The 71,702-nt window shown below is 41.6% G+C and overlaps 2 protein-coding genes across 6 annotated transcripts; one reads left to right on the forward strand and one right to left on the reverse strand.

Moving 5' to 3' along the window:
- Positions 1–207: 207 nt before the first annotated feature.
- Positions 208–28,815, forward strand: ZRSR2 (zinc finger CCCH-type, RNA binding motif and serine/arginine rich 2). Of its 2 annotated transcripts, none has more exons than XM_039233916.1 (11): positions 208–295; positions 699–778; positions 4,239–4,317; positions 9,156–9,264; positions 9,461–9,547; positions 12,428–12,466; positions 13,046–13,164; positions 18,026–18,239; positions 24,116–24,171; positions 24,928–25,037; positions 27,465–28,815. In XM_039233916.1, exons 1-11 carry the CDS (start codon positions 255–257, stop codon positions 27,923–27,925), a joined length of 1,395 nt encoding a protein of 464 aa, XP_039089847.1. In that variant the 5' UTR covers positions 208–254; the 3' UTR covers positions 27,926–28,815. The 2 variants fall into 2 exon arrangements, with proteins under 2 accessions (XP_039089847.1, XP_039089848.1); XM_039233917.1 differs by lacking the exon at positions 208–295 and adding an exon at positions 302–394.
- A 2,022-nt stretch (positions 28,816–30,837) lies between these two features.
- AP1S2 (adaptor related protein complex 1 subunit sigma 2) lies at positions 30,838–60,089 on the reverse strand. 4 transcript variants are annotated; one of them, XM_039233942.1, is made up of 7 exons: positions 59,831–59,896; positions 59,733–59,797; positions 57,417–57,595; positions 50,411–50,519; positions 49,656–49,793; positions 32,968–32,976; positions 30,838–32,173 (listed from the first exon to the last, which is right to left on the reverse strand). In XM_039233942.1, the coding sequence occupies exons 3-7, from the start codon at positions 57,593–57,595 to the stop codon at positions 32,126–32,128; spliced, it is 483 nt and encodes a 160-aa protein (XP_039089873.1). In that variant the 5' UTR covers positions 59,733–59,797; positions 59,831–59,896; the 3' UTR covers positions 30,838–32,125. The 4 variants fall into 4 exon arrangements, with proteins under 4 accessions (XP_039089873.1, XP_039089870.1, XP_039089871.1 ...); XM_039233939.1 differs by lacking the exons at positions 59,733–59,797; positions 59,831–59,896 and adding an exon at positions 60,018–60,089; XM_039233940.1 differs by lacking the exons at positions 32,968–32,976; positions 59,831–59,896 and having other exon boundaries at positions 59,733–59,792.
- Between the last annotated feature and the right edge of the window lie 11,613 nt (positions 60,090–71,702).

The following is a 71,702-nucleotide window of genomic DNA, read 5'->3' on the forward strand; positions in this document are numbered from 1 at the left end:
TACTGGGGAAACGCCAGGAGGTTAGAGTTACTTTCAGGGAGCGGTAGGAATTTTCGGGAAAGACACATTTCTTTGTGCAATTTTGGAAGACCGGCCGCCTATCGGAACCCCTCCCCTCCCCCCCCACCTCGAGCCGCCTTCAGTCTTTGTTCCGCCGGGACGCCTCGAGGGACCTGCGCCTGCGCGCGGCCGCTCCTTTTCTCGTAAGCCGGCCCCTTCCGGCCAGCTCGTAGGGGCGTGGCTGCCCTGGTAACATGGCGGCGCCCGGGAAGATAATGTTTCCGGAGAAGCCAAGGTAGGCTGGACTGGGGGAGATGAGCTGAGAAGAGGGCACAGCTGGCCGAGGCTGGACCTGGAGGATGTGTAGGCAGGAAGGAGAGGGGAGCCGGGCCAGGTACGAGCCACCGTGGCCGCTCGGGCGCGCCCCAGAGTGTCACCGGCGTCCGTGGGTCCAGGGAGGTGAGGAGGGGACCAGGTGGCGGGATGGAAGAGACCTGGCGCCTGCTTGTGGAGTGGCGAGGCGATAGTAAGTCCGTGTTCTGTGGTTAAAACACGGGAAGCAAGATTGCACTCCCGGGCACCCGAGCGATTTGCTGTCTGTCATTGGGCGCAGAGGTGGCGGCGCGGGCGGGGAGAACTCGGGCAGCGCGGCAGGTGCAGTCAGTTGATGCTGGCGGGTGCGCGTCTCTGTCTTCCAGCCACAAAAAGTACAGAGCTGCCCTGAAGAAGGAGAAACGAAAGAAACGGCGGCAGGAACTCGCTCGATTGAGAGACTCAGGTAACCGATGCCTCAGCCTGTTTTCTGTGTAAGAATTTGCTCTCTCCGCTCCCGTCCTCGCTTGAAGCCCTAGTGCCAGAAGGAAGCCGAGTGCCGTGTCCGCTGAAAAATTACTGTGGCTACTGCCTTCCAAGTAAAGTTAGCCTAGACCCACTTCAGAAACGATGTTAACATCCTGAAAAAGGGGGGGGAAAGGTCATGGTGAGTCACCTCTGATTACGTGTAAGTATTTATGAAGTATCTAATATTACAGGTGCAGGCATCATGAATTACAGCAGCTAGCACAGCCCTTGCACATAGTAAGTATTCGGTGAATATTTTCCTTTGTAAACCAGCAGGACTCGAGGGGTTTAGACATTTACAAATTTTTCTCAAACTTAACACAAGAGACGCTTTGTCGACTCAGATTGTTATTAATGTCATTTAAATATATATAAGCATAACACTAGATATGAAGCTCTAATTTGACTATCAAACAATATCTTCAGGGGTAATAAAACCTAGTGAAATTACACATCCAGAAAAATTCAAATCTACATTAATGTGATGTTAGGGATGATGTGAAACAAGCTTACAGCATGAATACGGTTCCTATTGTGTGGAATGCCATTACTACTGTTGCCTTGTGGTTATTTACCAGGGTTTTTTTTTTTGTTTGCTTGTTTGTTTTTTCCTATTAAAATACTGTGGCACCTTCATCTATCCTGGCTGTAGTGTCATTTGTCCTTCACATAGCAGAATCTAACATTTATATATTAAACCTGCCTGCTTGATACAATGAAAATAGTACTAAGTTAGTTCTAAAAATCATATAACACAGTACTGATTAGTCAGACAATTCTTTTTTTTTTTTTTTTGAGTTATAATTGATAGATGTATTTTACAGGTAAGATGTAATGATTTCACATTTGGATATATTGCAGAAATGTAGCTAGACGATTCTTGTAGTCCACCGCAATGGCCTCAAGGAACTAAGACTCTCTGGCCTTGGGAAGCATAGCTTTAGACATTTTATTTACCATTGGAGTTGCCCAGTAATTATTTTAGTAACAATATTGGAATATTTAAAATGTGAAGAGTGGGGTGTTTACCTGCAACCTAGGTTAGCATCTCTTTTATTCATTCAAGACTGAAGCACAAGATGTAGGATAAAGCATCAGGGATGAAAAGGAAAAACAGGGTAGGTTGGAGTTACTGGTGTAACTCCACCCCCACCCCCTTAAGGATCTCAGCTACATTACCTTGTTTACTTAACCTGTTTTCTTCCAACATAATTTTTTTTTTTTAAACTTCTTAATCTGCTTTCCCTGTTTTAAATCCTAGAGCTGTTGTTTGTATTGTGTTGATTTTTCCCCCCTTTGACTTAGCAAAGTGCTTTCAGAGTGAGCCTTTGTGGAGAGGCAAGCTGGTCATGTGCTTTGGCAGTTCAATCATTTGAAGGATGCAGTCACTGGTTTGGTCAGGATTATATAGCTAATGGCAGATCCAAGACTAAGCACTCATCTTTGGACTCCTGCCCCTACTTTGGCCCACTCCAACTCCTAATTAGTGGCGCTTCATGAATAGCGTGGCCTACCAAACACTGCTGTTAATTGTAGCACACATTGGATGCACAAATACCCAGAAGGCTAGAATAGATATTCTGTAAGAATTGCTGTGAGAGTGAGTTGGAAACTGAGTGGTGGAAATTTCTGGAATATTGACCTCTCATTTACAGAAAGCCTCTTTAGCACCCATCTCTACTCGAAATAGCCTGAAATGAGCTGCCTTGTCAGAAACTAAGGTGACATTAAGAATAAAAAGCAAATTGTCTCATTCCAGTGTATATAGTTACATGTATAATACAGTTAGATCTACTATATTTATATATATCCTTGCATATATTTGATTGCACATAGAGAACAAACGCTACACCTGGCACTGTTAGTGATGATCACCTGTGAGGAGTATGAGCTTGATTTGGGGAGTATCGAGGGGTTGAGGGAGTCAGGCAACAGGATTTTGAGCATCATCTGTGCCCAGGCAATGTCTGCTCTGAGGGCATATGTCTGTAAGGCAATCAGTCATAGCCCTGGTGCCAGGTTCTCTGGAAGGCCCTCCCTGTACATTAGATCATTTAATAATCTGAATAATCTGATAGTATTCTGTGTGAGTTAGGACTTACCCTAATTTTTTTTTACTTATTTTAATTTCAGGTGCTGAAATAATAATTTTAGTTGCTTAAGTAAATTATCTAGGACTGGGTGTGCCTCTGATTAGACCTCTACTCAATATATGTGTGAGAGATACAAAATCTTTTTCCTTTAAGCCTGAGATCTTCTGTTATATTTCCTTAGGATTACTTCAGCTTTCCTCTTTTTTTTTTTTTTCCTCAGATTTAAATTCTGAATAGGAAAGGATATGAGTTTTTATTATATGAAGAACACTCTCCCACGTTCTTATTTTGAAAATATTCCAGTGTACAGAAAGTTGAAAAAATGTTGCAATAAACTTCCATGAACCCTTCATCTAGATTTGTCAGTTGTTAACACTTTGCTATACTTTTTCTTGATCTTTATGGATACATAGGCATACATTTTTTCTGAACTCTTTGCATATCAGTTGCAGATATCATGACCTCTCACCCCTAAATACTTCATCCTGCATCTCCTAAGAATAAAGACCACAATATCAAACTTGTAGCCAAGTAAAGGAACAATACTTCAGTTGTGATATACTAGCCATACTGGAACATTCCCAATCCAAAACTGGTTATTGTGAAAAGGCCACGGTAGTTGGCTGGTGTAATGCCCTCCTTCTGGATTGGCACATCTTTTGATTAGCTTACAGTTACACTCCTTGTGGCAAATAATACAAAGCTGATGCTGTATAGCTGTCACTGCACCCATCAGGGGGCCTGTGATGTCACATCGTTCCCCTCTTAGTAATGCTAGGAGTGGTCAAAGTGTCACCAACCAGATGGCTCCATTGTAAAGGGTGTTCCCCCTTTAATTAGTACTTATCTGTGCGCTCATGTTTCAAAATGGTATAAATAGATTTCTTGCCAACAAGCTTTCATCCAGTGTTGCCAGCATTTTTTTCTAAATCGTTCTTACAGTGAGGGTTGCAAAAATGATGGCTTTACTACTTAAGTCTTTCAACATTTTTTTCGTTGCCATTCTTCTGTAAAGATGAATGTTCCTTCTCACACCCCGCCTCCTTTTTGAGTATCACTATGGAAGCATCAATTAGTTTTTTTAATTTAATGTGTTATCTACCATTATTGTTCTTTTTGGGTATCAAAATTGTTCCAAATTTGGTTGAAGCCTTTATTGTTAGAGCCTTTATTATTAGAAGGCTTTAAAAACAGGTTCGTACCATAATTGTAAAGATTAGATTTTATCTTCTTTTTTCTTTCTGAATCATTGACCAAGGTTTTACAATATTCAGATCGTTTAATAAAACATTTAAATTCCCTTAGGACTCTCACAGAAGGAGGAGGAGGATGCTTTTATTGAAGAACAACACCTAGAAGAAGAGATGCTGTTGGAGATAGAGAGGTCAGCAGTGACGGAGCACTTCCTCATGAACCCAGTTGTTTTATTGGAATATTATAAGTCTTTATGAACTAGTACAGGTCTTCTATATAACATCTTATGCAACATAGGTCTTATAAAGTACCCTGGATAAACTATGTCAATCTCTACTTGAGAGACTAAAATTAGATGTTCTCATTATTCTTAAATGGAAGTATTTTTCTCTATTTTTTGCTAATTTATAAATGTTTTTGAAAGAGAAATTGAAGTAACTGTAAAAAAATGAAAGGGCTTCGATGAATTCAGCACACCTGAAGATAGCCACCATTAAAAACGTAAGCGGGGGTGTAGAGGGGTTGGGGGGCACCTGAACGGCTCAGTTGGTTAAGCGTCTGACTTCGGCTCAGGTCATGATCTTGTGGTTCGTGAGTTTGAGCCCTGCGTCGGGCTCTGTGCCGACAGCTCAGAGCCTGGAGCCTGCTTCAGATTCTGTGTCTCCCTCTATGCTTCTCCCCCACTTATGCTCTGTCTCTCAAAAATGAGTAAACATTAAAAAATTTTTTTTTGATAAAGAAAAGAAACACGTAAGTCAGGGCACCTGGGTGGCTCAATTGGTTGAGCCTGCGACTCTTGTTCTACTCAGGTCATGATCCCAGAGCCATGGGATTGAGCCTCGTGTTGAGCCCTGCGTTGGGCCCCATCTTGTTCTCTGCGCTGAGCGTGCAGTCTCTTTAAGATTCCCTCCCTCCCTCTCCCTTTGCCCTTCTCCCTGCTTGTGCTCTCTCTCTCTCTCTCTGAAATAAAAAAAATGAAGCGTGTAGATGTACTGTACATGTTTATTTCTATAATGGGAGGATATTTATGCATTTTTAAAATTGCTTTTTTTTTGCTTAATATATAGGACCTATATTTCAATTTTTAAAAAATCTTTAGTCATTTTTGAGAGACAGAGACAGAGCATGAGCAGGGGAAGGGCAGAGAGAGAAGGAGACCCAGAATCTGAAGCAGGGTCCAGACTCCGAGCTGTCAGCACAGAGCCTGACGTGGGGCTTGAACTCCCGAACCGTGAGTTCATGACCTGAGCCAAAGTTGGATGCTTAACTACTGAGCCACCCAGGTGCTCCAGGGCCTATGTTTCAGTGTTGATTCAGATACCTGATTCAACCATTTCAGTGGCAACATAGTGTCCCTTGTATTAACGTAGCATAATTCTTCATTCGTAATTTATGGTTCTCTACTGACATTTAGGTTATTTGCTATTAAATAACATTCACTTACTATTTACTATGAATTTCCTATTTCCTATTATAAATTTATAGTTAGGTGTTTTTTACAATTCAGTAAAAAGTTGCCATGAGTATCCACGCTTAAGTATCCTCGGTATGTGTCCCACTTTTTACTCAAGAAAATGCCTAGAAATGGAATTGTTGGGATCAGAGGATAAGTACATGTAAAATGTAGGTGGTTGGGTAGAAAGGCCATCCCAGTGCAGCCCTTACCGGTTGTGAATCGAGGTGTCCATATCCCCATACCTTCACTCACTAGGCATCAATTTTTAAACCCCCTGTCGTGAAAGTTGTATTTCATTGTTTCAAATGGACATTTCTTAATCAGTAAGCTTGAGTATTTTAAAATATATTTTATTACCTATTTTAGATTAAGTCTTACACCTTTCTTTTTGGGATACAGTTTTTTAAAGTTTGTTGTGTAAGCAGTGTTATTACTATTAATCCTTGGGACGCTTGTGTGGCTCATTTGGTTGAGCATCTGACTCTTGGCTCAGGTCATGAGTTTGACAGTGCAAGAGTTTGGCATTCTCTCTCCCACCCTCTCTCTCCTCCTCATGTGCCTGCATGCATGCATGCTCTCTCTCAACATAAATTTTAAAAAAGTATATGTAAAGAAAAATTAAAAAAAGAGAGATCGAGCCTTTATGTGCTGAATGTATGATGTAGGTTTTTCTCACTTGTCATCAGTCCTAACTTGGCTTATGGCATTACTATTACTCGCCATAGTTTGATCTTCCCGTCCTGAGCTTTCATTGTGATATCTGGCCTCAGTGTCGGGACTGTAAAAGGCTTTCTCCATCCCAAGATGATGAATATATTCTATTTTCTCCTCCTTAATATTTTTCAGGGGGTAGTTTTTCTTTTTCTCCAAGTTGTGCAGCATAATGTGCATGTACTTAGTGCTGCTCAACCGTACACTTAAAAATGGTTAAAATCCTAAATTTTATGGCATGTATATTTTGCCACAATAAAAAAATAAGTATTTTTTAAATGGAGTAAAAAAAAACTTTATAGACCCCCTCTAGCTCTTTCGTAGCGTCTTTAGTAGGGAATGTTGTTTCTTTGCTTGTAACTCATTCCAGCTCTCCACCAGGGCACATAAACAGGTGCCCTCAGCCAAATGCCAAAAAGAAAGTGTAGTGGTGGTGGAGGCCATGCAGTCGATGGAGCCCAGACTGCACTGCAGCTGGGGCCCTGCTGCTTACTGGCTGTGTTCCAGGTGCTTGTCTGTCTTAGCTTCCATTTCCTCATCTTAAATCTGGAGATAAAATGGAAATAACATCAATCATAGTACCCACCTCCTAGAATTAGGGAGACCAAATGAGACGGCAGATGTATACACTTAACCTCGCATTAGCAGATAGGAGGTGCTGTAATAACTCTGTTTTAGATCACTGTTACAATGAAGATAATGTACATGGCATTAAATAGGGAAGTCGTTTTTTTGTTTTCCCATTTATTTGAGGCACTGCTTTTAAATCACATAAACAGATCTTTGTGTTCCTTTGGTCTTTGTTCCTGTACAAGTTGATGATACCATGTTGTTGAAAAACAAGAGAACTAATTCTGTGACCCTATCGTATGGCTTTATGTACTGCCTTAAAGCAGATGTAAAGCATCAGAGAATAACACAGGCAGACATGAAAGCGGTGAGAACAGATTGTGTTCTGTTACTCCTGACTGTAGGGGGAAGAGCTGAGCTCCATTCTGATTTGTGCAGGGGGGAGAGTGAGGGAGGAATACGGGGCCCAGGAGAATTGTAGAGGTGAAGAAGTACAAAGGGTCGATGAGTGTAAATGTGACCAGGCTGGCCGCGTTTGTCAGCAGACAGGCAGAGAATTCAGGAGTCCTCTTACAGAGGCTGGGACACAGAGGCCTTATCCTTCTTAAAGACTGCATGTCCAGTGAACGGCCCTCGGGCCCTGGAGAGAGACATTTATGCACAATCATAAGCCCTTTCTAGTAAATGCTCCAAGAAAGGGAGCGCAGGGGCTGATCATCCCATGTTGGCTAGAGCAAATAGACCATTTCCCTGGTAGTGTTGAGCTTTCTCGGGCATTTGCGTGGTTGGGGGGGGGGGTGTTGTTGGGGGTCAGTCTGAGGATAGGCCTTCCACTGCAGCAAGCCATGCAAGCCATGCTCGAGTCTGCACCAGGCTTCCTGGGGCAGCAGCTCGATGGACTTAAGTGACCAGAGCTCTGCAGTCCTAGTTCTCAACACTGTATTCAAGTTGCTAGACTGTAAAGTCTGTGCCATTTACATTTGAGGTCTTAGATTTATATGCACTTTGGGTTGGTTGATATACACTTCATTCCTCAAAAGATTCATAAATTAGAGTCCTACACCCTGAAACATCTATACGTAACCTACGACGGGCACCAGAATGTTGACATATGCAGTGTGCCTGTCTCTACCATGGGTAAAAGATGTGTTTTACAATCTGTAGTTAAAAATGAACTCTCTTTTCGCATAGGGTATTTGATACCGTGAATAGGTGCCCCTGACTAGACATAAAACCTTATTTAACTTCTGACGTTGCTGAAGTAATACAGAACCATTTCTTGTATCTCACCTCTCTTTTACAAATTCAGTGGCAAAATGGCATTCTAGGTTCTAAACATCATGGGGCACCTGAGTGGCTCAGTCGGTTAAGCGTCCGACTTCGGCTCAGGTCATGATCTCACGATTCCTGGCTTTGAGCCCCGCGTCGGGCTCTGTGCTGACAGCTTGGAGCCTGGAGCCTGCTTCGGATTCTGTGTCTCCCTCTCTCTCTCTGCACCTCCCCGCTCACACTTTGTCTCTCTCTCTCTCCCTCTCTCTCAAAAATAAAAATTAAAAATAAATAAATACTTGATTGGCTTTTGAACTTTTGAGATGCAGCCCATCTTTCAGTTAGAAACTTAATGCTATTGGACATCTGAGACGCTTGCCATTTTAAGATAATATCACTCTTTATAATCGGGCATTTTAACAAAATTAGACACCTGCTCATTTATTTTTATAACTGCTTGTCATCTCAAAACCTGTAGCTTTATTTTAAAGACAAGATCAGGTATGGTTTTATTTCCCTTCTTTGAGCAGTTTAGGTGCGTGGGGCAAGCCACAGGAGCCTCATAACTGTCTAGACTAGCCGTGCAAAGATACACAGCTGCAGGCGACAGGTGTTCATAGTGATGTGGTCTGGCATTGCCACTTGTAAAATGCATAGAAGAGAAAGGCTAGGACCCTCTGAGTGGGAAAAGCTAGGTGGTGCTTTGAAACTTGGCGTCTTTATTGATGCCTGCACATCACAACGGTCAACCTAAAGGGAAAGTTGTAGTGTCATTGTTCTATGTAAAAGATGTCACAGGTATCACAAGTGCACGTAGTGACTTCTAGCCGTCACCCTCTAGGAAAAGAGCTACTGAGATGTAGTGCTTTTCCAAGATTGCTACTCATATCTTCTGTTCTTCTTCCCACTTAACTGCTTTCTGGAAAATATCTTTCGTGATAGCTTCATCATGTTGCTCTCAGTGGGTGTATTTGTAGATTAATGCTCATTTCTTTTGTTTGGTTGCATCATTACATTCATAGGCAAAAGTTACACGAGGCGTGGTTGCTTCGGGAGCAGAAGGCGCAAGAGGAATTCCGAATAAAGAAGGAAAAGGAAGAGGCAGCTAGAAAACGGCAAGAAGAACAAGAGGTATGGTAATCATCAGATAAGCAGCTGACTAGTTAACCAAAATAACTCCAAGAGTTACAGATTTTGAACTTAAAAGAATGGATATTCTCCATTTTACCAGTGGGAAAACTTTGCATTTACTTTCCTTCCGTGTACATTAAATGTTTTTAAAAAGCGAGTGAAAAGAATGACCTTTCCTTTTCTTGTTTCTGTAAAGAGAAAGTTAAAGGAAGAATGGGAAGAGCAGCAGAGAAAAGAGAGAGAAGAGGAGGAGCAGAAGCTGCAGGAGAAGAGAGAAAGAGAGGTGATTCCTGTCACAGGAGGATAAACGCGCTGCGTATCCTCTTAGTGCGCACACCGGGGCGGGGCTGGGGCTGAGGAATGAGCTGTAGGCCTGTCGGGGCTTGAGCTTCGTTTTCCTGTTGAGGAAGAGCCCTGTTTTTAGTATAGATCCACACTACAGTTTCCTTATGATGCTCTTCTTTGGGTCTGTGCAGTGGCACATACCTTAAGTTAAGATTTTCCTGCAACTCCCTATCTTCCCCTTTATACAAGGAATTGGCAAACTTTTTCTGTAAAGGCCAGAGAGTAAATATTTTAGGCTTTGTGGTTTGCGTGGTCTCTCTTGCAAACATCCAACTCTGTTGGTGTGCCATGAAAACAGCCATAGATGATACATAAATAGATGGTTGTGGCTGTGTTCCAATAAAATCTTCTGGTTTTACTACTCAAAACAGGCAGCTGGCCTCTGCTTTACACTTTGTACCACTCTAGTGCAAGTGTTTTTTGCTCTGGCCCTTCACATTCACACCAGTGTTTTTCTCAAGTTCCGTTGTATACGGGTTGACTCATTTAGAGAATATTTTGTATAGTTTCCACATTTATTTAGTAAATGAGACACTTAACTGCTTATGGCATGTTAGCAAGAATGAAATGATTGAAAGAAATCACATGAACTCAGATATTGAGGAATTAGGAAATATTTTTTGTTGCTAAATCTTGACTCCCTTTCCAACTTGGCTATAAAGGTCATTGTAGCTAACACATAGTCACTCATTAAAGAAAGAAATCTATAGAGTCTGTGTATCTATCTTCCAGGATCTTTTAAAGATTGCTTTGATGTATTTTGCTGCTGTTCCTTACTGCTGTGTATTTATTTACAAGATCCCACAGCTCATCATTCCTTGACTGATTCATCAGGATGTATCTTTTCTATCATGTCCCCAAGTTTGAATAGCCTAAAAGTGGGTAGTTAGTCACCTTATCATGGAGAAAAATGGATTTGTTTATCCTAGTTGTGATAGGGTAGAAGCAGCCTCCATGAACCTTGTTTTCTGTGTCTCTGGCCTTCAGTTAACTGCAGTGCAAATATTTAACACCCTTATTTGAGAGCTGCGTTACAGATGAGGAGACCATGTTAGGTTTTTAGAGGGCAGGAAAACTGGTGGGAGCTTGTCATTATTTTATAGAGTAATGGATTCCCATTTTAACAGTAGAATGTTGTCAGTTGAGGTCTTTCTGGCATCAGATAAAAGCTAAGGCTTCTTTAAAAAAAAAAAAAAATCTTTTGTTTGAAAGAAAGTCTGGTGAGCCATTACAGAAAGGCACGTAAAATGAAGTAGGTTCTAAGCATGTATAAAGACGTATGCAATCTGTGTTTCTGCTGTGTGCTGTGTACTTTTCTAGTAGATGGAGATAGCGCAGTGAAAAAGACAGTCCTTGTTCTCCTTGAGTTTTTTAGATGGGGGAACCAGATAATCAAAAAATAATGTTAAGTGCTATGAGATCATGGTAAATGCTATAAAGAGAGAAAGCAGAGCCATGTGATAGTGATTAGGGGTAGGGATGTACTTCTTTAGATTGCTTCATCAAGGAAAACTTGTCTAAGGAGCTGATGTTTGAGCTGACACCTGAGTGTAGAGATCTTGGGGAGAAGGTATCCAGGCGGAGGGAAGAGACCTGAGCACGAAAAAATGTCAGGGTGCTTGAAATCTTAGAGAACAAAGCAGAGAGCAGCGGGGACTAGGGAGGGAGTCAGGGAGGTAGGCAGGGTCAGATCATGTAAGGCCTCCTAGATTGGGAAGAGGAGTTTGGGTTTTATGTCTAGTGTAATGGGAAGCCATTGCAGGGTTTTTAAGCAGGGTTTGACTTCATTTAATTTATATCTGTACCTTTAATGGGTCATTCTAACTGTAGTGTAAAGAAGGAGGCGGGGGGGGGGGGCGGTGTGTGTAGGGAGCAGGGAGCTGTGGTGTGACCCAAGGAAGCAAGAGTGGGTATAGAGTGACCGGTTAGAAGGCTGCTGTTCCAGATAGGACATGATGGTTTCGACAAAGGGAGTGCTTCGTTAGAAGGACACAGATCTGGGGTGTGTGGAGGCCGAGTCAGTGGGACTCCGGCCTGGAGATTGAATGGACAGGGAGGGGAAGGAAAAGGAGAGGAATTCCAGTTCTACTTTTTAGGCTGTTAGTCGGAACAGCCAGCAAACGGCAGCACCAGTTACAAGCTGTGGGGGTGGCCAGCTGGCCGGGGGTAGGGAAGAGCTAGAGCTGTTAAGCCCACTCCGTGAGGCCAGGCAGAGTTCTCGAACAGCCGAATGGACGAGTCTTTTAGGTCATGCTCTCAGGGTCTGGGGAAGAGAGGTCTGTCAAGAAGAATTTAAAATGTTTTGTTTAAATGGCAGCGAGTTCAGAATTAGAATGGTTTATTGCAGGATTTCCTTTGCCTTTCCAAAAAGTTTGAGATTTTGTCATCAGCCTGGATTACTACTGTTCATGTCATAATTTAACCTCTGTTAAGTGTGGATGATGTTTCATCTGAGCATTGCGTTTTGTAATATTCACTGATACTAGATCGCTCCTCTTAAAAGCTAGAATGTGGTGTGTATGACCAAATATGCTAAACATTACTGTTAGTGAAACTTTTATAAGACTGTGTTTTGCACTGTGAGCTGTTCAGTGTCCTCTTTGAATAAACATTCTCAACCATGTGTCCTTTGAAGGCCTTTCAGAAGATCTGTGCTGTAGAGAGCAAACTAGAACCCGAAGCCTTTTGTGTGTATGGTTTCTTTTTGTTGTTGGGGTTTTTTTTTAATTGTTACACTTGAGATTCTTAACCAGAGAAACCAGAGGAGACTTTCCTGACTTGCACGTTTTCATTAGTCCTGTGTTTGCACCATTTGTAGGAAGCTGTGCAGAAGATGCTGGAGCAGGCTGAATCTGAGGTATTTTTAAACCTTCCATTCAGAATTCGAGACCAGTGAACACTTCTATAAAAACAGTTCTAGTAACGTTAATTTTGTGGTAAGCTATTTAGGTCAGCTCTGAATATCGGAGTCTCTCTCGTGGCTCTGTGACTCTTCAGAGCAGCGCCAACAACAGCGGGAGTTTTCTGACGAACAAAAGCAAATGGTATCGGATCAGCCCTGTGGATGGTGCTTATTTATAGTCCTTAAAGTGTGTGTGGGCAACATGACACGCTGTTGCCCCAAAATAGAGCAGCTTAACATTCCCTTGGGTGGCTCCCCGACAAGTCCTTTGACCCTCTTCAGAACGGATGGGCAGGGGGCAAGCCTTGGCGACTGCTGCTGGTAGCCACAGCGCTGCCCGTTGCGGGCAGTGAGCGGAAGCCAGCAGCCACCCCGTTGCGTGTCTCCAGACAGTTGTTTGCGTGTTATAACCCAAATGTATATATTCTTAGCTTGGTTTTTTGTATTTTTGGCCAAAATATTTGGATACTTCTGAAACATCAAGTTCTTCGTGGATTTTTACACCACCAGTAAAGTCATGGTTATTTTCAACAGTTGGAAAATGGTGCCACATGGCAAAACCCAGAACCACCCATGGACTTAAGGATAATGGAGAAAGACCGGGCTAATTGTCCATTCTACAGTAAAACAGGAGCGTGCAGATTTGGAGATAGGTAATTAATTTTGCTTTATCGTGAATCGAAACGTCAAGGGTTTTGAGTTCTCTTTTAGGGAGCACCGCAGGCTCGAGTCTGGCCTGTCCACAGTCAGGCGCCAGCTGCATCCTTGCGGCGGCTTCTGCAGCCCCACCGCCCCTCCTGTGCCGCACCCTGGCCGAGCCCGGCGTCCCTTGCCCTCCTTTGCAGCTTCGCCAAGACCTTTTGCTTTTCCTTCTCTTCCTGTGCTTGCGTGGGTCCGCGTGGGACGGCTCAGACGGGGAAATGACGGATCGCAACAGACTGGAGTAGCTTGGCTTTCTTTTTTTTGAATGACTGACACTGTGCACAAGAGAGGCTTTCAAAAATGGGCATGCCTCAACAAAGTAAAATTAATTAAAATTTTAAACATTGGCTGCCCAGAGGGCCAGCCGTGAAAGGACCCAAGGGAGTGAGGAAAAGTATTGTCCTTCCCCATCCTCTCTGCTCTGACTCCAGAACAGACCCTGGGTGCAGAAACTGACTGTAGCAGCCGTCACGTTGAGAAAGTTACTTAAACCTTCCATGCCTTAGTTTCCTCATTTGTAAGACCAAGATTAAAAATGGTATCTCCTTTCAAAGGGAGGCGGTTGTGAGGCTGCAAGGAACGCATGTGGGGAAAGCACAAGAGCCATGGTGGGCACACAGCACACACTGTCTTTAGTGTTTGCTGCTGTTTTCATTTTGTCCTGGTTGCCCTTATTTTCTGAGACACTCAGTTGCCCGCCTCTTTTGACTCAATGTTTTCGCAACAGGACATTCATGTGGAACAGAACTAAATGTCAAGGTCTTCATTCATTTAGCAAACATTTAAAAAGTATATGCCAGGAGGCATTGGTGATTTTTATAATTTGTCTTAGTCATGAATGAACAACTCAAAGTACATAAACAGTTCATAATGGTGAGTTAATCTATCCAAGACAAAATCTGATTATTGCTAAACGTTCTGCAGAAGAGAGCTAATTATTTCTTAGTGTCATTTTAATCTTGAGCAGGATATGAAAAGGCAAACTCATATGTATTTAATGAGAAAACTATGTTGTCGCTCATTGTATTCAAAAAATTATCCAACCATGAGTTTCATTTCCTTCTTTGAAAATATGACCTTTCTCTTATTTTTCATTTGTCATGTAAGCCCTCATACCTTTACATTTTTTAAGAGCAATGGCTCTCAACCCAGGTGCACATTAGAATCCTCTAGAAAGCTTTAAAAATTTGTGTCCTACCTCAAGTTGAGTAAATCTGTGAGACTTGGGCAGCCTTACTTTTGAAAGGCCCTCAGACGTTTCTCATGCATCCTGGGTTGGGAGCCACTGATGAAGGAGGTGTGGCTCCTTCTGCAGTTTAGAGCTAGGCTTGTGTAAACCCAGAATATCTGTAAAAGGGCTCACAGGATGCGGTCAGTACTGAAAGCCTCCTCTTGAAGAACTAGGAACTAAGGAAAGGAGAAGAGACTTGATTCCCCTTTGTACCTTCACAGTGTTTGCTGAACCTTTGCTTAATTTCGTCAAGAAATAGTCATAATTGATCTTAAACACCTCCCACCAAAGAGGACAGTTGAGACTCGATACACATTCACATTTATGTGGGTAGCCGAACCAGATTGCATCTAAGGTTTTCTAGCTGCCGGACTCCTCATTTATGATGTATCTCTAGCATTTCCTTGAATTTGAAGACTGCTCATGTGATTCTGAATTCTCCTTTCGATGGGCAAAAATGAGAAAAGGGGAGACGGCCTGAATGATTTCAGGAAATCAGCTGGCACTACTTGTTTGCGGGAAGGAGAATAGACTGTCAGGCTTTTATTTTTTATTTTTATTTATTTAAATAGTTTATTGTTAGGTTGGTTTCCATATAACACCCAGTGCTCATCCCCACAAGTGCCCTCCTCCGTGCCCATCACCCCCCTTCCCCTCCTCCCCCCCACCCCCATCAGCCCTCAGTTTTTGCTGAGGCATTCAAGAGTCTCTCATGGTTTGCCTCCCTCCCTCTCCCCCACTATTTTTCCCCTTCTTCTCCCCCACGGTCCTCCGTTAAGTTCCTCCTCATCCTCCTATACGTGTAAACATATGGTATCTGTCCTCCTCTGCCTGACTGTCAGGCTTTTAAAACCCAGCCCTGAGAATCATTTCAAGGAGATAATTGGCAGTGATCAGATTAGTTTGTGAACATTTCTTAATATTTTCCTTGGCGCATGAAATTGAGAACATTTGGGTACTTTCATCATTCAAGTGATGAATTGTGAAAGCAAATTCTATGCAAGGAGCAATTTCAAAATCCAGCACCATCCCTGCAGACAATGAAGCTGTTCCCCTTCTACAAAGAGCCGCAGTGACTTGCTCCAGAACCACACAGCTGTTCTTTGCTCTTGAGGCTTGACCCATCATCAGACAGACACTTCTATAACCTAAGCGTTTCTTCTGTGGTTTCGTTTTTATAATTAGTACACAGTTCAATTCTAGAACCTTTCTGGAGTTGATACTTCTTGGAGTCACAGCTTTGAGGGGAGTTCTAGTTTTTGTTTTTTTTTGTTTCCCTCCTGAAAACATAATTGCTGATGAAAAATAAAACTTATTTATCAGAGTAGTTATTTATAACTCACTGAGTTCCAGGAGTGATTTAAACAGGGCTTGAAATCTACTCTGCACTACGTTTACCGAATGAAAAGGAAAGGAGGAGAAAGCGAGCTATTGTGAATGTGCAGTACATTTGGCCCTGGATTGTTACATAGCCTGGGCAGATAATGGCCTATTTAGTTCTTACCAAAAAAGGAAGAGTGAGTGGTATCTCTGGAAAGACCAGAGATTTTCCAGGCATCAGATTCTACATGTTTCTCCCATGGAATACTGCTTAAAGACCTGGAGTAAGGAGATGGACAGTCACTTTGACAGATGTTTTATTAACAGCTGCTTACATAATTTTCCCAAAACTGTTTCTTACAGAGACCGAGTAAATGGTCGCAGCCTAATTTCAGCATGTAACTTGATTCTGTGAGGCACAGAGGTAGTGAGAACCTTGAGTGCTCCCCCAGGAAGGGAAAAAGAGGTGCAGTCAGTTGGCTACACCTGAGGGGGCAGCTGGAGACCACACGGTTCACAGGCTGATCTTGGGCCAGGGTAGTATCTTATTATGTGATTTTGTGGCAGTCTTATTCTCCTCCACTAACTGCATAATAAGTAAATAGCACTGCTTAAACCATGGCTCCCCAAACATGGCTGACCTTTAGAATCAGGTGGGGAGAGTTACTGTGAAAATATGGGTTCCCCATCCTGAGATCTTAACAGATGGTCTGGAACAACCTGAGAAATCTCCATTCTTTCCAGGCGATTCTGGGAATCACACAGGTTTGGTACCACACCTTTAGATTGCCTTTCCAGATCGCTCTTGTCTTAGCTGACATCTCAGTAGGAGCTATCGGGCTGACCCCGAATGAACTCCAGTTGTATGGACTGTCTCCAGGCCAAGTGGGGATTTTCCCTAGATGGGGACTTTGGCTCTATTCCAAAACTCAAATGCTCATTTGACACCTTGGGAACTAGAGCCAAGTTCATGAGCAGAATTTTAACCTTGTTCAATTGGTTCCTTGGTGAAGTCTCTATGTGCTTTGTACTTGGAAAATTCTGATTCACCACGAACACTGTAGTCAGGTTGAACTTTCACTCTTTGTGCTGCCGGTAGCCCTCCTTGGGAAGATGGATCTCATCACAAGGTCTCTAATGGAATAATCTATCTAGGAGGGTCTTTGAACATTTCATGTTAATGGACACTGCGCATCTCTGAACTGGGTATGATGTATGGGGGGCACTTTGTATCCGTTGTCTCCCCCAGTGCACACAGTGAGACAGTGAGTAGGAGTTCAACATGTAGTCATTTCAAGGCCATTGACTTTTCTAACACTTGCCTTGGTCTCCAGCTTTTTTTCTTCCTACATTGGAGGGATTTTTTTTTTTTTCCTGAAAACTTTGTCTCCACCAATTTTTTAAGTAGAAACCTAATAGGAGAATTTAATGATCTGGAACCTTGAACTACATTTCTCCCCCTCATTTTCAGAGAAGGAAGTAAATAGACTCATATAAACTAACCTGATTTAGTTTAAGATGTGAAAAGAAAAATATCCTTCCTAATGGTTACCCTCCTCATTACATGAAAACTAATTGCGTTCATCACACCAGAATGGGAACGGGCACTAGACTGTAGGCTACCTCCGATCTCGTGAACCCTCTTTTACCAGCCATGTGACCCGGATAAGTGGTTTTCTCTAGGCCTCAGCTTCCCTCTTTACAGAGTGGGGGAAATACTGGCCCCGACTGTCCTGACTGGTCGTGAGGATCACAGAAAGGAATATAAGAATGCCATGAAAACCACGAAATGCTTATACACACATGAAACTGAAGTATCGCGTTAGCTCGAAACGCTTAGGGTACCCTACTGTCTAGGCACGGACTTAGTTGAAGATCGTCTAGAACCAGGATCATATTGCTCTCCCCTTCCTCCTGAGGCCCCCGTCCCGTATCTTCATGCCTGTCACCACAATCCGTCGTGGCAGCGGGCCTCCTTTTTTCCTGCGCTTTCACACGTAGGCGCCTTTGTGAACGTCACCAAAAGGCGGTTGAGTGGCATATGAACTTGGGAATAATTGCCCACTTTACATCTTCATGAGAGCAAGTATATTGGTCAGTCTTAGAACAGGTTAGATACTGAAATGCGATGTCTGGATAGGGTTTATTGTCTTGCAAGTAAGTGGAAACAACCTAGTTACTTGGGTCTCTGTCCCAGAGTATAAAGCGAGCTTTTGATATTCTGTCAGATTGCTGCATTTAAGTCTCCCTTTGGTATGCAGGTGCTCACGTAAACACAATTTCCCATCCTCGAGCCCCACACTTCTGATTAAAAGCATGTTTACGACATTCGGGATGGAGCAGTGCAGAAGGGACGACTATGACCCTGATGCGAGTCTAGAGTACAGTGAAGAGGAGACCTACCAGCAGTTCCTGGACTTCTATGATGACGTGCTTCCCGAGTTCAAGAACGTGGGGAAAGTGATCCAGTTCAAGGTGGGCGTGCACGATGCACAGGAAGGAGGGGGCTGCTCGCTTCCCACCAAAGTGCCCCGTGGGACACGCGTGCTAGGGCGCAGGCTGCCTGCCTGGGCCGGGTGTGCGCGTTGGTGCGGCACCCAGCCCGCCGTTGGGCACCCAGGCGCTCAGTACATGGGACTTCCTTCACCACCACCCCCTCGGGCCCTGCGCAGTAGAGGGACTGCATGAAATCCTGACTGTACTGGTGTGCTGGTTCCTGGATGCCTGGGTCTAGATGGATGGAAGGATCTCTCACCTGTTCATAGTACCTTTATGGTCTAACTCTTTCGCAGCCCGTGAACTCCCAGAATAAGATCGCGCACGTAGCCCTCCCAGCGTTGGTTTAGAGGCTGCGTGTGACGGAGGATGCGCCCCCTCCCTCACTCCCCTCTAGGTGAGTGGGTCTCACCTAGAGCCGCGGTGTATGCAGTGGAACACCACTTACTGAATTGGTCGCATCACGTTGATGGTGCCCGCTTGCAGCCTCCATCCAAGGAACCTATTCGGTCTTCTGGAGCCACCCAAGGAAAGAAACCTTGATTCCTTTTTTTGACATTGTTCTTCTTCATTCAGTACTCTCAATACTAAACATGGTGTCCCTCAAATCATGGCTTGTGGTGCAGCGCACTGGCTGAAAAAGAGCCTTTCAGATTACACATAGTTCTTTGAAAAGATTCCTAAAGGCAAGAATAAAGGCAGAGGTCAATAGCCGCTGCTCTCAGGACCCAGGAATTGAATCCTAGCATAGTGAGGCCTCCTAGCTCATCTGTGATTTGATGAGATCCGAACCTGAATGATTTTGCTATGTGAGGGCGGGGAAAATGCCCCACAATTTGAAGGGGAAAAAAAGGAATAAAATGCTTTTTTTTCTTCCCCCTGCTGGTTGGCACTGACGGGGCCAGGCCGGGAACAGGGCCACTGTAAGCACCCAGCAGCACTCACGGAAGGCAGAGCTCCACTGCCGTCCATTGAGTGCAAAAGTTAAAAACTATATATTTTAGGCCCTTTACCTTATATTTCTGTGGCGCGCCCCTTAGGGTCTTCATGCCACTTCTCGGCGCGGGCAGCGAACACGAGAGCGGAAGGGCCAGGGCCGGCCCCACACAGCACACGTTAGAAGCGCCGCCGAGGAGTCCGTGTGCTTTGACTAGCCCTGCTTTCAAGCGTGTCAATGCCCTCTTCCTGCCTCGGCCTTATCCCGAAAGGGAGGGAATGGGACCGCATCAGTGCTGGCTGATCTGTGGGACCATCTGGGGGGCCCTGCGCTGTACCCCTCTGTGAGTGCTCCTGCTTAGTGGGGACCCCGGCGTTCCTTCTAACAGGCTGCACCCACTAGCCGTGCTGTGGTTTTTGCTTTGGTTTAGAATTCTATCAGCCACGCTCGTGCTAATCACATTGCAAGTTCTAAATGGAAAGGCGTTTAGTAAGAAAATTTCCAAAACGTTGACTTCATCATGGAGAATTAATGGGTCCTTGGGAGCCACTGGGTTAAATGATCTCTAAAGTTGCTGGTGTAACTGACACGGCCTCCACAGGCCTTTCGGTCCTCCTGCCAAGGATGGGGTTAGAAATTATCCTTAGGATCTGCCCCTGTGGATACTCTAATTAAAATACTCTAGAACAAATTTGTAATAATGTAGATTCATTCTGAAAATAAAAACTAAACATGTGTATCAATTATTTGGAGACCTTCTTACACCATTAAATAAACAAGTCCTATTTGTCTTTTTTTTTAAATTTAAGTTTATTTTGATTCCAGCATCGTTAACATACAGTGTTAGTTTCAGGTGTACAGTATAGGGATTCCAAAATTGTATATATTTTTCAGTGCTCATCAAGATAAAGTGTACTCTTAATCCCCTTCCCCCATTTCACCTATTTCGCTCCCCCCACTGCCCCTCCCCCACCTCCCTTCTGGTAACTGTTTTCTTTTTTAATGTTTATTTTCTTTTTTACAAATAGTTTATTGTCAGGTTAGTTTCCATACAACACCCAGTGCTCATCCCCACAAGTGCCCTCCCCCATGCCCATCTCCCCCCTTCCCCTCCCCCCCCATCAGCCCTCAGTTTGTTCTCAGCATTCAAGAGTCTCTCATGGTTTGCCTCCCTCCCTCTCCCCCACCATTTTTCCCCTTCTTCTCCCCCACGGTCCTCTGTTAAGTTCCTCCTAATCCTCCTGTACGTGCAAACATATGGTATCTGTCCTTCTCTGCCTGACTGATTTCGCTCAGCATGACACCCTCGAGTTCCATCCATGTTGCTACACATGGCCAGAGTTCATTCTTTCTCATTGCCATGGAGTATTCCATCGTATAGATAAACCATATCTTTTTTTTTTTTTTGACTTATTATACATTTTATTTTTTTATTTTTTAACAAATAGTTTATTGTCAAGTTGGTTTCCATATAACACCTGGTGCTCATCCCCACAAGTGCCCTCCTCCATGCCCATCTCCCCCCTTCCCCCCCACACCCATGAGTCCTCAGTTCTCAGCATTCAAGAGTCTCTCATGGTTTGCCTCTCTCCCTCTCCCCCACCNATAACACCCAGTGCTCATCCCCACAAGTGCCCTCCCCCATGCCCATCTCCCCCCTTCCCCCCCCCCCCCATCCGCCCTTCGTTTGTTCTCAGCATTCAAGAGTCTCTCATGGTTTGCCTCTCTCCCTCTCCCCCACCATTTCTCCCCTTCTTCTCCCCCACGGTCCTCCGTTAAGTTCCTCCTAATCCTCCTGTACGTGCCAACATATGGTATCTGTCCTTCTCTGCCTGACTTATTTCGCTCAGCATAACACCCTCGAGTTCCATCCATGTTGCTACACGTGGCCAGATGTCATTCTTTCTCATTGCCATGTAGTATTCCATTGTATAGATAAACCACATCTTCTTGATCCATTCGTCCGTTCATGGACATTTAGGCTCTTTACATGATTTGGCTATTGTTGAGAGTGCTGCTATGAACAGACGTGTCCTTTTACATTAGTGTTTTCATTTTCTTTGGGTAAATACCCAGTAGTACTATTACTGGATCATATGCTAATTCTGTTTTTAGTTTTTTGAGGAACCTCCATGTTGTCTTTCACAGTGGCTGCACCAGTTTGCATTCCCGCCAACAGTGCACAGCGGTTCTTTTTTTTCTGCATGCTTGCCAACACTAGTTGTTTCTTCATCATTTTGGCCATTCTGACAGGTGTGAGGTGGTATCTCAGTGTGGTTTTGATCTGTATCTCCCTGATAATGAGTGGTGTCGAGCTGCTTTTCGTGTGTTTGTTCACCATCTGGATGTCTTCTTTGGAGAAATGTCTGTTCCTGTCTTCTCATTTTTTTAAAAAAAATGTTTATTTTGAGAGAGAGAGAGAAAGAAAGAGCACAGCAGGGGAGGAGCAGAGAGAGAAGGAGAGAGAATCCCAGGCAGGCTCCACACTGTCAGCACAGAGCCTGACACAGGGCTCAGTCTCACAAACCCATGAGATCTTGACCTGAGCCAAAACTAAGAGTCGGATGCTGAACCTACTGAGCCACCCAGGTGCCCCATGTCTTCCCATTTTTAAAAATTTTTATTATTTTTTAAAAAGTTTAGTATCTATTTTTGAGAGAGAAAGCACGAGCAGAGAAGAGCAGAGAGAGGGGGAGAGAAGGAATCCCAAGCAGGCTCCACACTTAGCGTGGAGGCCGATGCAGGGCTTTAACCCACAACTGTGGGATCACAATCTGAGCCAATATCAAGAGTTGGACACTTAACCGACTGAGCCACCCAGGTGCCCCTGTCTTCCCATTTTTACTTGGATTATTTGTTTTTTGGGGTGTTGAGTTGTATAAGTTCTTTTTATATGTTGGATATGAACCCTTTATTGGATATGACATTTACAAATATCTTCCCCCATTCCACAGGTTGCCTTTTATTAGTTTTGTTGATTTTTTTTTTTTATGTTTTATTTATTTCTAGGAGAGAGAGAGAGACAGCGCGAACAGGGGAGGGTCAGAGAGAGAGGGAGTCACAGACTGAAACAGGCTCCAGGCTCTGAGCTGGCAGTCAGCACAGAGCCCGACGCGGGGCCCGAACCCACGAACCGCGAGATCATGACCTAAGCGAAAGTCGGAAGTTTAACTGACTAAGCCACCCAGGCGCCCCTAGTTTTGTTGATTTTTACCTCTACTGTGCAGAAGCTTTTTATTTTGATGAAGTCCCAATAGTTTTTTGCTTTTATTTCCCTTGCCTCAGGAGACTTATTTCCAAAAATGTTGTTTCAGCTGATGTCGGAGACATTACTGCCTGTGCTCTCTTCTAGGATTTTTTTTTTTCCTCTTCTAGGAGTTTTATGGTTTTAGGTCTCACATTTAGTTCCTCCATCCATCTTGAGTTTATTTTTGTTTATGGTGTGACAAAGTGGTCCGGTTTCATTCCTTCGCATGTTTTCCCAGCACCATTCATAAAAGAGACTGTCTTTTCCCCATTGCTTATTCTTGCCTCCTTTGTTGAAAATTAATTGACCATATAATCGTGGGTTTATTTCTGAGCTTTCTGTTCTGTTCCGTTTATCTGTGTGTCCAGATTTGTCATTGTTGAAGGCAAATGATCAAATGTTCAACCCGATGAGTAATAGAAGAGTGCATATTAAATGAGATTATTCACACCTGTCAGGTGAAAAGTTATAAATTCTGATAATACCAAGACTGGGCGAGGAAGTGCCCATTAGTAAAACCACTTCAGAGAGCAGTTTGTCAATACCTAGTCAATACCAGTTATGCATACCAGAGAAATCGTACCCAGGGAGACCCGTTCAGGGATGCAGATTGCAGCACTGTTGATGAAACCGTGGAAGCACCTTGGATATTTATCATGAAAGGAGTAGCTAAATAAATGTGATAATGGGATCTATCCAGCATATAGTTAAAATGAGTCATGTTTGTGTGATCATACCTTGAAAAAAGAATGTAAAATATACACTATTTGTGTAAAAATTGTACAAAGCAATACTTTACATCGTTTGTCAATACATATACAAGTTTCTTTACATATGTAAATATAAATATACCCATATATTCACATAAAGCATACCCATTTATTCATAATAGACCTGTCTGTACATAATATACCTATGTATTTTGTGGCATGCATATATGTGTATGTGCCTGTCTGTGTGCATATAGACGTGTGTGTGTGCACATGCGTTTCCATTTGGAGTGTGAAGGACACTCCAGCCTCAGGCTAATGCTCTTCCATGCATTGGGGGAGGGAGAACAGGCAGAGGGGGTTTCAACTGGGTCTTTCATGTTTTGCATACTTAAACATTCTTAGTCAAAAATGGAAAGCCTTAGTGTTGAATCTGGGTGGTGTTATGTATGGGTTGATTTTTGTTCTCTGTGTTTTTATGTATGTTTGAAGCGTTTCATGTCTATGAAAAACGCATCTAAATCAACAGGGATCATTTGATCATTGGGGCCTGCAATGCTGCCGTGTGCTGAAGCATGCCTTAAATAGAGCTGCAAGTGGTATCATATCTGGGTTTTGGAATCTTCAAATGATAACTACTTTTGGCAGTGTTACCCTGGACAAGGTGCCGATGATGACTGGGGGTGGTTCTTTTCCTTCATTTTTCTTTTTAAGATTTTTTTTTAAAGTTTTATTTATTTATTTTGAGAGAGAGAGAGCGCACAAGCTGGGGAGGATCAGAGAGAGGGCAAACCCCAAGCAGGCTCTGCACTGGCAGCATGGAGCCCAACGTGGGGCTTGAACTCACGAACCATGATATCATGACCCGAGCAGAAAGCAAGAGTAGGATACTGAGCCGACTGAGCCACCCAGGTGCCCCTTTCTTCATGTTTTTTAAATCACATTTTTTGTTGCCCCTTAGGTCAGCTGCAACTTGGAACCTCACCTGAGAGGCAATGTGTATGTTCAGTATCAATCGTAAGTATTTGGAACATAAACATCTTCACATTTTGTCACGGGATAGTGTTGTGATTATGTTGCCGTCTGGGGTTTTTTCCCCACTAAATATATGGCTTTCATATGCATGGTATTTTTAAAAATGTAAATATCAAGAGTTGATATAGAAATATATATAGAAGGGATTTGAAAATGCATTTGTATTTCATTCGTTGTGTACTTACATAGCTTTGAGCCTTTCACAATAGTTATGTTTTTACTTACATAGTTTTAATAATTAAAATACAAACTGGAAAGGGGGAACTAGGATAGAGAAGAGCAAAGTATGCAGCGCAAGAGCTGCCAATTGAAGCCCCAAGTAATCTCTGTGCATCTGGCCGGCTGAGAGAGCAGACAGTGTGTCATTTCTGCCTGTCTTACTGTTGCTCTGGGCCACACCATGGCTAGTGGGTTGAATTAACCATTGTAATAAGAAAAATAGCACTGCTGGCTGAGAAAGGAGAGGCTCCGATGGTGGTAAACGCTTCTGTGTTTGGAACGGGCCGACCTTGGTGTAAGCACCTTTGACTCTGGCCGACGGCCGTGCATCAGAACGTGCCGGAGGGTTAGTACAAAGTGCTCCTGAGTAGATGGTGAGCGCCAGGAGCTTGAGTGCTCTCACGAGGGCTCCCTCGGAAAAAGCAGTGAACTTGGTGGGCCTGTGATGCGCCAGTAGGGCTCATCTGCATACTAGAACGTTACTGTGAAATGCACGCTTTCACGTGTGGTTTTCTAAAGGGAAGAAGAATGCCAAGCGGCCCTGTCTCTGTTTAACGGACGATGGTACGCAGGACGGCAGCTCCAGTGCGAATTCTGCCCAGTGACCCGGTGGAAAATGGCCATTTGTGGTAAAATACCGCATGATGCTTCTGCCCCATTCATTCCAGTGTTGTGGAAAAGGACATTCTTAAGGGAAAAAAACAATCTTAAAGGGATGAAAATTAGCTTTTGCCTCGCACTAGACGAGCAGAGGCCATTCTGTAAAGGACCTCCCATTTTGGATCTCTCATGGACGGTGGGTCACTTTCTGGAGGTGACCGAAGTCCCAGTGTGTCAGTAGCTGAGTGGAGGCTAGAACCCCCACGTTCTGGTCCTCAGCCCTGGGCTCAAAAACTTGAGGAGGCCTGAGGAACTGTGTCAGTGGGAGGCCGCCTCTCCCTCGTGGCTGTCGGGGGCCCTCACCTGCAGTGCTTGGCCCCCCTCACACAAGCTGGCTTTGTTTCCCCGTCTTTATCCCTAACGAATCTGCTGTTCTCTCTGCCACCTAAGACACTCTAACATGTCCTGCCTCGCTTGAAAGACGTGTGCTTGTGCAGTAGAGACCCATAGTAGTGGGGGTGGGGTGCGTGTGTGTGTGTGTGTGTGTGTGTGAGAGAGAGAGAGAGAGAGAGAGAGAGAGAGAGCGCGCGCAGGAGCGAGCGCGTTCGGTCCGACAGACTCACTGCTCCGTGGCCGCCCAGCCCAGGGATGAGTCTGTCCTGGGACTAGCCTGGCAGTTCCGAAGGCCTCGTCGCTTCGTTTGTGTCACGCGGGCTTAGCTATTATTATTGAACTATTATTGTTGAACTGGTCCGGGAGCAAAGAGATGGAGCGGTCGTGCCTTAGGGGAGCGCTTCTCTTACCCTTTACTTTTCTTGGCTTTACACTTGCCTGTCTAAAACCAGTTATGAAAAAGAATCTATGATTTATGAATTCTTTATCTTCAGCGGCCTTGGGCTTAATGGATGCTGTCACTTAAAAACCTTTTATGGAAGGGGCGGGGAGAATTTAGACTTCCTTCCTTTGGAAAGCACAACCGTTCCGCCTTAAGTCTGAAAGCCTGTGGGCTGCGAGAGACGGAACTGGAACTGCCCCCCCCCCCACCCAAGGCAGTTATTTTTGTCAGTTCCTGGGAGTCCAGTGACTTCAGTGAGGTACCTCTGGGTGTGACATTGACTCAGCAGGACACTGTTACACTTGTGTTAAATAACCGCTTTGTGATCTTCCCTCGGAACTAAGGACAGTGAGCAGTTTTTGTGTGTCCTCATTATTGCTCATTTGTAGACCCTCTTTGGGGAGATGCCTGTTTAGATACTTGGCCCCCTGCTAATTAGGCTGACTTGCTGTTACTGGCTTGTAAGAGTGGTTGGCCAGACAAGCCCCTTATTGCAGATAAGATTTGCAGAGGTTTTCTCCCATCACGCGGGCTGCCTGTTCACTTGGATCATGTCCTGTGAAGAATAAAAGGTTTTAGTTTTGATGAAGTCTATTTTATCTATGTTTTTTTTTTCTTTTTTTGCTTATGCTTTTCGTGTCCTAAGAATCCATTGCTCAGCCCCGTGTCCCGAAGATTTCACTTGTATGTTTCCTTCAGAGAGTCGTATGGTTTCATGTCTTACATTTAGGACTGATCCATCCTGTCTTTTTGTATATAATGTGTGGTGTGGAGGGATTTCACTTTCAACTCTTGTACATATTTGGGGAATTTACTGATTGAAAAAAAAAGTTTGGAACCCTCAAGAGGATCTCTGAATTGTTCAGATACATTTCACCTTTGACAGGAATCTTCCATATTAAAAGCATTTGGTAAATTTAAAAGCATCCGGCCCGTGTTTACCATCTTCTTAGAGTGTGAGGAAAACACAAGGTCCTCCACTCGTACTGGGCTGTCTTCGGGCCAGTGGCTGGGTCCCGCCAGCAGCGTGCGGTCAGAGCCCCCGGGCACAGGGACTCGGGAGGGCTCGGTGTTCAGTGTGAATTAGGGCTCTGCCCTGCCCGTCGCTGAGACGGTGCAACCCCGAGAGCAAGGATGAGGCCACCATTTGTTCGCTCGCACTGCACACCGTCATGCAGTCGGGGAACAGGAGACTCTGGCTACTTGAAACTCCGATTTGTTACCTTTCACGGTTGCCATTTGTTAGACCACTTGATTCTTTTTGAAATTCTGGGAACCAGAGCTATGACATCAATTTATGTAAGCCCCTTTTATTTTCTTAAGTTTGTTTGTTTATTGAGAGATGAAGCGGGGGGGGGGGGGGGGGGGGGGGGGGGGAGCAGGGGGAGAGAACGCCAAGCAGGCTGCTTGCTGTCGGTGCAGAGCCCAATGGCGGGCTCGATCCCAAGACCTTTGTTGAGACCAAGAGTCAGACGCTTAACCGATGAGCCACCCAGGTGCCCCCGTAAGCCCCTTTCAAACAGGAGAAGATAGGTGTGTCACCTGCGAACATCGGCAGTGTCCCCTGTAAAAAGGATCGAGCGCCAGCAGTAAATGGTGTTTCCTCACTGTGCCCTGGCAGGTCTGTTTGAAATACAGCAGTGTCCGCGAGGCAAGCACTGCAACTTCCTCCACGTGTTCCGAAACCCCAACAACGAGTTTTGGGAAGCGAACAGAGACATCTACCTGTCTCCGGAGCGCACCGCCGCCTGCTTTGGCAAGGGCCCGGACCGGCGCGAGAGGCCCGGCCACCACGACGACTACTACGGGCGGCCCAGGAGGCGGAGGAGCCCGAGCCCGGCGCATTCCTACAAGAGAAATGGGGAAGCCGAGAGGAAGAGGAGAAGCGGCCCCCGGGGGAAGAAGTCGCACAAACACCCGTCCAAGAGCCGCGAGAGGCGCGGCTCCCGAAGCAGAGGAAGGAGGAGGGCCGGCAGCCGGGTGCGGGCCAGCCGGAGCCCCAGCTCCTCCCGCTCCAGGAGCCGTGGCAGGAGGAGGTCGGGCAGCAGAGACAGAGCGATGCAGAGTCCCAGATCCAAATAAACCCATGTTGTTCTGAAATGATCGGGTATCTTCTTTATGACAGCTGCTTCCTGCTTGGGTAGTCGAGGGCTCTGAGCTCAAGGCGTTAGCAAGTCTGGCAGGACGAACCCGATTTCAGAACACTTGTATTCTCTGAGAATCCGTGTGTGTAGTATAGAAAACATAAACTGTATAGATAATCCGAAAATGACTTGTGATCCGAACCCTTGGCGTGACGGTCAGGTAACACTGGAGCGCTGCTCAAGTCTTGTTTTCCTCTTCTCGTGGACGTGTACAAATATTTTTTTACACAGAGATCGTACGTGGCTGCAGTTGAATACGCTTTTCTTCCTGCGCAAAACCTCCTATGTTGTCAAGCCCCTTCTTATTTTTCTTACCGCAGGGTGCGACCAATCAGTTTATTCCACCCTATTCCTACTGATGGATTTTAACGTTATCTTTAATTTTGCATGATTAAAAGAATCCAGTGCTTTAAACAATCCTGCTGTGGGTCTCCTTACTCTCACACATTTCTGACCATTTCCTTAGGATAAATTCCATTATATCCAGAGATAGGACTGCTGAAGCATTTCCAAATTCCCCTCTGGAAAGGCTGCAAAAAGTTCACTCTCTCAGTAATATATTTTTCTATTCCCACAAGTTATTTTAACCTTTGCCAGTTTGGTAAATTTTATGTTGAGCTCTTTGTTTCTCTATGTATTGGCTAAGCCAGACACTTTTTCTGTATTTAATGGCTGTTAAATCGGGTTGTTTGCCCTTTTAATAGTCTATTGGATTTTTCTACATACAATAGCTGAGCAGGTTTTTGACTTTACAATTCACTTTGCTTTAAAGTACTTAAAGGGAGGGGCACCTGGGTGGCTCAGTCGGTTGAGCGTCCGACTTCGGCTCTGGTCATGATCTCATGGTTCCTGAATTCGATCCCTGTGTCAGGGCTCTGTGCTGACAGCTTGGAGCCTGGAGCTGCTTCAGATTCTGTGTCTCCCTCTCTGTCTGCTCCTCCCCTGCTTGTATTGTCTCTTTCTCTCTCAAAAATAAACATTAAAAAAAACTTAAAGTACTTGAAGGGTAAAGTCAGTTTTTCCTCTCCATCCTGTCCCATATTCACAGCACCTTCTCAGGTGGAGGTTTTCCATTAGGGGTGTCATCTTTTTTATAGTGTGTTGGGGAGCTCTTCATATAGAGGTAAATCCTGTTTTTGTCATTTTCAGGAAAATTAGGGTCGTTGCTACTGAATCTGCCTGCTGTAAAAGCAGTTCTCATTTAAAAAGTGGTCAGAGACCTATTTAAAAAAAAACAAGGCTTAAGGCCAAAGAATGCCATTCTTAGATTTCAGATCATAAAAAAAAAAAAATGCTCTTATACTTCCTCATATGTTTTTAATATGTAACCTTAGTAACCTTTCCATTGACATACTGGAGATACTGAATTTCAGAGTATGTGGCATTTGGCAACCTGAGATTTGGAAATAAGGATGCACAAAATACTGAAGCCAATAGAGGAAAAGAAATTTCAAGATTGGGATTGGTGAGTGAGTGGGTTATCTGTTGAAAATGAGTTCTTCAAAAAAAAAAAAAAAAGGAAAAAAGAAAATGCGTTCTTCAGTATGTAGTCTATAAAAGAAAGTATGGTCCAGGGGAGCCTGGGTTGCTCAGTCAATTAAGCGTCCGACTTTGGCTCAGGTCACGATCTCGCAGTTCATGAGTTGGAGCCCCACATCAGGCTCTGCTGACAGCTCAGAGCCTGGAGGCTGCTTTAGATTCCGTCTCCTCCTCACTCTGCCCTGCCCCCCTCATACTCCGTCTCTCACAAATGAATATTCAAAAAATTTTTTTAAAAAGAAAGTATGGTCCGGACATCATTTTACCTTACAAATTCATTTGTTCAACTTTAAATGTTTGCTTTACCCTGAAAACGACTGAAAATTGTAATTACCCACTGGACTCACTAATGCAGAATAACCGTCATTAAACCCATTGTTCTTCAGTACTTTCCTAAATATAGCCAAGATATACACAATTAAAGGTGGTAGTCCAAGCAGAATGGCCTTCACAGATCATGGAGGACAAAGGATAAACAGCAGCTTGTGTTCAAGGTAATTATGAGATGGGGTCTTTTCTCTTGGGCATTCATGGGCATTGTGGTTGGGGGCGGGGGGAGAGCAGTTTTTAAACCACTTGACTGGTTCATTATCCTGGTAAGTGTCCATCTTGAACTTAAATTTACTACTGCTTTTTAAATTTATAACATTACTATTTATGATTTAAAAATTCCAGCTCTACGTTGCTAGCAGAAGCCCATGAGGCTCGTTGCCGGTGAATAAACCCACTGAGTATTGGAGACTAAGTCTGCAAGTATCTTTTTAGCAGACTAGAAACTTGATGGTAGTTGATCCCTTGTTCTTTAATATCCTTGCTTTAGGATGTAGCATTTCCCATCTGCACTTAGGAGGAGGTCCCTTAACTCACGATAACCAAAGTTTTGAGTTGCTGCTTCTATTAGGCAGGAGTTTGCAAATAGCAGCTCATGTTGGCAAGTGTGCTAGCCACTTCAGTTTGGGGGCTGGGGGGAATTGGGGATCCGGCTGATTTGCAATACCTTTGATTACCTGGAGTAATCAAGAGTTGCTCATTCAGAAAGACTAGAAAAGTCAACTGCATCAAGGTTTTACAAGCAGCATTTATTGATTGAAAATAAATGTGTGGATAGGCTCTCAGCATGGAATCCACATTATTTTTTAATGAGCTTAAAGTACATGAAGACTCCTTACATCTTCACCATTTATCTCGTGTGTGCTTTTAGCAACCACATTCAAATGGAGAGGAGTTTTCAACATTTGAAAAAAATGTAAAATTCTTTGAGCAGCTCCCCGTAGTTGATAAACCTTTGCGAAGAGAAAGAGAAAAACACACTACAGTGGTATACATTGAACATTTATTACAACTAATTGGTGAGGTGCTAAGACAGTGCTAACATGGCCTGAACAGGCATTGGTCACAATCACGACAAAGCTTAATCCAGCCCAGCAGATACAAATGAAAGTGTGAACCGTGAAGACATGTTTACATACACAGAAGTAGGTATACAAGTGACACCGAAACAACTGTATAGCTTTAAAAAATATAGGGCCCACTAATGCCATTTTACCTCATTCAACTCTCACTTTGATATGAAAGGTGGGATCTATTTTTGTAAGATTTCTGATAACTAGGCAGTGCCATGGGAGGGAAGGAAGCTGCCCTAACGTTTGCAGCGCTTGTAAGTGGAGGAAAGCAAAATACATTTGGCTCTGACAAGCACCCCAGAAGGGACAGTCGTGCTTGAAACAGTGACTTACGCAACACTGTGAAGAGAAGAAACACATTTTCTGTGAGATGCTGTTATGAAGAATTCCAGGTTATGTCAATGTTTCCTTTTGTTACTTTGGGGCATCAAAAACCGTCTAAGTCACTAAAAGGTTATGACCGCAAAAAAAAAAAAAAAAAAAAAAATCTCTCGGGAGTTGAATGTTCCTTGGACTTAAAAATAACATGCTCACTAGCAGACAGTCGCTCTCTGTTCCTCGTCCCAGGTCTGGAATGCCAGGGAAAGATTTTTTAGTGTAAAACACACCATTCCAATTTAGCCATTTGTGTATTCCCTTTAAGTCTATAGTTTCCAGTAAGGGTCTTTGGTATAAATTTGGTTCTCTTTTTTAAAGTTTCAACATAAATAGTTCAATTTTAACTCATTTGATATGTATCAATTCCCTTTATTCTCACATATACTGAAATGTCCCGCTAGTCTTTGGTTTCATAGAACCAGGTTTCATATTATAATTTAACAGTGTCCTTTGCCAAAGACAGTAATTAATGAACGTAGACTGCCTAACTGTGTCATTTTCACAGATACAGAATCAGATTGAGAGAAACAGATTTAAAACCTAAAATATCCAGAAAAGGTACGTTTCTTTTTCTGCATCATTCTAACTCATGTTTAAGTCCCTTATCACTTGATTAACCAAATTTCCCTTTAAAAAAATTGTGTGTGTGTGTGTGTGTGTGTGTGTGTGTGTGTGTGTGTAGGCCTGAATGAAGCAGCTTAGCAAAACAGTAATACTGACAAGACGTCATCTGATACCATTAGCTAACATGGACATGAAGGCAGTGACCATCTACAGTGTGTGAAATGCCACAGGAAGTCGTCAACAAGGGAGGAGAGTTATGTCAGTCCAATTTCTTCAAGAACACTACGTGGGGTTTCAGCTTCCTGTGGAGGGAAAATGTGAGACTCTGGTAAGCAGATCCGGGGAGGCTGGAGAGTGAAACTGACACGGAAGGATATGCAAGTATCAGAGAACAGTGCAAGCAGTTCATTGGTTTGGGCGCATTCTGATATTGAGAGCAGGCGGTTATTTAGGGTTTTGGACCCCAAACATCACAGACCACAGAAGGGTATTTTCAGCATGCATTAAATACCTACTGATTATCTACCAATGTGCTGGGTACCACTGCTGTAACACAAAAGGCAGTCAAGCCCACTGGCAATTTAGAAAATCATTGCTACCGAATTAGCTACAGGAAAAGGAAGTCATCTTTGTGTTAAAATTCAAAACCTCCCCTAAATGAAAAGCGGTGAAAACCCCAAGTTCTCCTGAATCTTCACATAGTTTTGTTTCCCATGCCTTTTTTTTTTTTTTTTTGTCATGTGTATTTATAGAAATGTCAGTGTCCCCAGCAGCATGGCTTCAGAAACTCACCTTCCCAGACCTCCCCAAGGCAACCAGTGGCTTCGGTGAGGCAACATAGAGAAAGAATACCCTGGGACCAAAGGCACTTTTGTCCTACGTAACAATCAATACTCATTTGCCAAAGGAAGACAAGGCAAAGCAGGCATAGCTAGAAAAAAAATTACTTAATTTTCCAAAGTGGCTGATTTTGCACATCACAAAACAGGACCAGGTCAAATTCAAGGATTACTTGCAACAATTTTGTAATTAAAAGGCATACTAGAATTTAATGGAGAAAACGTAATTTTTAGTATCCAATAATAAATTAACTTACTTTTGCATCCTAATTATGGCACAGCACAAAACAAGGAAAAGAAAAATATTAAACCATGAATCCATACATTAGATTTAATTGCATGTAAAGCAGTACATGGAATAATCTTAAGTAATTTAAACTCTAGTCTGTTTCTGTATTTGGAAAACTAGGATCATAGTACTTACCTTCATACATAGAGATTTGAGGGACATAAGGCTTAGTGCCCGACTTCTAGAAAGTGCTCAAAAAAATGTCAACTGATAACATGACACAACTGAGACCTAACTGAAGGTATTTAGCATTTAGTACTAAAGTACTGTAAATCAACTCTGCATATAAAGTTCATATGATAACCTTTTAGTAGGTATGTTTATTAATGAAAAATGGGTAAAAAAAATCAGCTTTGGTAAAAACGAAAACAAAAACAGGTTTTAGCCTAACCAGGCTACACATCAAAATATACACGGTGGATAAGCAAACAAGTTAAACAGTGCCACAAGATTACAATCCACTGGAGGACATTGTACAACATAGGTGACTCAGTTTAAAAAAAAAAAATGGCAAGGGAAAAAAGCAGAGGAGTTGTTAAAGATGAAAAGACTTAAGAAACATCAACCCAATAAAATGTGAGCCTTACTGGAAATCTGCTTCTAACCAAGTATAGAAATGCATTTTTCAACAATTAGGAAAAAATGAACCAGGAACAAGTATTAGGAATGACTGTCAATTTGGGGGGTGGGGGGAGCTGTGATACTTCTCTCTCCAGGTGACATGTACGAAAGGATTAAATATGAAATAAGAGGTCTAGGGCTTGCTCTGAAATAAAATGGGGCTGAGGGGAATGGATGATGAAATGAGCATAGTACTAAGAGTACTGAGCTGATGGGCGCTGAAGCTGAGTGATGTACACACAAAGGTTCCTTCTCTTTTATTTGCAGGTCTGAGTTTTCACGATAGAGTTTGAGAGAAGTCCAATGGAAAGATGCAACATTCCCAAGAATCACGTAAGCCAGTCTCTTTCACTTCTCCTGTTTAGCCTCAGACATTAAATATACCATATTGACATCTGAATCACATATATCTTAAAGGAAACAAAGCAATCATTTCCATTTAGGCCTTGAACTGTAACCCGTCCATTTACATGCGGACTTTTTACCATACAGTAACTATATTTCCTTAGGGTTTTAACATTTTTTTCTCTAGCTTACTCTACTGTGAGAATGTGGTATGTAATACATATACAAAAGAGGTGTTAACTGAGTGTTTACGTTGTCGGTAAGGCTTCCAGTCCACAGTTGGCTGTTAAGGTTTTGGACAGTCAAAAGCTGTATGTGAGTTTTCAATTGCCTGGGAGGGTTGGCATTCCTAACCCACTCATTGTTCAAAGGTCAACTGTAACGTTCAGTCATCTTTAAAAACACCATACAGCCTTTAATATATTTATTAAAGGATGCCTACATTGACTTCTATACAGTTAGCACTTCACTTATCCATGTGAGAATGACTCCCACTCTGTTCCCCGGAGCTGGTCAGATTTCCCCGATGTGTTCACTGCCTGCAATCCTATATAGCGTTTCTTGAAGAGAACCATGTTACGTGTCAAATATGCGTTATTTAAAATATGTGTCCTTTCCAAAAGGCCTAGTTTAAAGGAATCGTTTCCACATTTTATTCCTTGAGACTTGTACAAAAAGTACATTCGTTTGTTTTTTTTATGAATTGTGTTCATAATATAAAATGTAATTTTTCCATGTTCACACTGAAATTGTAGCTCAAAATTACCTAGAAAAACTATTACCTAAAGTAGTCAAATTTATAGAAACAAAGTAGAATGGTAGTTACCAAGGGCTGAGGGGAGGGATGGGGAGTTGTTTAATGGCTACAGTTTCAGTAAGACAGGATGAACAATTTCCAGACATCAGCTGCACAACCGTGTACACTGAACAGAATTTGGCAGCTTAACCATTTTTATGGTTTTTATATGTTTAATAAAATTACCTGGAAAAACTAAAGTGTAAAATATACTTGTCAAAATGGATGGAGAAGAAAAAAGGCATTCACATGAGACAAAGTACATGCAATACTTTTATTTTAGACGTGCAAGAAAAGCAATTTCAGAATCTACTGATTTAAAGCAAGCAGCTGTATACAAATAACAAAAGAAGCAACATGTTGTTACAGCTCAGCACACAGCATCCAAAGCAAACAGGCATGAGACAATGCATATTCAGCATTAAAACCAGATGAATAACATACTGCAGGGGTGGGGGAGGGGCAGAGGACAAAAACGGAAATGAAAGACCAGTGTTTCCCCAATGCTTTCAAGGTATAATGCTAAGTTTCTCATTTGATAGCCCATCCAGGTGCTTCAAATGTCATGCAGTACAGCGAGAATGGAAAGAACTGGCCTGCATACCTGCCTAACAGACACACTGATACGTCTTTCAGTGGTAAATCTGTTTGAGCATCTTTTGATTTGGTTGAATGATAGCTTAATCAAGCTTTAAACTTTCTAGATATAAGCAATTAATTATTTGATACTGTTCCTTTTATAATAAGTTGCAATTTTTAAAAGTATACACAATATTCAATATTAAAAGTCTTAATATTTAGAATTTAAGACTATAGTTAACAAATCATTAAGTATTTAAATGAAGACCATATAAAACCATAAGTAGTAAAATACTAGTATTTAAACTGTATGCGAATTTTAATATTATAAAACCATAAGTAGTAAAATACTAGTATTTAAACTGTATGCGAATTTTAACTATATAAACAAACTGAGTATTAACATTTTGAAAAGGTTATTTCCTACTGAACAATAGATATTATAGAAGACTTCTAACAGTTTTCTGATCATTCTTAAAGGGACTGTTCAATATTGTGTAGCACAAATGTGATCCAATATATGTGGCATTACAAACTTAAGAACTGTGAATGTTTTACCCTTAAATATTGTGTAATAGTACAGATTTTACTTTCTTGAATTACTTCCAAATATACTTTTATGTGATACGTGAGAATACATTAGCTCAGAGACCTGTAATATAGTCACACTAAATACTTTGTTTTCGCCCCCAACATTTGCAGACCAGGTCATGCTGTATGTTATGGCACTGTCTATTCTGCTGTAGCATTTCTGCTATATATTCTTTGGTAAACATTTTAACGATTTGTAAGTTTCCTCTTACAAGATGAATCACAGATGGTTCATAAATGATGACATGTACGTGTTTAAGGTGAAATACTACTCAAAACATTCATAGGTCCTATTTCAAGAAGAAATTAAACCAGTTGAGAGCAGGAATAAACTATATCAAGATTACAAACAGAATGAAAATCAAACAGAAAAAGAGAAATGACAGGAAAAAAAATTACAATGGTAAAGGTACTGGTTCTGAAATGATCTATTATATAAGATAATCAGTCACCAAGCTGAGGGCATTTTCTTTCATAAGTATATCAGCTCTCTATTTCCTCTGTGCAATTCTGCATACACGATGAGTAGTCACTTAGTACACAGGGACATTAAAATATTCATGACGTGGCTACAAAAGAAATGCATATATTCTTATACAGTATACAAACTGAGAGACACAATCAGAGTTCTAGAATGTTTACTGCACAGTAAAGAAAATGGAAACTTAAATTTTTGTTTTTGTTCTTTGGTTTATGGCTGAGTATTTAACTTATGAACAGTGCTAAAGGAGTTCAGATTCATCTTTTAAAAACCTCATATAATGACCAAAATGACCTATGTCCTACAAAAATCCAAAAGCACTGTATTTGCTAACAGGCTGAAAAGATTTCTGGTCAGTACTGAGTTAACTGAAAATTCAATTAGAACACTACCTCCTGCCAGTCTTCAAGTATGTCAGGATTTTATTACACAAAGTAAAGGAATTTAATCCCTTAATGAAAATCATTACATCCTGAGGTGACCATAAACGCTTTTACAGATCCTAAAGGAAAGTCTTTCCCAAGAAGTAGTGGAAAAGCAGTCACCCATTTGGTGTTTTAAGTAGCAATGGAAGTTTTTAATGGTTCGCTTAGCTTTAAAAAAATAAAATAAAATAAAAACAAAAAAAAAAAACCTCTAAAGACAATGCCTTTGAGACTGAGGATATTACTTTTCAAATAATCCTCAAGATAGATTATAAAGAAATCGCCAAAAAGACGTTCAATATCTATGCCTACAAACATATGTAAATAGAAGTTTCTCATATCAACAAGGTAACCTGAGGTGACGTTTTAAACTGAGCCTAGAGTGTCCAGAGATGGATTTCTAGGGACGCCAAGAGCCCCTGGAATCTAGAGGCAAAGTTCTGTGCAGATTTTCCTGAGAAGAGGGCCCAGGGTTCTTTAGACTCACAAAGGGATTTTACCCCTGCCAAAAGGCTTGTGATTCAAAGTTTAAAACTCATTTGAGTGCTTTTAAAATATCCTCATTTTAATATTAAATTCGGCATTTTGAAATGTTAGGCTACAAAGTCATGTAAACTGTTCGAATATGTGACAGATCCCTCATACAATAACCGTTAAAAAATAAAAGTATCTGAGAAGCGCCAGTTAAATTTTAATCCTCAGATAATTCTTAAAACACTTTAAAGAGATAGTTGTGCCTCTTCCCTACGCAATACAGTGGAATGAACCAGCAAGTTAAAATAATGTAATAAACCCCAGCTGCTTCATTTTCTTATAGAAGCTCTCATTTTCATTGGGGAATTCTATTCCTATATCAATGACATTAGCACTTCACAGTTATTAATGATAGTTTTTTGTCAATGAACCTCTGAACCTATTTCAATATTCTGTGTAAAAAAAAATTATAAGTCCCAATGATGAATCACTAGCAGAGTAAAATTTCTTATGAAAGTATCAGTTAAACAAAGTATTGGGACTATCCCTTAAAAGTTAATGGAATTAGACTTTTCAGGTAATGCTAAAACATAAATAGCAAACTTGACAAAAACCAAACTGAATTCATAGGTCCTACTACATTTTGATGCATATCAGAACTCCAGCACGTATTCTAGTATGCTTTCTTACACCCAATGAAACTCTTGCTGTGATACATATTCTCTGTGTTCTGGAGAGAGAACAAGAAAAGTCTAAGTCTGTCAACCTTTCACCTAAATACCAGTTCTTTGAACCTTTATATTACAGCTTTTAATCTTTTTGTTTTCCCTTAATTCTATACACACTGTGTAAAAACCACCATGGAGAGCTTATGCCCATTTAAAGAAAACAGAAAGGTACTTTCCCAAATAGGGCTGGGCACACAAGCTGTTCTCCCCAGAAGAGACTTGGTCTGGAAGAGAACAGAGTTCTCATCCATGACTGCCCAGCCCGGCATGTCTGACAGACCTTTTACTACACTTAGTAAAGGAAAGGGGAGATGATAAACCAAACTGTTCCTTACAGCCAATTATCCATATTAGGTATACTTAAACAAGAAATTAGCATCCATCAATTGTGAAGAATATTCTTTATAGGGAGAAACCCTCTCTTCATTGGAAAAATATTCAAGAAACCCCAAAATACACAAAAATAATGTATCCTTTTAGCACTTTTAAGTTACTATAACATGTTTCAATAATTTCTCAGTTTAGACAGTCTGAAAAAGTTGTGCTATATAAATGCCTTAATGACCACTTAACATTTAAGATTGATTTTAAGCTAAGTGATAGATATGCCCACATTAGCCAAGTTGTTTTTTCTCTAATATCCAAAGAAAATATTACAGTGGATTAAATATAATTCTAGTATTCTGGGCCCTCACACCACCAGTACATCTTATGAGTCATAGAATAATTATTTAAGAATTGGGGAGGGTGAGAGTCAAGTCTGTCGTAATACACAAGGGGTCCTGTGCAGAACCAGAACTATCATCATCTTCTCCGACCCAGGCAAGCTGAGTTTCTTCATACATTAAAACATCAGTGATTTTGAAAACATGGGAATAGAGGCCAGAATGAAAACGTAAAAAAATTTTTAATCCAGTTGTATTACACAAATACCGCAAACTGCCCTTAGTACCAATTCTTTGGAGACCTATTTTCCGAATAAAGAGGAGACATTATTTTCAACCTGAAATGAGCCTACAATCCTGGACAATCCTTTCACTCCTCACTCATTTGCTCCCCAGTAAGTCTATTCTAGACCCTCAACATTTCCCTCAAGTTATCTATGTCTCCTCTTTCTCCTCTGTCCCTAGCAGCTCTACTCCAGTTTCTCAAAGCAAAGAAGATGACAACTTTTTCAATTTCACTCATTCACCTGATGAGGAAAAAACAAACTACAGCTTTACCCCGTTATCTCCTCCTAACAGGAGGAAGGTTCATCTTGCCTGAGACCAATGCTTTTGATTCCATTCCCATTCACTCTGCCAATAATATAATTTCCCCTTTAGTCTATTCCTGATTTTCACTGCTGCCTGCATTCCTCCTTCTCCGTAGTATATGTGCATGGATGTTCACCTTTCCTCCATACCGAGTAGCTTTTTTCTCAACCCCTACAACAAGAACCAGAGGCAGCAGTAAGTGGAGGTTAACAAACATAGCAGAGAGAGGAATTAAGTGACACCTATTCTTAAAACTGCCTACATTGCAAAGACAAGACAAACTCCATTACCTTAAAAATTCGCAGATATTCACCATACTAGGCTCATGACGCAACAGTCTAGGAAACGATAATGAAACTGGTAAGCTAGCACTTATCTGAAGACTTAAGTCTTATTGAGATGAGTGCTTAAGTAAACTACAGGTATTGGGTCCAAAAGGCAAAACCTAGTCTCCCGCTTTTCTCTTTCTAGTACACAAAGAGAAAATAGTTTATATTTAATGACAAATAAATACAAGTGAGTGTAATTTGAAGTTACTGCTCTATTTGTTTTTATTGTAGAGGAGCTTCACTTATTTCTTGTACTAAAAGTAGTATCCTCTATCCTTCATGTTCTAGGATACAGTGGTCTCAGGGGCACGTGGGTGGCTCAGTTGGTTGAGCATCGGACTTCGGCTCAGGTCATGATCTTGCCGTTCAAGCCCCACATCGGACTCTGCGCTGACAGCTTAGAGTCTGGAGCCTGTTTCAGATCCTGTGTCTCCCCCTCTCTTTCTGCCCCTCCCTTGATCTCCTCCCCCCCCAAACAAAATAAACATTAGAATACAATGGTCCTTTTTACTGGCTGTATTCTGTGGCAAAGTTCCTACTCTCAACTCTGGAACCCTATTCCTTGTGCTGAGAGACCAAAGGGCCAGAAAATATCCAAATTCACTAAGATCTATGTTTAGTAATGAATAGAAAGAGAACTCAAAGCCCTTGTAAGGTACCTTTTATGACACAGCTCATAATGTCAGTCTTCTTCCACCAGCTATTGTGAAGCACTAGTAAAGTCAAACATTTTTTGACATTAAGTTAGCAATGATTGGCAAGAGCAATATGGTGGTTCCAGATGGTCAGTGTCTAAAATGGCCAAGAGCACACAAGTACCTCACTTTACATGCTGGAACTTTCTTTTCAGCAAATTCTACCTAATTTTACCTAATGGAACAACACAATGTATACTCTTCCATTCAGACAGCATCATTTTGTCATTTAAAAAATTTGTAAATTAAAAAAATATTTAATACATTAGTAAATAATATTTATCAGTGTTAATTTCCGGCTTTCAAAAAATGTGGTATGATTATGTAAGATGTTAACATTAGGAAAAGCTGGATAAAGAGCATAAGGGAGGGGCGCCAGGGTGGCTCAGTCGGTTAAGCTTCTGACTTTGGCTCAGATCATGATCTCACAGTTTGTGAGTTCAAGCCCCGCGTCAGGTTCTGTGCTGACAGCTCGGAGCCTGGAGCTTGCTCCAGATTCTGTGTCTGCCTCTCTGCGTCCCTCCCCTACGTCACACTCTTTCTCTCTCTAAAAAATAAACATTAAAAAAAATATTTATACTTATAGTACATGTTTGTTTTATAGTTCTAGAAAAGGGAGGGGGACCTCAAACATTTTCACAGGTAATACTGGTAAGTTAATGTCCCACCCCTAGATCTTTCCTCACTTGATATACTTTGAGTATCTTTCCATATCATTACATAGAAATCAATCTCACTGGGGCGCCTGGGTGGCTTAGTCGGCTAAGCGTCCGACTTTGGCTCAGGTCATGATCACACGGTTCGTGGGTTCGAGCCCCGCATCAGGCTCTGTGTTGACAACTAGCTCAGAGCCTGGAGCCTGCTTCTGATTCTGTGTCTCCCTCTCTCTCTACCCTCCCCTGCTCATGCTGCCTCTCTCTCTCTCTCTCAGAAATAAACATTAAAAAAAAAAAATCAATCTCATTGCCTTTACAGCCAGGTTAACATTTTCATGTATGGTTGTAGCATAATTTTCTTAACCTATTTCCCATTGATTAACATTTGGGTAAGTTCCTAAGTGTCCATCAACTGACAAATGGATCAAGAAGATGTGGTTTATCTATACAATGGAATACTACATGGCAATGAGAAAGAAAGAACTCTGGCCATGTGTAGCAACATGGATGGAACTCAAGGGTGTTATGCTGAGCGAAATAAGTCAGGCAGAGAAGGACAAACACCATATGTTTGCACATATAGGAGGATTAGGAGGAACTTACTTAACAGAGGACCATGGGGGAGGAGAAGGGGGAAAATAGTTGGGGAGAGGGAGGGAGGCAAACCTTGAGAGACTCTTGAATGCTGAGAACTGAGGGCTGATGGGGGTGGAGGGAGGGGAAGGGGGGTGATGGGCATGGAGGAGGTCACTTGTGGGGATGAGCACTGGGTGTTATATGGAAACCAACTTGACAATAAACTATTAAAAAAAAACAAAAAAAACATTTGGGTAAGTTCCAATGGCTTACTATTAATACTGAGTCTTAGTGTATTTGTATGTTTCTGTTGGACACAATTCCTTGAAATTTAACTGATGGGTCAAAAGGTGTACATATTTAACTGTTAACAGCACCAACTATGCTCCAAAATGGACTACAAGTTTAAGTGCTCACAAACACCAGACAAGAGGGTCACTCATCCATGCCAATCCAACAATCAAAAGAAGTTCTCATTCATATTTTACTTTACATTCCCTTACGTAAAAGGGCCATTTGTTTTTTTCTCTCATCTGTGAATTATTTATTTTCTTTCATCTGTGAATTATTTATTTGGTCCTCCATTTGCATCAGAACTTGAAATGCTTTAAATTTGATCAGGGTTTTCAAAACATAAAAGATTTCTTTGAATCACTGAATTTCAAATATTCAAACTCTATCTTTACTAAGTAAATTCTTTAAGGCTTGTAAGGCACAAAAGAACAACAACAAAAAAGTCTACATGTACAACAAAAGCCTATATATGCAAATTCTGGTCATTTAAATTATTCCTCCTCTCAAAAAAATTTATCAAATCCCTAAAGTGGATGGGGAAAACAGAAAATTAAAAAATACTATAATTGCCTGCAGGGTATACTCAATTCTGTTTCCAGGTAAAAACTCAATTACCTTAACAGACATTAACAGATTTGGTTATTGTTCAGGAAATGAAATTACATAGTGACACTCCACAAGCTTTGCTGTGGGTTAGCTGCTAAAGTCAATCACAGATTATCTCTGCAGGCACTGGTTATCAAGTAAGGGTGATTTCGTTGACTCACAGAGGGGATTTTTATAGCCATTTACATGTTCTTAATAAGCACATTTGTCCTTCTTTTACAGTTCTCAGGGTTTTTTCTCCCCTCCTGCTTTTGATTCATTGCAGCCAATCATTTACACTTTGGACTATATGTTATATTGAGAAGATGTAGTGGTCTGTAAAATGTAAATGGAATCTTTGTATATCCTATCGTGTTAAATTAAACTAAAGCTTTTCAAGCACAGCACTCCTGATACTTGAGGATGGATAATTCTTTATTCTAGGAGGGCTGTCCTGGGCGCTGTTGACGCTTAGAAGCAGCCTTGGTCTTTACCTCCTAGATGCCAGGAGCACTCCACTGCCAGTTGTGGCAATCAAAAATATGTCCGGGCATTGTTTAATGTTCCACAAGGAGGCATGACTGCCCCACTCCCCGCCCCAGTTGAGAACCACTGAGTTAATCTAATCATCTCTGGTTGAGGGTTAAATTCTAGTGTGCTTACCAGTATTTGTTCATTCTTCTACAATGGACATTTTTATTTAAAAAAAAAAAGGCAATAGAGGAAACAATAAAAGAAAATGTAAAAGAATGTGTCAGTAGGGGAAAAAATAACTCAAACTTTGAAATTTTTCAGAAAGTACTTTTTAAGGAAACACCTATGAATATCCTCTTTGCAGGTCCCAGCCCTAGGCCTCATGCAATCAATTTAGTAGATCAGGATCAGCATTGAAGAAAAGAGAACAGAAAATGTGAGATTACAAAACAAGAAATAAAAGTATTATTTAACAAAAAGTTTTTTTAGTTTATGTGTGTGTAACTATTGTGATATAAAAATGTCATTTGTTACTGTGGGTTCTTGTCAAATATTTTTTAAAATCAGATTTACAGCTACTGATTTTAAGTTACTCCACCTTTTCATTATTACAAATAGCCCAGAGTAGCAAGAGCTGGCTCAAAATGAGTTAAAATGAAACAAGGCAGGGAATCCTCAAAATTCTGAAAACCAGACAAATACAGAGCTCGAAAAGCACATACACTACAAAATGATTACAACCTGAAAATCAGTGATCAAGGACATTGGTCAAATTGTTTCTTATAAAGCGTAAAATGAAAGACAAGATTTGTTCTGCCTTCTGTTTTTTCTGTATCTGCCTTTCTGTATTTTCCATTTCAAGTATTAATGTACTCAAACCTTACTTATCCAGTTTGTTCTAGCTGACCCCAATCAAGTTTACTTATAAATAATTAAAATATGGGGGCACCTGGGTGGATCAGTTAGTTAAGCGTCTGACTCTCGATTTTGGCTCAGGTCATGATCTCATGGTTTGTGGGTTCGAGCCCCATGGAGCCTGCTTGGGATTCTTTCTCTCTGTCCCTCTCTCTGCCCCTCCCCTGCTCTCTCAAAATAAATAAACTTAAAAAAATTAAAATACGCTGGCCTTGTTAACTTCTAACCCAATTTAAAAGAAAAAGGGTAGGCTTAAAGGTTTTAACAAAGAATGGAAATTACAAAGGAATCAATCATAGGAGTTTGTCTTATTAAACCAAATCCTAAGAGGATTTATATCAAAACAGCTTTTTTGCTGTTAAATGATACTATTGTAAAAATCTGAACATATCTAGCTGTTGTAAAACAATGTACAATACTCTCGAGTTTGCCTAGCATGCCCAAATATTCTTAATTTTAAAAAAACCCAAACTTCATACTAAACGGCATGTTATTAATTACTCCAACTACTTATTTACTTAAAAATAATTTTGAGTTACAAAAGATTCGTTTTTAAAAATCACTTTTTCTAAGACTCTTACCTTTCCATTTTTATGCAGTCCAACAGATTTATTACTTCCGCAAAGATGTTACACAGTGCTAAGATATATCATGCAGCCCCAGCACTAAAACAAATCAATTTTAGCAGTGCTAATTCTCCACAGAGCACCACTTTCTTCTAGCTGAGGCAGATTAACAACTGCAAATCCAAGTGAATCTATTCATAAAGTGGATCATCTCGAAGTAGAAGCAAATTCGTAAGTGTAATGCTTGCTTTTGGTACCTCACTTATTTTTTCATTTCTCAGACTACTTTAGTGAGAAACAATACCAACAGCAAACAAAGCTCAAAAGGAAAACCCCCACAGATTTCAAAATGATGCTGTTAGTATAAAAAAGAAAGGCTGACACATCTCAAAGCGCTGATCAACACCATCATGCATCTACCGCTGAGGTTAAAGCCCGACGCCCGGTGTTTAACTATCTGATCTTCACGGATCAGGCAAGGACTTGAAATCATCTCACGTGCAACAGTCTTTGCATAACACCCCACTTTATCCATGCCACAAAGATGGTAAATTTAGTAGTTACCAAGAAATAAGTTGGGGGGTCAAAGGGACTAAAGCCTTAGACTGCTCTTTATCATAAGATATCCTCAGACAAACCTCCCCATTCTTCATTCTGGCTCTACAAAATTAAGGAGCAGAGAAAAACTGGTAAGTGCCTGACTTTACAAAGAAAATGCACTCTATATGTCCTTGGTCATTACATGTATGTTTATAAATCAACTGTACCACTCCCCCAGTCCTCCCCCCCAAAAAAACTAGCTTAAAATAGGCACTTAATTGGTGGTGTGGGCAGGGGGTGGAATGTTCCAAGTACTGCAAAGAATGTCAATTTAGTAATCTCAGCATGTTGCACTTTAGTAATTTAAGAATCAAGTTAAGTACCAGCGGCATGTTAAGAAAACATGTGTTAAATTCCAACAGACATTAAAAATTGGATAATGGACCAATTTTTCTGGGCTTTACCCCCAAATCTAATTATGTATTCACAGAACCAAATACCAAAAGGAATACACGTAGAGTTCAGTCTAGAAATGTCAAAACTGAACCACTATTTACCAAGTAATTAAATAAAATTAAAAAGATCTTTATTATTTAATCACAGTGTCTGATATCATAGCAATTATTATTCAAATACGCATTTATGTTACGTTCTCATTACTGACTATAATATGCTAATAGGAAAGCTACTTTATCCACTGTCTGTCTGCCCTGTTTGCCTATAAAATGAAGGACGACCTGAACAAACTACATGACATATATACCAATCGGGTAAAAGAAATTTTAAAGAAATTTTTCTGAAGAAATGAAACATTCTTAAGGATACAAATATAGATTTCACAGATTTTAAAATCAAAATTATTTTGCGATATCCATGTAACATTAAGTCAACAAATATTTTCATTATAAATTTAAAGGCATCTCTGGTGTTTAGAAATAATCAATTCATATAAAAGATCTGACAGCAAATACAAAAGTCACAATACATGGAATACTAATTAATTAGGCCTTCTACAAATTTAAACCTGCATTTAGAAAAATGTCTTTATAGCTATATTTACAATGTTGGGAGCAAAATCATTTCATGACGTAGGCTAAGTGAATACTATATCCCAAATTATAAGACCAAAAGAGCTACTATAAATCCAGGAGTTTAGATAAATCCAAGAAGAAATGATTTTAAAAAACAGTATTTATACATCCAATTAAAAAATACCAACTATTGATAATTTGGACAATGCAAATCTTCAGTATAAAAGGAAAAAAATGGCATCTTAGAAAATCTACTCTGTTCCATACAGAAAAACCTGCAGAATGATGAATCTCTTTATTCCTGAAAGACAGAGAAGTTGGTACCTAAAACAGAAGGTTTAAAATACACATACCAAGACAATAAACAAAGGCAGGGGTGGAGGAGACGACGAGGGAAGGGAGAGAGATGGACAGAGCTCAGTGGTTAAGATTTCACACAGCTCTGAAGTCTAGCAGATCTGGGTTTGGAACGCTAGGACCAGGTCACTGGAACCTTACTGAGCCTCTCTGTCATCTGTTAAAAAGGTACTCGTGATCTTTCTCAGGGCCTACTGAGGAAGCACAGGATGCTTCACATCTAAGGACTCAGTAAGCATTAGCTGTCATCATAGTTCTGCCCTGTTTGCCTGTAAAAGGACTACCTAAACAAACCACAACATGTTTATTTAATTGGAAAAGAGGGAAATTTTTAGCAAACTTAGAAATTTTAGAAATTTAGCAGTTTGTGGAATGCTTTTTCTCATCTTATTCCACCACCTATTTTATGAACATAATATTCAAATACTCTTCCAGAGATGTAAACATGTATCAAGTATCTGGCCATGTGTAGCAACATGGATGGAACTTGAGGGTGTTATGCTGAGTGAATAAATCAGGCAGAGAAGGACAGCTACTATATGTTTGCACATATAGGAGGATTAGGAGAATTTAAGGAGGGCCATGGGGGAGAAGAAGGGGGGAAAAATAGTGGGGGAGATGGAGGGAGGCAAACCATGAGAGACTCTTGAATGGTGAGAACAAACGGAGGGCTGATGGGGGTGGGGATAAGGGGAAGGGGGGTGATGGGCATGGAGGAGGCACTTGTGGGGATGAGCACTGGGTGTTATATGGAAACCAACTTGACAATAAACTATTAAAAAAAAAAGTATCAACCTATAAATGAATCTATTTTAGGAAACAAGCATCTCGTCGTCCCTGGATTTGTGACAGTATGTTGGCAAATAAGCTAAATGAGTAACAGATTAAACCTGAACAGAATCATTGGAAGCCTTACTGCCACAGAGACTTTAGTTTGGCTTCATAAAGGCCTTAATCTGCAATGTATTCTAACTTACTCTAAATTCAGAACGGACTAGCCACGTTTTGCCTCCTCAAGAACTGAATGGCTACATTGAGAAAAATGGTTTATTTAGACCACCAAATAGACAATGTCTTAATGTACTATCACTTTGGTCTATGAACAAAATGATGTTAAGATCACAGATGAGAAATAGGGCCAAAGTTCTCTACTAAAGGTAAGAAACTGTAATTAATAGCAGTCAAAAAAACCTTTTTTTTAAACTAGGGCGAGACAGGGTAAGAAAAATCTTACATGGGACCACAGACATCCCATGCTTCTCTCTACTCCTACTTTCTACTAAAGATACAAAAATACTGCTTCAAAAAGGGAGATACTACTTACTATTAAAATACTTTTAATAGGGAAGATACACACACATACTTACAGATAAATATGGACTTGGAATAAGTTTTTATCCCAATATATCAAATACTCAACACATACTATAAAGTAAACTGAATACATGTGCCATATTTATAAAGTCAATAGCAAGTTCACAGTAGTTTAAAAAACACTCCAGACAACACAGGAGAGATCAGCACCCTAAACACTACTCTGCAGAAAAAAAAAAATACACCAGAAGGTGAACTTCAAGAACTTTAGAAATGTTGTAAGGCAGATGTAATTAATCAAGAAATGATGAAAAACCTGAAGGAAATACAAGGACCTGATAGACTATACCTCCATAATAACAAAATAAAAAAGTGAACAAGGGAAGAGACAAATATGAAAAATTCTTAGTTCCTGATTCTGCTTTTAACCCAATTTTTAGAAAAGTCGGATCAGTAAACAGCAAAGTAAAGAGATGCTTACTTTAAAACCAAATAGGAGTTTGTGGTCAGAAGAGATGTTAAAAAAAGAATCTCCCCAATGACATGTCTGCAGTCAATGGGTAAAGCACACGGCAAGCTGTACACACCCGGAAAAGGGACAGTGCTCATTTCACTACTGACACTGAGTGGCATCAGGGCAGCCAACCAAAGATTCCACTCGTGCAGGCATCTTAACCACTGTTTCGGTAACTCAAGATCATTACACGTACAGTGTACTGTCTCGTGTCTAACAGATGTATGTTCTGGATGATACTGTCCCAACTTTGAGCAATCCTCACAACTGACTCAGTTAGTGACTGATGCGGGGCCATTACTGAGGCCCCTCCTCCCACAGAGGCCCATTAGAAGTTATAATGGACAAAAAGAGATTTACTCTTCTTAGTTCACATTTCTGTTATAGCAGGAATGCTAAAAAATTGTATTTAAAGCCTCCTTTAATAATAAAGACAACTATCTTAATGAAAACACACTATTTTTTATATTGACTAGCTCCTTCTCCTCGTGTTATAGACTTTCTATTTGATTAAAACCACAATTACTGTTAAAGCATAATTCAACTCGGTATCTGAATTAAGGCATCCTTAAATTTTTTGAAAAAGGTGGCCTTATCTATGAAACTTTAAACTTCAGAAATTGAAGGTCCAGAAACAACAAATACACAGTTAACCCCAGACAACTATGGAAATTGGAAAGGGAAGAGGTTTATTAATGGTTTTCATGATAGTTATCAAAGCAAAATAAGAACGTAGTCATTTGACAGAACACGGTTTGTTATTTAAAAAGAGCAAAGAGGGGGCGCCTGGGTGGCTCAGTCGGTTAAGTGTCCGACTTCGGCTCAGGTCAGATCTCACGGTTCATGGGTTCAAGTCCCAAATCAGGCTCTGTGCTGACAGCTCAGAGCCTGGAGTCTGTTTCGGATTCTGTGTCTCCCTCTCTCTCTGCCCCTCCCTCGCTCATGCTCTGTCTCTCTCTGTCTCAAAAATAAATAAACAAAAAAAAAAAAAAAAAGAGCAAAGAGAAGGCCAAATACCTTTTAGTTAGTTTTGGTGATATACAACTAGAGACTTCTACAAAAAGTGTAATTATAACACTGTCATCTGGATGGCTACATTTGCACTTGATGGACATGAAGTGAAAATATGAACCAATCTGGGATGAAAACACCAGTCTCACAGAGGTTACCTTAAGTAATTCACAACAACGGATGGAGAGTTCTCAAATTACTGTTATCTTGACGAATCTTTCCCCTCCTTAGTCTGCCCTCTAAAGGTTTAGACTCTATAGTGTTTTAGGGTCCAATGGGCCATCATTATGACAGACCATCTCCAAAGTAAACAATCCATCCACAGATAACCGAGTTGATGGGACTGACACAGATTCCAATCAATAAACTTCACAAGGACACTACATGCCAAGCATGCTTCAGAGTAATTTCTGAAACTCTAAGAATGAGGGAACACAACTGAGACTTCCCTAGCAAGAGCAAAACATGCTAATGCCCAGTACAGAGAACTGAGATTAGCTTACCTCCTGCAGTAGATCAGCCTGCTCAATTGCTTTAAGGACATTTTTCTTGGATGTTTCCTGAACTTCCCCTCCCAAAAGAAACTCATCCAAAATAAAATAAGCCTTCTCAAAATTAAAGATGATATCAAGTTCACACACCTGAAAAGCAAGAAAAACAAGGTTAAAACTGAAGAAAGTGAAAGACACTTACCCACTATCAGGTAATGAATAAAATCTGATCAGAACGAATCAATCTTAATTTTTTCTAAAAATGGCAGTCTTGCTAACCAAGCATCATTGATTTAGTCAGCATATTTTCCAAATCTCAAGCACTTGGAAGCACAATGCCTACAAGTCAAGTACGAAAGACCTGATTCTGGAAGCTCCCAACATGGGCAACTTAATAATTTTCTACTTACAAAAACGGGTCGTTTTAAATACATATTTCCTGGATAATGTGATTATAGCTGCTTACCAAATCTAAAGTCTATATTAAGCACTTCCAGAATATTAATTTTTGCAGCTGAACTCCTTTCCATTTCACTATTTTAAACCTCATTCTCATAACCATCATTAGATGAGTAAGGTTGGGAGGTCAAGCACTTCGGCAGCTAAGGGACTGTGCACGCTGGCAAAAGACAGTCAGCCCTTCCCTCTCCTGCAGTTACTTTCAAACAGTCAGAATTCCCAAGACAATCAAATAATAAACTTGTTATAAAAAGATTTTTTAAAAAAATACTATGGCATTCAATTTCCTAAAACAAACTACTACTCACACTGCCAAAATACTTGTCAAGTAATTCCACATAACGATGAATTATTTCCAGGGTAATTAGCTCATTGTCCTGATCCTCGATAGCACAGCAAAAATACAGACTAGCATATCTGTAACAAAAGCAAATGTGGAAAAAATTTTACCCTATAATCATGTTTTCTAAATATATTTTCACATCCTATTGTGAAAGACCCCATACTTATACACATTATTTCCCCTTTTACAATAGTGTAGATTATATTCTTCCCGTACTACAAAAGTAATGAATGCATATATAAAGTCTGAAAAGCACAGGCAAGAAAAAGAAATCAAATTACACCATCTAGAAAGAGTAACTTATTCTGCTCTTCTTCCTTTCAGGCTCCTTTCTATGACTATCCTAAAACATAGCTGGACCCAGTTATGAAATACAATGAATATAACGGTCCTAAATTGTATGAAATATGATCTTATGTTTACTTAATTAAAACAAAATGCACTGTGATTAATTCAAACTACAAGTAAACAGGGAAGAAGATAAACTTTCCGACTAAAGGACTTCTTGAAGATATTGTCAACGTGAAGCCAATGTCCTGAAACGTTTTACTGAAGTGTTAACATGCACAGAGAACACAAATCAGATATATACACTTTGAGGAGTTTTCAAAGTAAACCCACCTGTGTACCAGCACCCTGATCAAGAAACAGATTATGGAACTCCTGAATCCCCTCCCCTAGCCACTCTGGTTAACCACTTGCCACCCCAAAGGGTAACCACTATCTTGACTTCTAAGAGGAGAGAATTGTTTTTAAAAAGGAGGTTTCTAGGACTGTGGGATAAACTCCAAGAACAGAACAGCTTTGTTATTACAGAAGTTAGAGAAAAAGAACAGGAGAAAATAGACTGTCCTCAAATTTTCCAAGTTCTACCTATTAAAGTGTTGGTTATTTACCCTTGAAGAAGAATAAGATTGGAAAAGTATATATTCTCTTCCAAATTAGGATTGTAGCACATGGGACTAGATTATACTTGGCCCAAGGAAGCCAAAAGTTAAAGACAACCTTGAGGCATAGCAAACAATGACCAAGTCCTTTGAGGAGGATTAAAAGAGCATTTTCAAATGGTTTAAGTGTATTAAAGGCTTTTGAAGAAAAAAAAAAAAAAACACCTACGATGTTCTTTACAAGTCTCAGTTTAGATTGTAATTTTCACTGAGGAGCATTTAAATGATTTTTGGAAAACACAATGAGCAACTACTGCTCACAGCACTAACGGAAAATAATATACGCACACACATCATCTCAGTTTTGGAATCCAATGAATTCCTGCCATTCAGTATGAGAGTAACTAGTATTTACAGAATGCTCTATTAATATTATCAAGTTGATTAAATAAATATCAATTATTTGATCTTTCCAATAGCAAGCACTGTCATCCTTGATTGGGGGAGGGTGGGGGTGGAGGAAAAAAAAAAAACCAAGGCCCCAAGAGTATAGGGTCTGCCAAGTGGTTGCTCTGGGGCAAGAAATCTGATCTTCAGACCTCAACTCCAGGCCTTTTCCCACTCCACCTTCGGGACTCCCTTGTTATCCACAGCTTGACTTTTCTGCCATGTCCACTCTACCTTATACATTCAGTAAATTATTTAAAATGGCAGGTCTCCTACAGTCTTAGAGAGGCTTTCCAATGTGTTCATTTATTAGCATGAAGGACGTAACAGGGCACAACCTCCAACGTTAGCAAAGTGCTTCCTCTCTTTCCTACCCTATGGTTTTATCTGTTTAAGAGGTAATGGGATATTCCAATTCTCCATTCTCCCTAACCCATGCTCCCCAAATAGTTTTGAATTTGGGGGAAATTGATACAAATGACACAAATCCCTGAACTAAGAAAACTAAAAATTAAAGAAACTGGTAATAAAATGGTAGATAAAAAACACACATGAACAGTGCACATGAAGAGGGTGCTATTTAAATAATCCCATTAGAAAGAATTTACTAATAGCTTTGGGCAAAATTCCTTTTAGTCTTAATGCCGGCATTTCGACAACACTACTGTTAAGCAGCTGAATGCTTGCACCACCCTTGCTCCTCATCCACAGTAAGGCCAGTACTGCCTTCTTACAGATAAACAGCACTTAAATACGAGTCGTCCATCCTAAATTGTAGAATCACTTGGAAATACTAGTTTAAATATCACGAGGACTGGGGGTGCCTGGGTGGCTCAGTCCAGTTAAGCATCTAACTCTTGGTTTTGGCTCAGGTCATTATCTCACGGTTCTTGAGTTCTAGCCCTCCATCGGGCTCTGTGCTGACAGGCTGGGATAGTCTCTCTCAAAATAAATAAATAAACTTAAAATAAAAAAAATTTAAGTGTCACCAGGAGATGATGTGTCTAAGCATCAACCGATAATATTCTAAAAAGCCTGCAATTCTACCTAAATGTTTGCTTTCACTCAGAATGGAAAAAGAGCCATCAAAGTAAACAAATTCTTTGCTGTAGGTGAACAGCTAGTTAACAGGATTATAAGACACCACTTTACAGAAAGTTTACTGAACAGGTAACATTCACCAAGTCCTCCCTCTGGATGAGACACTAAATATTAGCTAAGGCTTTTGCATATTTTACCATTATAATCTTCACGGCTTCCAGAAAAGATACCATCATTACTTGCATTTACAGGACACCCAGGCTTAACTGAGTAATCTCCCCGGGAACATCAATTGGACTCCAAAGCCCACGTTTTATATTAAAAACAATAACCAGGAACTGTATTAAAGTAACCCTGCACCTGGCAAAAATTAAAACCAAATAAGCAATATTTTCAGAGGTTTGAAGAGGGAGTGAAGTAAATGTTGTTATGCTGATTTAGTAAGAGATTACCAAGAGAACCTGAAGCATACTCCCTATTTTTTTAACCAAATGCTTTTTAAAAAATTCAATTATGAGCTCATTTTGTTTTCTTAGTAGATATTTGTAAGTCTAAATCTGAAGTAAAATTACTAAAAGGCTAGTAAGAAAGGTATGTTTGGTTATTTTTAGCACCGTGGATTAAGGCTGACTCTAATTACTGGCACTCAGAACATCTGAAAGTGCCTATTCTTATATTCAAAACACATGACTTCTCCCCAGTCAGCTAGGTGTCAGCTGACTGTGGGTGAATGTAACTAAACTGTTCTCAATCCCACCCGCATGTCCTTAAAAATTCTTTTGTTAGTAAAGAAAATACGGTATTCTGGCAAATTCTCAAACTAGTAATTTGGATACATGTATTTTTAAATTCACTGTAAAACTTTAATCTAGTGCCTCTTCCATAGCAGGCTGCATGAAATAGGACTCATAAAAGCCTACACTGTTTGGACTTTAAGGGATCTTCAAGAGCATTTATTTCAGAGATGAGGGAAAAAAAAGGAAAAATGACTTGTTCAAAGTCACAAAACTAGCTAAGTGTGCAAACCAAGCAGAACTCAACCCCCCCCCCTCCGATTTTCAGTCTGTATTTTCAGCTATATTATCCTTACTGACCCCACCCACCCCCTCCCCAAGAGGGGGAACTGTTTGTTAAGTGAAATAGCCAGAAAAATGTGGCTGAGACAAAGGGAAGAAGGAAGACCTAAAGATCACTTGCCGATACAAACAGCGAGAGTCCTGGTTCACAATCTCTCAGAAACTAAGCGATAGTTCTTTCGCTTAAAAAGGTCTTCTCTTCCAGCTGGACTAAGGGGAAAAAATTACCTGTTTCTATCAACAAAGAATACTTCCTTAAATATAAAATATGAGGTTTTCAGTATGAAATGGGGTGGATGTGTAGAAAAACTGATTCAAAATTCTAACTTCTGGATGTGAATTTTACCTCAATAAAGCTGTTTTTTAAGTGCACCTTTTATTTATAGCCGCTTGATCCAAGTATCAGAGTCAGGTTAGATTACCCGTTATAGCCTTCATAAGAAAAAGTGGTGGCCCGACATGGGTGGACTGAACGCTGTGTGCAGGAATACTAACGAGTGCTTTCTTTTCTTCTGTTTAACAGACCATTGCCTTCTGCTGCAGGAATCTCGATTCCTGGATTATGGATTCCCTTGCTGGTATTTTCCTCCTCCACACGGGGGACTCCTTCCCCTATCTAAAAATAAGCTTAAGTCACACCTTTTTAAAAACCCTGTTTCCGCCTCCTGTATCTATGGGGGGTTACCACCTCTTCCTATCTTCATAGCAAAGATCCCCAAATAGTTTACACTTGCTGTTTAAAAGTCTCCACCTCTTCATACTTTGCCCCATTTCTTCGAGACTTCTGTTCCTATTTCACTGAAAATGTTCTCACAAATGGCATTTTATGAACTCTCACTGTAAAACCTAATAGATTCTTTATTCGTTTTAACTGTTTTTGCAATTTTGGCACTGGTGACTTAATCTTCAAAACTCTCTCCCTTCCCCGATGTTACTGATTCTATACTTACCCTATACTACACTCCCTTTGCTCGCCCTTTGAATGCTGGTGATCTAACACTTTATGCCTCATTCCCCCCCTCACACACACACACACACACACACGCCCCGACTTCCACGCCCAGCCCGAGAAAACTAGGCATATTCAAATGGAAGTCATACAGGCATCTTAAAGTCAACATGTCTGCTACCTCATATTTACCCATCAGCTGAACCAGAAATGTGGAATCACTGGCCTCCCCCCTTTAGCAGTGACCAAGTCTTCTAAAACTTACCTCATAGTAACAGCTCTTTCCACCTGCTGTGCCCACAGCAGCTGTCTTCCTTCAGTGCCTCATTATAATGCAGTCTCCTTAAGAGATCCCTCAGGTGCCAGCCTCAGCGCTCCCCCTACCCATTCTCCCATTACAAGGACCTTTTAAGAAATGCGTCTGTGTTTTGTTTTTTTCAAAATTTTAATGTTTTTACTTATTTCTGAGAGAGAGAGACAGCTTGAGCAGGGGAGGGTCAGAGAGAGAGGAGACCCACAATCTGAAACACGCTCCAGGCTCTGAGCGGTCAGCACAAAGCCCGACGTGGGGCTCAAACCCACGAACCGTGAGATCATGACCTGAGCCGAAGTCAGACGCTTAACTGACTGAGCCACCCAGGTGCCCCTTTCTCATCTCCATTTAAAACCTTTGCCTCCACGCTTAATATTTCAGTTCTAGCCCCCATGTCAGTCACTAACTAGAAGGTGACCTTGGACAAGTAAAGTCTCCCAAATTCTTCTTTTATAAAATTGAAGTTTAATCAACAGTAGCCATTTTAGGGGCACCTGGGTGGTTCAGTTGGTTAAGTGTCCAACTTCGGCTCATGACATGATCTCGCAATTCGTGAGTTCGGGGCCTGCGCTGACAGATCAGAGCCTGGAGGCTGCTTCAGATTCTTTGTCACCCTCTCTCTCTGCCCCTTCCCTGCTCGCACTGTGTGTCTTTCTCTCTCAAAAATAAACATTAAAAAAAAAAAATAGTAGCTTTAAAGTTCATGAACCATCTCCTATGCAGAGGGTACAGGCCAAGTGAGCAGGGGCTTGAAATCCCAGTCCTGATTTCATGAGAGCACTCCACTTCCACCTGTCACGTTTAGGGTTCTAACTCTGGGGCAACAAGCTTTTTAACTTTTTTGACTAGATCTTTCCAAGACCTCTCTCAGCTCTAAAATGCTATGATTTTTCTCAACAAGTACTAAACGAAACACTGGATACAAAATCACCCAAAGATGACTAAATTTATTCTATTGGAAAGAGGAGTCTACGGTATTTAAAACATTCTTAATGTCCTATAATCTCCATTACTTCTTCTGCCATCTCCCTGACCAAAAAACAAAAACAAAAAAACAAAAAAAAAAAACCATCCATACCTAGAGTGGAATAAAGGAAATGGAGATAAAATCCAGACTTCAACCCTCCTTGCAGCCCATACTTGTTAGTTCCCTGCACACACTTCCCTACAGAAGATCATTTTTGATATGCAGAAACACTCATCTTAAATACAGTAAATTATTTGTAAGGGAGAGGAAAAGAGAACAAGGTAATTATATTTCTTTTAACCTGATTAGCCCAATCTTGAGAAATGTATTTTAAGGTATTAAAAAACTTTCAGATATTAATAAAGACATATATATATATATTTTTTTAAAGCTTAGTGTTCAGGGGACCCTGGGTGGCTGGTTAAGCATCTGACTTTGGCTCAGGTCATGATCTCGAGGTTTGCAAGTTTGAGCCTTGCATCGGGCTCTCTGCTGTCACCGCAGATCCTGCTTTGGATCCTCTGCGGCCCCCCCCCCCCCCCCCCCCCCCCCCCCCCCCCCCCGCTCATGCTCGTTTGTGCTCTCTCACACTCTAAAAAAGAAATATACTTTAAAAAATATACAATAAAAGCTTAGTGTTTAAAGCCAATGTGTGAGACATTTTGCAACATCAAAAACTGAAACATCTATTCTTCCCCAAATTATCAGATCTAATTACACCTCCACCACCACCACCACCACAAGTCTACTTCAAATTAGGAAACACTAGTAACAAAGAGATCTTGCATATATACAGTTTCAAAACATCTATTTGACTGAAATGGTCTATGCATCCAACGTGTCGTGTTCATAAGATTCTAAAAGTAAGAAAAAAGGCATGTCAGTTATCAGTCATTACTATATAGATCTTCAAGAAGGGGGTGGAGGGAAAAGGCTTGTTTAAATCAAGAGAATTCCTCACACCATTTAAAATACGACCCTATTTTCACCTGCAAAGAAATAAACTCACTGAATTTTTCTAAAAAGATGATTAAGTAGTAACAATCATTTACGCCTTTAATTACATCATTAGTTTTGAATCGACTTTCCTGATTTTATCTTTTTGCCTGGGCAATCAATCAAAATGGCAGTTATTTTAAAAATACAAAGCTTTAACTTAAACCTTTTTTATCTAAATCATTATTAATCATTATTTATAAATGTCATCTCTCAAAAGTCTGGGATTACCACTTTATAAATGACCAAACATTTGATTCTACCATTTCAGCTTTCTGATAAAGAAAAATTATACCTTTTGTAAACAATCTTCAGATCTCGCCACTCAAGAAAGCTGCACATTTTCGGTTTCCGTGCTAAAACGGTTTGAACAAGTTCTCTTGTGATCTTTTTCTTTTCTTTGTCTGATAGTGGGACATACCATTTCTGCAGTCGAAGCTTTCCCTGACGACTAAAAAGCAACATAAACTGCATCTGTTAAGATAAATAGAACCAAGATTAAATGCAACACTTTGATTCAGTAGAGATTAAGATGACATGTTTCACAGAGAAGCTTTGGGGGCAGGGCCTTTAACTGACAAATGATTAGCAGCCGTCAGTATTTCTATGCCAGTTAAAATAGCAGGAAATTCTTGTAGGAAGATCTTCCCACCAGATGCAAATATCCCCACCCCATCCTTTTCCACTTAAGTTTGGAGAATAGTTGGGGGGGGGGGGGGAAGAGCAGGTAAAAAGCCGGAGTGAAAATTTTGAGGAAAAGAAAGATACTTCTTGCAATTTAAGAAACTACTGTCTACCAGGGCTATACATTTCACATTCGCTGTATGCTGCAAAAGAGAATTGTTGACATCAACTGGTTTAGATACATTTAAAAGAAACAGCAGATCTGCTACTGTTTTTCACCTTGAGGCTGTTCCAGTTCCAGACTGAATTACTTGTGGACAGACTGCTATCACTTAGAATGGCCCCTTCAGTTTATGCTTACATATTTTAAGGAAAACAAAAGATCTAAAATATTAACCCAGAGAAAACCCCATAAATGCATTTTTCCCAATAAAACCCTGATTTTTAAGTATTTCTTCTCATCTTCACTTTTTAAATTTTCCAGCATATATATGCACATAATCAAGTGGGTTAATGTCATGATAGGACAGAGATTATAACCTTTAAAAAGCCAAAATAAGAGGTACACACATGCAGAGACATTACCCGAAATACTTGATTTAGAACAATTAAAAATGCATCTACAGATGGAGCGGATGCTGAATTTTGGTGTATTTTACTTAAACTATTTTGTATACATGTATTTGGAATCTCGAATTGGTTAATTTGTTTACATGTTTCATTTTCAAGGAAAGCTGCTTGTACTTCAAGTGGTCTTCTCATCGGCAAACAGGTAAGCACTGTTTATACAAAAGTAATTTAAAGGTAGAATTCAGACAAGGTTTTTTTCCCCCTAGTAACTATTTTAAGTTCCTTTAACAGCTCTACTACAAGATTCCAGTCGGATTCTTAACATGCACCGCACCATCTTCAATTTGAATATGGGGTGGGGAAATTTACACAACCAATTTAGAATAAAATGGGCTCTAAATTTCCCTAAGAAATTAGTGACGCTTTTCGTACGAATCCAAACGGGCATCAACAAGATAGACACTTAGCCATTTATGATGCGGCAATTTAACTTTAATAAAGTTAAAATTGGTTTATTACACCTCACTTCAATCCTTCCCTGGCACAAAACGAACGAACGACGTTCTTGCTATCGAAGTTCCCCCCCATACGAGTCCTGTTAAGATAGCGGCGTTCGAAGGGGGACAGCAAGTAAAGCATCTGCTGGACAACGGGTTTAACGCAAACCCGCTACCAGAACTTTGAGAATTACACCAGACCCCTATTCAGACCCTGACGACCTGGAAGGGTGGGGGCTTGCTTTCGAAAAGGGTAGGCGCGCAAGGCTGTCTGTATCCCCTCCCTACCACTTCACAGAACAAATAAATAATTCCCTCTTTAAAATAATTACGTGCGGACATGGGACAATACCCGGTTGCGAAGCACAAGTATTCCTTCCCTCTGGTTAAAAACTAATGCTTTGATTTGGCCGCAAATCACAGGGCACCCCAATTCCTCGAGATTGGTACTAAAAACAATAGGCTCGGCCGCGGAGCGGGCGCAGGGCCAGCGTTCCTCCGTCCGGCCGTCTCCGACGCCTCCCCGCCGCCCCGCGGGGCCGCACTCCATCACTGACCGAGCCCGAGCGAGGTGACAGGCTACGAGCGGGGCAGACAATGGCATTCGCCGCCGCGCAGGGGGCGCCAAGGGTCCTCGGCCGCCCCGGGCCGCGAGCCCCTCCCGAAAATGCCCCGCAAAACTTGAGGTGATTCCCGAACCACAGGTGCCGCGGGCCCCCCGCATCCTCGGGGCGCGGGGCGGAGTGGAGAGGGGCGCGGACGCCGAGAGAAGTGAGTTGCCGGCGCGGCGCCCCACTGGGGGGCCGGCGGCCAGACACGGGGTGGGGTCGTCGGGGCGCGCGCGGGGCGGCGGAGGGCGCGCCCAACCCTCCCTCTCGCCTCCACGTCCCCGACGCCCCCGCTCGCCCCCCGGGACTTACGGCGGCCGCGGACCGCGGGCGCGGCGTGGCTCGGCCGGCGGCGGCGGCGGCGGCGGCGGCGGCGGCGGCGGCGGCGGCGGCGGCGGCGGCGGCGGCGGGGAAGCCCCTGTCGCCGGGCTGAGGAGGAGAAGCCGTGTTGCCGCGGGGAGGAGACCCAGTTGGCAGAGGGAAGGCTTAGGAGGCGAGGGGAGGGCGAGCCGACAGACCCCGCCCCATGGGCCGGACGAGGGAGGAGCCGGGGTTGCGGCGAGCGGAGGGGCGGGCTGGGCGACGCGCGGGAAGCACCTCGACAGTTGCCAACAGCGCCGGAGGCAGCCCAGGTGATCGCACTCCAAGAGAGCCGATTGGCCGCCTCTCTACCGAGAGGGGTGGTCCCGGCCGGAAGTCAGGCCACGTGACCCGGAAGCGGCTTCTGCCAAGGCCTGCGCGCCTGCGCGCTCATGCGCGTACCTTCGGACCTCGGGCGGGTGGCTGCCTCGGCTTTCCAGTGGTGGGAGGACGGGGTTCTGAGGTGCCCTTTGTCGACCCCGCTGTGCGGGGCAGGGAAGGTCAGGATCGCGAAGAGCCAAGTTTGAGCTCCGATAACTCGCCGTGCCCAAAGAGGGTGGGGCGGGGAGGCGTCATTGCGGGTGATGATGGTGAGGGGAGAGAGGGAGCGCTGCACCTCCGGGGAAAACAAGTCAGCTCTGTAGAGGAGCTCGTGCACGCGTTCAGAGGGCCTTTTGCAATTATCCTGCCTCCAGACTGCCTGGAATCTGGCCCGTCTTCCCCGTTGCACGGCTACAGCCCTAGACACCTTTCGCCCCAAGCTGTGCGAGTGTCTTTTCCCTGGGCTTGTCTCGCCAGTCCTCAGTGCCGCGGACCTGATGAATTACTGTCCGTTCTCTGCCGAAAAGCCCAAACAGCATCTCGTCTTTGAGACCCCACTTCCTTCACACGGACTCGCGCCCCCCGCCCCCAAAGCCGTCTGTGTTCCAGTTTAGCCTTGCTGAAGACTGGCCCTGCCTGGCATGCGCTTCCTCTCAAATGTTACGTCTCCTATGAAGCCTCACCCTCAGACCCCGTAAGAACGAATCCCTCTTTCACCCACATGTTCATTAGCCTCTCTGTTTAGCACATCTTGAATTTTACTCATTTTGCATCCCCACGTGTCCATTTGCCTCTATTCAGCGCAGTTTGAATTTTCTTCATTTTGCGTCCCAACCTAGTTCACTGCCTGATATATATAGCACATCTAATAAATGGGAGTTGACGGATGAGGACTGTAAAATGATAGATTTGTTAAGAACCGAAGTGCTGAGTATTGTGTCTGACACATAATGGATGTCCATATTTTCTGAATGAAAAGAATGGATGAATCATCTAGTCCGACTCATCTTTTACAGATGAGGAAAGGGGAGCCCCACGGGATTAAGTGACCTTGCTTGAACAGCCACGGGTTTCTCATGTTGAATGCTATTCATTACCCCAGTCACCTAGGTTCTTACAAAGGAAGCTGGAAAATTGCTTTTGTGGAGCCATGCCCTTTTTGCAGAGGTTCCCAAACACAGTCGCCAGAATTTTGTAACGGCCCAAAGTGAAAAAGAAACGCTACGTTTTTTACGAAGCTAAATTTAATCAATTTCAAGGAATCCTTTATTAGGGATTATGTTCTCTCTTTGTGTGTGTGTGTGTGTGTGTGTGTGTGTGTGTGTGTGTGTGGTAAAAGGTCTATAAAACTATGATTATAGTAGGGATTTGAGGGCATTTTTAATGCCCTTATTTGGCAAAATAAAAATGTATAATACCTTCCCTTTTAAGCACAACTATACTGCTAGGAACATTTCCTACAAATAAGTATGATAATGTATACCGGGATATTAGACAAGTGGTCGACACAAAGCCCTGAAAGGCTTTCTGTGGTCTTTAGGCCCCCTGCCCAAATTTCTCACTGCTTCCTGGGTAGTCATGCTCCAAAGTCATGTGTTAATGTCCCATTTCTCCCTTACTACACAGAACAGATGCCATTAGCCAGTTCAAAGATAGATCTAATACTATGCAATGAAAACTTGTCTTCTGGATCCAGATGCAAAATGTTTTTCTCTCTTTCTGTACAAACGAGGTTCCTAAGATAACCACCTCCAAGTTTCAAGTCATAGGTTATGCTCCTAATGTTGGTCTGTGGTTCTGAAAATGAAGACCGGAGACTTGCTGATGACATATTGGCAGTCTCTGGTGCTCCTAGCCAAGAGAAGGGGGGGGGGGGGGGGGGGGTTTCGAGAGGGAAAGGAATTATGGGAAAAATAATTAACAGCTGAAAGCAGCTATTACATAATCTTGGCTGCTTATTAATTTAGGAGAAGGGATAGCTTATTAAATTCTAATAGCAACAGTGCAACTGCAAACAACCTAGCAATTAACAATGCAGGGCCCATTATTTTGTTACTATGTCCTCTTTTTTTGGCAAGTGTGTAAGAACAAAATTTATAGAAGCACATGGTCTTTTTCGGTAGATTATAGATGGTTTTTCCCCAGCCTTAGTATTAGGTGCTAATTGTGCATACCCTGTGGAAGACAAAAGAAACACTGTTACTGTCTTTGTTAGTAATTAAGTGCTTGACTTTGATTCCCACATGTTCCAAATTGTGGGCTTTCTTATATACATATTCTCACCTAGTATCTTCTTCATCTGTCACAATTACAGGGTATCTTTTTTAATCCTCTGCTTTTGTTATCTGGGTGGCCCTGATTTCTTGGCTGTTAATGATGAAACCAAAATTATTTTTTACGAAAAAGTAAAAATCAGATTTTATACTTTTTTTTTCTTGGCACAGGAGACGTTTATTACAAACTCATTTGTCATGGAACAAGAACATGCACTTTGATGGTGCCAGGCTGCCTGATGCTTCCCAGGTTTCAGTGGCCCAGGCAGATAAAGGAAAATTCAGCAAGGTCAGAAGAGCGAAGAACAGATCTATCCTTAAGTAGGAAAGATAACCATGTTCCAAGTGTACAGATGGGGAACAAATGAAGTATTTCTGGTAAACTGCCTTTTATTTATTTTTTGATTGAAATATAATTGACAGTGTTATATTAGCTTCAGGGATACAACAAAATGATTTGATATTTATATAGATTTGTGAAATGATCACCACAATCTAGTTAACAACACTTGTTTCTTAAAAAAAAAATGCCCAGCTTTCATTTATGCTTAATGCATGAGGTGAGGGTGAAGAGTAGGGATTTTGTTTTCTAACAATAAAATTTTGAGGTGTTTAATGTAATCTTTTAAAAATTATCAAAAATAACTTTAGTTTCCTGTTAAATGTGTGATGGCCATATGCTTTTCTCTCTCCTTCTCAAAATGCCCTTAAATGAAAAAAAAAAAAAAAGAGAGAGAGAGAACTGTTTAAAGTATATACCCGCATCGACAAGAAGAAAGGGACCATTAGCATGAGGATGTCAACAAGGATGTCTGGGCATACTGTTTGCTCATCGTGAAACATTGATGATTTAGATAAAAATTGTAATATACTGAGAATGTGGAGCAGAAGTGAGGGGATTTGAAATAATGGGAAACCCTCATGCACTACCCATAAGAAAATAGATAACATCTAACATAAATGAAAAAATAGGATTATTAGTATAGTTTTTTAAAAACAATATTTATTTATTGGGGCGCCTGGATGGCTCAGACAGTTAAGGGTTCAACTTTGGCTCAGGTCATGATCTCGCAGTTCATGAGTTTGAGCCCCATGCCGGGCTCTGTGCTGACAGCTAGGAGCCTGGAGACTGCTTCGGATTCTGTGTCTCCCTCTCTGTCTGCTCCTCCCCACCTCATTTTCTCTCTCTCTCTCTCTCTCTCTCTCTCAAATAAGCATTAAAAAAATTTTATGAGCAAGAAAGAGAGCTCGAGCAGGGGAGGGGCACAAAGAGAGGGAGACAGAGAATGCAAAGCAAGCTCTGTGCTGTTAGTGGGAAGCCCAGCATGGGGCTCAAACCCATGAACCGTGAGATCATGACCTGAGCTAAAACCAAGAGTCGAAATCAAGGTGCTTAACTGACTGAGCCACCCAGGGGCCCCTATTAGTGTATTCTTTAGACACTAGGAAGCAAATTGCGGAAGCAATGATGACTTTCCAGAGACAGAATCTTGAGGTAGGATGTATTAAAGGTTATTATTACATTATATTTTAGTGCAGGTTTTACTTAGATCATTTTTAAAAATATTATAAGGAAATAGATAAAACCTCTTCTGTTAGTGCTAACACTATATTATGAACTTGTACAACATTCCTTTAGCCAGTCTGTGTTATTTAGAAATGATTAAGGGGCACCTGGTTGGCTCAGTCGGTTGAGCATCCAACTTTGGCTCAGGGCATGATCTCCTGGTTCGTGGGTTCGAGCCCCGCATAGGGCTCTATGCTGACAGCTCAGAGCCTAGAACCTGCTTCGGATTCTGCATCTCCCTCTCTCTCTGCTCCTCCCCTACTCATGCTCTCTCTCGCTCTTGCTCTCAAAAATAACTAAAGATTAAAAAAAATTTTTAAAGAAATGATTAAATAAAAATGCCTTATGATACAGTTCAGTGCTGAATCAGTGTAGACAATCACAGTAAATATAAAAAAGATGCTTAGAGTTTGTGAATTTGCATCTCCAAAGATAAACTTGTTCCAAGGAGAAAACTGGCCTAAAATAATGAGGATTTGTGAACCAATCATTTCAAATACATAGAGCTGTCACTGCCAAAGTCCTCAACAATGAACTAAAGAGAAATATGGGACATCTTTTTCTTGAAACCTGTTTCCAGAGCTTTGAATAAAATGCAAGAAAAATGATTCTTCTTTAACTATTAGGCTAGAGCAGTGATTCTCAACCTGGGCAATTTTATCCCCCCCCCCCCCCCGCCCCAGAGGACACGTAGCAGTGTCTGGAGACACTTTTGGTTGTCACATTGGTGCCCAGGGATGGGATAGGTGGGTGATCGGGTGCTGCTGCTGCAATGCACAGGACAGTCCCCTACAGAGAATGAGCCAGCCTAAAATGTCCACAGTGCTGAGACCGAAAGGCCCCACGTTAGTCACAGATAAGGTTAGCATGTAGTAACTGAGCTCTTTTATAGACATTTCAAGAAATGGGACGTGCACTATCTTTATATAAGGTTTTCTCTCTCAGAGAAATTGGAAGCATTCTTAATATTTGATAGGTACAATTCTTAACTGCTGCAAAGACTGCCACATACATAAGGCAGTCAGTAACTAGATAGTAACTAGAATAAACTATTGAAATAGGAATTTTTTTCAAAGGTCCCCCACAATATTAGTGGAAATTATTTAGAACCTGAATCTATGAGATGACTATTCATTCCATCCATTCATTTAACATAAATGTTTATTTCATATCTACTGTAGGCCGGCCACTCTGAAAGATAATGGGGATGCAAAGATGAGTAAGATGTTGACTCTGGCCTAAAGCTCCAAAACCATTTCTCCTGACACAGAATTTCATGTCTTTTGGAGACAAATTCTGAATGGTCAGAGGAGCAGTCACCAAACATAAGAATACCTCCTTTTTGGGGGAAGCCCCTAGAGATGCTTCATTGAAACTTAGATTTCCGTGGGTGGCACCTTTGGAAACTGTTTGCCCTAATGACCTCCCAGGGCTCTCTTTATGATCTTCTCATTCCGTGAATTTTCTACAGCACTCTTAATTCACAGCAACATAAGAAATAAAGCCGATATGTTTTCAACAAAATGATTTCAATTAATATTCTTTGGACCTGGTCCTTGGAATGAACTGTTTTCAGCAGTAATCTAACTAAACTAGACTAGTGGTTCTAGGTTATTCTCTATAGGACTTGTGAAAACACACAGATTTTTGGGTCCCACCCCCAGAATTTCTGATTCACTGGGTCTGAAGGGAGGCCTGAGAAGAATTGTATTTCTAATAAGTTTTCAGTTGCTGCTGATGCCAGTGATCTAGGGACCCACACTTTGAGAATCACTGCTCTACACCAAAAATAAAACACAACAACAACAAAATCTCCTGTGATACCTAACTGGGAAGTTCGTGAGCCTGCAGTTGTAGTGTAATTTTTCCAGACTGAAGATCTAAAGAACTTGAGATCTGAACAGTTTTTATTGCTGACTTCATTAAGTTTGATAACATTAGGAGGGTAATAATATTCCTAGTTATATGAAGCTGAAGCTAAATCTATATGCACACACTAGAGGGGCATACGATCATTGTATGCCCTGTACAAACTAATATACTGTGTGGGTCTAAGTTAGAAATTTGAGCACTTAGAGAAACTTGAACGTTGCACTGTAAAAAATGAGATGCTTACATAATGACTGTCACTACTCTAAAAATGTTTTCCAACTACTCTTGCCAAGTAGGAATCCCCTCTGAAATATTTTGTCAACAATTACAGACGTGAGGTAGGAAGGAGAGAGTTGAGAGGGAACAACTAGACGGAATCAGCTCTGGATATGGCAGAAACCCACTATGTAGTAATCAAAATATGCCCCTTGTCTGCCTTGGCACACAACTAGACCCCATTCCTCAGCCACCCCTGCAGTTAGGTATCCCATGGGGCTGAGCCTGGGCTGCTGAAATTGCGATGGAAGTGGTATCAGGCAGGGCCAGAAAACCCTTCCACAGGAAAGTCCAGTCTCCCTCCCTCCCTCCTCTGCCCTGCTTTTGTCCCCTGCAGGTTGACACCCTGGGTGACTTTGGAAGTTAGTTTTTTAAGATGGCTGAGTGTCTGTCAGCCTGGGCTCCCGAATGACTATATGGAGCAGACACACGCAGGCCACCACCACCACCATCATACTTACCAGCAGTTGCACCTTAGGTGAATCAGAAATAACTTTGTATGAAGCCAGTGATTTTTCTGGGTTCATTTGGTACAGCTGCTGGCATTACTGGCCATTCTTACGAGATGTTACACTATTACACACTCGGTTACAAAGAGAAAGAGCCACAGTGATGGGGAGAACAGGCGAACTTGCAAGTGGAGAGCTCTTTTTCTTGATACTAAACCTGCCTTTTGTGCTGCTTCATGTATCTCCTTTTCATTGAAATTTAAAGAATTTAAAACTACTCATTTATCAAAGGGGCAAAAAGACCGATTTAAGGAATTTTATTTTTTAAATTTTTTTAACATTTTTTGGCAAAGCCTAGCATTTGTGCCAGGCAATAGATAAGGCAAAATTTAAAAAGATCATAGGAACTGAAAGAGCCAAGGAAATGGGGATTGGGGGCACATTCAAGTAAATTGTCCCTAATTGTCCAAAGTGGATAATTTTATCATCAGTCTCTTAGAATCAAGAAACCAAAGTTTATAGTTTGTTGGTGACCAGATTATGTCTTTTTTTTTCTAATATTCTGGGACACACTTAAAACATTTATCCAAAAGCACTATTTAGGATACATGAACATTTTAATTGAATGTTTGAAAAATTTTTAGAAATACTGCATGTATATAAAATATAAGACAAATATGAAATAATAGCATTGTAAAGGTCATTTTACCCAAAAACTTCATTTTACAAATAAGGAAATTAAGGCCTAGAGAAGTTAAACAAATTGTTGGAGATCATACTACCTGCTTAGTGGCAGATGAGGAACTAAGACCTCCATGTTCTGTCTCCAGGCAAGATTTTTCCCACCACAGTATACTATTGCCCAGAAACCACTAGCCCTTATCTTTAGGGCAAAAACAAACAAACATAAAGTGAAAAACTACACACACACACAGCCCTTCAAAATGTAAACTCCCAGTGCCTCCTGCTGTGATCCTTCCTCTACCTCCTATTAAAGTACTTGTCTCTCACGGCACCTGGGTGGCTCAGTCTGTTGAGCATCCGACTTCGGCTTAGGTCATGAGCTCGCATTTCATGGGTTCCAGCCCCACATTGGGGGGCTCTGTGTTGACAGCTCAGAACCTGGAGCCTGCTTCAGATTCTGTGTCTCCCTCTCTCTCTGCCCCTCCCCTGCTCATGCTCTGTCTCTCCCTCTCTTTCAGAAATAAATAAACATTAAAAAGTAAAAAAATTAAAGTATTTGTGTCTCCAGTAGCCAACTAAAACCCTTGGAATATCAAGGATTGGGACAGTATCTTACTAATCTCTGTCTCACATAACCTAATGCAAAGCCTTGCATAAAATAAACATTCAAAAATGTTACTTAAATTGAATTGGATGACTCTACTTCAATTTTAAAAAAAGAAAAAAAGTGAATTGGAATGCCAAAAGAAAGTTTAATAAGCCCCTGTCTTATTACTTCTTGAATGTTGTCAGTTTTCTGTGTCCTCTCTTCCTGCCATAGCATGCAAAATATCTTCTTTCTTTCCATCCTCACTAAAATTGCACTAGGTCAGACCAAGAAACTGGACCTTCTCTCTCAGCCCCTTTCTTCCATCCGATCCCATTACAGTTTCTTCCTCATGCACATGGCCATCTAGTGTTTTTTTCTAAAGTGCAAATCTAATAGAGATTAGACCCTCTGCTTATTTATTCGTGAATTTGTACACTTAAGTCTGGACCAGGCACTCAGTACTGGGGATAAAATAGAGAACAACTTAGATGGAACCTTTCATCAGGTTCTTAGGGTGTAAAGGTGGGGTTGGAGGGGTGGGGAGTACAGTTTACAATTGGCAGTCCCAATACAGTGAAGTAAGTGTTTCAAAGTGGGGAAGGGCAGGGTGCTGTGGGAGCATATAAGTGAAGGCCTAACCCAGAGTTTTGGTACTAGTGATGTGTGGTGGAGTCAGGGAAGATCCTTTGGAAGACACAGCCTTTGACCAAGATTTTTTAAAAAGGTCGGGGGTGGGGCCATTAAGCAAGAGAAGACAGGGCAAGAGTGTTCCACAAAGAGAGAATAGCATAGGCAAAGGTGAAGCCATGAGTGCGTGAGTATCTGAGTGACCGGAACAGAAGGTCCACGTGGCCAGAGAGTACCTGGATCAGGCTGAGTCTGTGAGGATGGGAGAGCCAGATCATGTAGGACCTTTCAAGCTAGATTAAAAAGATTTGGGCTTTCTATAAGGATATTGGGGGACATTGAAAGATTTTTAAGCAAGGGCACTGCCATTACAGGATATGAGTTTTTGAGCTTCAGAAAGATTACTCTGAATGAAATGTCTTTAATCACAGGATATATCGTAGCCAGAATTTAGTTGTAGATAGAATGAACCATGTCATAACTGATACTGACAGAAGCAGTCTAAAAATGATTGGAAGAGCAAAATCTAGGCTGAGTTTCCAGAAAAACCTTTGAGAATAATACTGCAGACCTTGACTGCCAGGGAGCCACTGTGTCTGCTGTGATCAGTGAGCTGGAATGTTAAGAAGCTGTCTACCTAACTGCTGGCTTCAGGACTATACCTCCTCTGCTGTGTTTAAGAAATCAGGAAATTTGTTGCCAGCACACTGGATGCTTGGGTACTGCCTTTTCCCCCAGTTATATGGCTAGGGACTGGACACTGCACTCCCTCTACAGCTGCCACTGAGAGCCAGATGCTTCCATAACCATGCTGGTCAGCTGGAATAGCAGAGGCAAGGCCCCTTCCTCATGATACATCACTTCCTTCTTCCAAATGTTACCTGAGTGCACTTGATTGTTACAGACTACATCACAACCAGAAGCCTAGTTAAAGAACGTTGTTTTTCATTTTCTGGAAAGAGCACTGCAGGGAGGTTGGAATGGATATTGAGTAAGCAGGTCCACAGTGTCCACAGCAGAGGTTAAGACTGGTGGCTAAGAGACCAGTTGGGAAGCTGTTGGATAATTTACATTACAGGTGACGGTAGCCTGAACAAGGAATAAAGAGAAGGAGGTAGATTAAAGAGAGTTTAGGAGGTAGGACTGATTGGTGTAAGTTGCTATGATGTGGGGCCCCACTGAGTGAGCATAAAGTCAAGACTGACAATGGGAGATGATTTTCTGAGAGGCAACTCAGGAAAAAGGCAGATGGCTAGTGGAATGAACCCATCTTTTAAGCTTCAAAATTAGGTTATCTGTGGGGCCTGAATTCTACCAGGAACCAGAATGAGCTTGGAAGAGGCCCCCAAGCTGCAGATGAGAATGCATTCCCAGCCAACACCTTGACTTTAGCCTTGTGAAACCTGAGTAGACAACCCAGCAAACTTGTGCCCCAAGTCCTGATCCATAGAAGCTGGGAGATAATGGATGGATATTGTTTTAAACTGCTAAGTTTGTGTTAATTTGTTACACATTTAGCAGGTCACTTATACAAATACCCAGGACACAACTCGGAGATACTAACTTTTAAAGGGCGGGCAAGGGAAAGCATCAAAAGAAGACTGAGAAGGAGTGGTCAAAAGTATGGGAGAAGATCCGGAAGTATGTAGCATGATGAAACTAAAGGAAGAGATCCTCATAAGGAGAAGGTTGTCATATGTGCCAAATATTACTGAGACTTCAAGTAGGAACAGAAAGAGCTCACTAAATTCAAAAAAAGCCATTTGAGTGAAGTGATGTGTAGACAAAAAAGGTCTTTGAGTGAAGTGATGTGTAGAAATACTCATTGTAGCATATGGAGGGAAAAAGTGGAAAGGGAGAAATGGAGACAGCTTTTTTTCTAGGAGGTTTGTATTTAGAGAGGAGGAAAAAAAAAAGAGAAGTAGCTGGAACAGGGTAGGGCCTCAAGTTCGTGGTGCTGTTGCTTCAGGAGGGAGACATGCCGGTGAGTCGGAGTCAGCAGAGAGGGAGATGGCGAAGATTTGAGCAGTGAATGGTAGATAAGGAAGAAAAGATGTCGATAAGCACATAGTTTGGTGGTAGGGAAGGAGCTTCTTCCTCTCCGACATGGAGGAGGTAAGATTATCTGCTGGATGTGGAGAGGGAGGTGGAGATGGGTTGTGAAATGCCAGTTTTCTTCTGGACCTTGGAGAACTGTAGAGAAGCTTCTGGAGCAATCAGAAAGGATAACTGAGGGCACTGAATAAGCAGTGCCGACAAGATCTAGGACTGGGTCATTCTGTAATTAGTTGCATAGATGGGGGGTTGAGACTTGGCAGATGATTGAGATTGAAGGATGAGAGACTGAAGTGACAAGGCTTGGCATTCCAGGCAGAGCAGGAAAGCAGTGACACTGGAGTGGGGAGTTCCAGGAAGGGAGGGTGGGAGGTTGAGGAGACTGATAGAGCAGAAAGAGAGAAAGTAATGGGGTTGAAGAAGAGGAAGACCCTACCCTTAGGAAGGCCGGGTTATAATTAATGCAACTGAGTGATACAGCTGGAAGTATTGGAAATTGTGTTCTGAGAGAGACACATGAAATGCCTTATCTCAGAGGTGGAGGAGGTGGGGAGGTTGGGTAGAGTATGCAACAAATAAGAGCAGAGTGGGGGGCTGAGCAGAAGGGAGGTGAGGGTCTCCGGAGCAGAGAAGCTGAAAGAAGATGAAAGATGATGCTTGGGTGTTAAGTAGTGGGTCACCTATGTGGATGTTTAAAGTCATTTGGAATGGTAGCAGGACGTGATGGAAAAGGTGACCGTGATCCAGTTGTTAAAGACTTTAAAGAGGAGTGGTGTATAATGGCAACAGGAGGAGTAGGGTGTAATTAAACAAACAAACAAACAAAAAACCCAGCTTTATGGACATATAATCCACATGCCACACAATTCACCCATTGATAGTGTAAAATTCAGTGGCTTTTAGTTTATTGACAGAGCTGTGCAGTCATCACCACTATCAATTTCAGAACATTTTCATCACTCCAGAAGGAAACCCCGTACCTCTTACCCCCAAGTTTCTCTATGCTCCCCTCCCCCTGCCAGCTTCTGGCAGCCACTGATGTGCTTTCTGTCTATGGATTTGCCTATTCTGGCCATTTCATTTAAATGGAAGCATACAATATGCAGCCCTCTGTGTCTGGCTTCCTTCAGTTAGCGTAGTGTTTCCAACGTTCATCCATGTTGTAGCATGCGTTGGGATTTCATTTTACAGCATGATTTTAATGGGTGG

Source organism: Hyaena hyaena, unplaced genomic scaffold (genome assembly GCF_003009895.1).
Source record: "Hyaena hyaena isolate Hyena2069 unplaced genomic scaffold, ASM300989v1 scaffold_80, whole genome shotgun sequence".
Classification (NCBI taxonomy): Eukaryota; Metazoa; Chordata; class Mammalia; order Carnivora; family Hyaenidae; genus Hyaena; species Hyaena hyaena.

Coding starts and splice junctions, on each gene's coding strand:
- ZRSR2 (XM_039233916.1), top strand. CDS start 255: ATGGCGGCGCCCGGGAAGATAATGTTTCCGGAGAAGCCAAG. Junction 12,467..13,045: donor TGGAGCAGGCTGAATCTGAG/GTATTTTTAAAC, acceptor TATTTTCAACAG/TTGGAAAATGGTGCCACATG. Junction 18,240..24,115: donor GGAAAGTGATCCAGTTCAAG/GTGGGCGTGCAC, acceptor GTTGCCCCTTAG/GTCAGCTGCAACTTGGAACC.
- AP1S2 (XM_039233939.1), bottom strand. CDS start 57,595: ATGCAGTTTATGTTGCTTTTTAGTCGTCAGGGAAAGCTTCGACTGCAG. Junction 50,520..57,416: donor CTGAAGATTGTTTACAAAAG/GTATAATTTTTC, acceptor CTTTTGTTACAG/ATATGCTAGTCTGTATTTTT. Junction 49,794..50,410: donor TTGACAAGTATTTTGGCAGT/GTGAGTAGTAGT, acceptor CTTGCTTTTCAG/GTGTGTGAACTTGATATCAT.